Below are 56,449 nucleotides of genomic sequence, written 5' to 3' on the forward strand. Positions count from 1 at the left end.
CTGTAGCGCTGTATGATAATGTACTACTGTAGCGCTGTATAATAATGTACTACTGTAGCCCTGTATAATAATAATGTAGAACTGTATTGTACTACTGTAGCACTGTATAATAATAATGTAGAACTGTATAATAATGTACTAATGTAGCACTGTATAATACTAATAATGTAGAACTGTATTGTACTACTGTAGCACTGTATAATAATAATAATGTACTACTGTAGCACTGTATAATAATCTACATCATTATACAGTGCTACAGTAGTACATTATTATTATACAGAGCTACAGTAGTACAATACAGTTCTACATTATTATTATACAGTGCTACAGTAGTACATTATTATTATACAGAGCTACAGTAGTACAATACAGTTCTACATTATTATTATACAGAGCTACAGTAGTACATTATTATTATACAGTGCAACATTAGTACATTATTATACAGTTCTACATTATTATTATATAGTGCTACAGTAGTACAATACAGTTCTACATAATTATTATTATACAGTGCTACAGTAGTACAATACAGTTCTACATAATTATTATTATACAGTGCTACAGTAGTAAATTATTATACAGTGCTACAGTAGTACATTATTATACAGTGCTACAGTAGTACATTATTATACAGTTCTACATTATTGTGCTACAGTAGTACAATACAGTTCTAGATAATTATTATTATACAGTGCTACAGTAGTACAATACAGTTCTACATTATTATTATACAGTGCTACAGTAGTACATTATTATACAGTTCTGCATTATTATTATACAGTGCTACAGTAGTACAATACAGTTCTACATAATTATTATTATACAGTTCTACATTATTATTATACAGTGCTACAGTAGTACCTTATTATACAGTTCTACATAATTATTATTATACAGTGCTACAGTAGTACAATACAGTTCTACATTATTATTATACAGTGCTACAGTAGTACATTATTATACAGTTCTACATTATTATTAGACAGTGCTACAGTAGTACATTATTATACAGTGCTACAGTAGTACATTATTATACAGCGCTACAGTAGTACATTATTATACAGTTCTATATTATTATTATACAGTGCTACAGTAGTACATTATTATACAGTTCTACATTATTATTATACAGTGCTACAGTAGTACAATACAGTTCTACATAATTATTATTATACAGTAGTACATCTTTATACAGTTCTACATTATTATTATTATACAGTGCTACAGTAGTACATTATTATACAGTGCTACAGTAGTACAATACAGTTCTACATAATTATTATTATACAGTACTACATCATTATACAGTTCTACATTATTTTTATACAGTGCTACAGTAGTACAATACAGTTCTACATTATTATTATACATTGCTACATTAGTACATTATTATACAGTACTACAGTAGTACATATTTATACAGTTCTACAATATTATTATACAGTGCTACAGTAGTACATTATTATACAGTACTACAGTAGTACATCATTATACAGTTCTACATTATTATTATACAGCGCTACAGTAGTACATCATTATACAGTTCTACATTATTATTATACAGCGCTACAGTAGTACATTATTATACAGTGCTACAGTAGTACATTATTATACAGTTCTACATTATTATTATAAAGTGCTACAGTAGTACATTATTATTCAGTGCTACAGTAGTACATCATTATACAGTTCTACATTATTATTATACAGTGCTACAGTAGTACATTATTATACAGTTCTACATTATTATTATACAGTGCTACATTAGTACATTATTATACAGTGCTACAGTAGTACATTATTATACAGTTCTACATTATTATTATACAGCGCTACAGTAGTACATTATTATACAGTGCTACAGTAGTACATTATTATACAGTTCTACATTATTATACAGTGCTACAGTAGTACATTATTATACAGTTCTACATTGTTATTATACAGTGCTACAGTAGTACATTATTATACAGTTCTATATTATTATACAGTGCTACAGTAGTACATTATTATACAGTTCTACATTATTATTATACAGTGCTACAGTAGTACAATACAGTTCTACATTATTATTATACAGTGCTACATTAGTACATTATTATACAGTGCTACAGTAGTACATTATTATACAGTTCTACATTATTATTATACAGCGCTACAGTAGTACATTATTATACAGTGCTACAGTAGTACATTATTATACAGTTCTACATTATTATTATACAGTGCTACAGTAGTACATTATTATACAGTTCTACATTATTATTATACAGCGCTACAGTAGTACATTATTATACAGTGCTACAGTAGTACATTATTATACAGTTCTACATTATTATTATACAGTGCTACAGTAGTACATTATTATACAGTGCTACAGTAGTACATTATTATACAGTTCTACATTATTATTATACAGCGGTACAGTAGTACATTATTATACAGTGCTACAGTAGTACATTATTATACAGTTCTACATTATTATTATACAGTGCTACAGTAGTACATTATTATACAGTTCTACATTATTATTATACAGTACTACAGTAGTACATTATACAGTTCTACATTATTATTATACAGTGCTACAGTAGTACAATACAGTTCTACATTATTATTATACAGTGCTACAGTAGTACATTATTATACAGTAGTACATTATACAGTTCTACATTATTATTATACAGCGCTACAGTAGTACATTATTATACAGTTCTACATTATTATTATACTGTGCTACAGTAGTACATTATTATTATACAATTCTACATTATTATTATACAGTGCTACAGTAGTACATTATTATATAGTTCTACATTATTATTATACAGTGCTACAGTAGTACAATACAGTTCTACATTATTATTATACAGTGCTACATTAGTACATTATTATACAGTTCTACATTATTATTATACAGTGCTACAGTAGTACATTATTATACAGTTCTGCATTATTATTATACAGTGCTACAGTAGTACAATACAGTTCTACATAATTATTATTATACAGTTCTACATTATTATTATACAGTGCTACAGTAGTACCTTATTATACAGTTCTACATAATTATTACACAGTGCTACAGTAGTACAATACAGTTCTACATTATTATTATACAGTGCTACAGTAGTACATTATTATACAGTTCTACATTATTATTATACAGTGCTACAGTAGTACAATACAGTTCTACGTAATTATTATACAGTGCTACATTAGTACATTATTATACAGTTCTACATAATTATTATTATACAGTGCTACAGTAGTACAATACAGTTCTACATTATTATTATACAGTGCTACATTAGTACATTATACAGTTCTACATTATTATTATACAGTGCTACAGTAGTACAATACAGTTCTACATTATTATTATACAGTGCTACAGTAGTACATAATTATACAGTGCTACAGTAGTACAACTGTATTGTACTACTGTAGCGCTGTATAAAAATTATGTAGAACTACATTGTACTACTGTAGCGCTGTATAATAATGCACTACTGTAGCGCTGTATAATAATGCACTACTGTAGCGCTGTATAATAATGCACTACTGTAGCGCTTTATAATAATGTACTACTGTATCACTGTATAATATTGTACTACTGTAGTGCTGTATAATAATGTAGAACTGTATTGTACTACTGTAGCGCTGTATAATAATGTACTACTGTAGCACTGTATAATAATATACTACTGTAGCTCTGTATAATAATTATGTAGAACTGTATTGTACTACTGTAGCGCTGTATAATAATGGGTGCTCGGACAAAATGCAGATGGACAGAATGCCGAAGCACATTTTTTGTGATATGTCCGAGAGACTGTGTTTTGACGTCGGCCGAGGGTAGATACGCACTAGAGTGCTCTGTTCTAATAAGAGTCTCGGGCGCCGCAACCGCCTCTCGGAACCTAGCCATGTTCCCATCTCCCAGCGAAGTGCTTTTAACTATTTGTCTATCTTTTGATCTGTATATATCCTTATCTATCTATCCATCTCGTGGCCAGACTGTTATCCGACGGCCATATGTCTGTTGGAATATTATCCATCACACAAATGCCAGTCTGACAAATGTCCGTCGGATAACAATCCGGCCACGATAATAATGTACTACTGTAGCTTTAGAACTGTATTGTACTACTGTAGCGCTGTATAATAATGTACTACTGTAGTGCTGTATAATAATGTACTACTGTAGCGCTGTATAATAATTATGTTCTACTGTAGCGCTGTATAATAATGTACTACTGTAGCTCTGTATAATAATTATGTAGAACTGTATTGTACTGTAGCACTGTATAATAATGTACTACTATAGCTCTGTATAATTATGTAGCACTGTATTGTAGTACTGTAGCACTGTATAATAATGTACTATGATGTAGCACTGTATGTTAATGTACTACTGTAACACTGTATGATAATGTACTTCTGTAGCACTGTATAATTATGTACTTCTGTAGCACTGTATAATTATGTACTACAGTAGTGCGGTATAATAATGTAGTGCTGTATAATAATGTACTTCTGTAGCGCGGTATGATAATGTACTTCTGTAGCGCGGTATGATAATGTACTTCTGTAGCGCTGTATGATAATGTACTACTGTAGCGCTGTATAATGTACTTCTGTAGCACTGTATAATTATGTACTACAGTAGTGCAGTATGATAATGTACTACTGTAGCGCTGTATAATAATGATGTAGAACTGTATTGTACTACCGTAGCACCGTATAATAATGTACTACTGTAGCGCTGTATAAAAATAATGTAGAACTGTATTGTACTACTGTAGCGCTGTATAATACTGTACTACTGTAGCGCTGTATGGTAATGTACTACTGTAGTGCTGTATAATGATGTAGAACTGTATTGTACTACTGTAGCGCTGTATAATAATAATGTAGAACTGTATTGTACTACTGTAGCGCTGTATAATAATAATGTAGAACTGTATTGTACTACTGTAGCGCTGTATAATAATTATGTAGAACTGCATTGTACTACTGTAGCGCTGTATAATAATGCACTACTGTAGCGCTGTATAATAATGCACTACTGTAGCGCTGTATAATAATTCACTACTGTAGCGCTTTATAATAATGTACTACTGTATCACTGTATAATATTGTACTACTGTAGTGCTGTATAATAATGTAGAACTGTATTGTACTACTGTAGCACTGTATAATAATGTACTACTGTAGCGCTGTATAATAATGCACTACTGTAGCACTTTATATAATGTACTACTGTATCACTTTATAATAATGTACTACTGTAGTGCTGTATGATAATGTACTACTGTAGCGCTGTATAATAATGCACTACTGTAGCGCTGTATAATAATTATGTAGAACTGCATTGTACTACTGTAGCGCTGTATAATAATGCACTACTGTAGCGCTTTAAATAATGTACTACTGTATCACTGTATAATAATGTACTACTGTATCACTGTATAATAATGTACTACTGTAGTGCTGTATAATAATGTACTACTGTATCACTGTATGATAATGTACTACTGTAGTGCTGTATGATAATGTACTACTGTAGTGCTGTATGATAATGTACTACTGTATCACTGTATAATAATGTACTACTGTAGTGCTCTATGATAATGTACTACTGTAGCGCTGTATAATAATTATGTAGAACTGTATTGTACTACTGTAGCGCTGTATAATAATGGGTGCTCGGACAGAATGCCGAAGCACATTTGTCCATCAGACATATGTCCGAGAGACTGTGTTCCGACGTCGGCCGAGGGCAGATACGCTCTAGAGTGCTCTGTTCTAATCAGAGCCTCGGGCGCCGCAACCGCCTCTGGAAACCTAGCCATGGTTCCCATCTCCCAGCGAAGTGCTTTTAACTATCTATCTGTCTATCTTTTGATCTGTATCTATCCTTATCTATCTATCCATCTCGTGGCCAGACTGTTATCTGATGGCCATTTGTCTGTCGGAATATTATCCGTCACACAAACGTCAGTCGGACAAATGTCCGTCGGATAACAGTCCGGCCACGATAAAAATGTACTACTGTAGCTGTAGAACTGTATTGTACTACTGTAGAGCTGTATAATAATGTGCTACTGTAGCGCTGTATAATATTGTACTACTGTAGCACTGTATAATAATGTACTACTGTAGCGCTGTATAATAATGTACTACTGTAGCACTGTATAATAATGTACTACTGTAGCACTGTATAATAATGTACTACTGTAGCACTGTATAATAATTTTGTAGAACTGTTTTGTAGTACTGTATAATAATGTACTATGATGTAGCACTTTATGATAATGTACTACTGTAGCACTGTATGATAATTTACTTCTGTAGCACTGTATAATTATGTACTTCTGTAGCGCTGTATAATTATGTACTACAGTAGCGCGGTATGATAATGTACTACTGTAGTGCTGTATAATAATGTACTACTGTAGCGCTGTATAATAATGTACTACTGTAGCCCTGTTGAATAATAATTATGTAGAACTGTATTGTACTACTGTAGCACTGTATAATAATGTACTACTGTAGTGCTGTATAATAATGTACTACTGTATCGCTGTATAATAATGTACTAATGTAGCACTGTATAATAATGTACTAATGTAGCGCTGTATAATAATATACTACTGTAGCGCTGTATAATAATGTACTACTGTAGCGCTGTATAATAATGTACTACTGTAGCGCTGTATAATAATGTACTAATGTAGTGCTGTATAATAATGTACTACTGTAGCGCTGTATAATAATGTACTACTGTAGCGCTGTATAATAATGTACTACTGTAGCCCTGTTGAATAATAATTATGTAGAACTGTATTGTACTACTGTAGCACTGTATAATAATGTACTACTGTAGTGCTGTATAATAATGTACTACTGTATCGCTGTATAATAATGTACTAATGTAGCGCTGTATAATAATATACTACTGTAGCGCTGTATAATAATGTACTAATGTAGCACTGTATAATAATATACTACTGTAGCGCTGTATAATAATGTACTACTGTAGCGCTGTATAATAATGTACTAATGTAGTGCTGTATAATAATATACTACTGTAGCGCTGTATAATAATGTACTAATGTAGCACTCAATAATATACTACTGTAGCGCTGTATGATAATGTACTACTGTAGTGCTGTATAATAATGTACTACAGTAGCGCTGTATAACAATGTACTAATGTAGCGCTGTATAATAATATACTACTGTAGCGCTGTACAGAGAGTGCAGAATTATTAGGCAAATGAGTATTTTGACCACATCATCCTCTTTATGCATGTTGTCTTACTCCAAGCTGTATAGGCTCGAAAGCCTACTACCAATTAAGCATATTAGGTGATGTGCATCTCTGTAATGAGAAGGGGTGTGGTCTAATGACATCAACACCCTATATCAGGTGTGCATAATTATTAGGCAACTTCCTTTCCTTTGGCAAAATGGGTCAAAAGAAGGACTTGACAGGCTCAGAAAAGTCAAAAATAGTGAGATATCTTGCAGAGGGATGCAGCACTCTTAAAATTGCAAAGCTTCTGAAGCGTGATCATCGAACAATCAAGCGTTTCATTCAAAATAGTCAACAGGGTCGCAAGAAGCGTGTGGAAAAACCAAGGCGCAAAATAACTGCCCATGAACTGAGAAAAGTCAAGCGTGCAGCTGCCAAGATGCCACTTGCCACCAGTTTGGCCATATTTCAGAGCTGCAACATCACTGGAGTGCCCAAAAGCACAAGGTGTGCAATACTCAGAGACATGGCCAAGGTAAGAAAGGCTGAAAGACGACCACCACTGAACAAGACACACAAGCTGAAACGTCAAGACTGGGCCAAGAAATATCTCAAGACTGATTTTTCTAAGGTTTTATGGACTGATGAAATGAGAGTGAGTCTTGATGGGCCAGATGGATTGGCCCGTGGCTGGATTGGTAAAGGGCAGAGAGCTCCAGTCCGACTCAGACGCCAGCAAGGTGGAGGTGGAGTACTGGTTTGGGCTGGTATCATCAAAGATGAGCTTGTGGGGCCTTTTCGGGTTGAGGATGGAGTCAAGCTCAACTCCCAGTCCTACTGCCAGTTTCTGGAAGACACCTTCTTCAAGCAGTGGTACAGGAAGAAGTCTGCATCCTTCAAGAAAAACATGATTTCTCCAACATAGGTGTGTCCGGTCCACGGCGTCATCCTTACTTGTGGGATATTCTCCTCCCCAACAGGAAATGGCAAAGAGCCCAGCAAAGCTGGTCACATGATCCCTCCTAGGCTCCGCCTTCCCCAGTCATTCTCTTTGCCGTTGTACAGGCAACATCTCCACGGAGATGGCTTAGAGTTTTTTAGTGTTTAACTGTAGTTTTTATTATTCAATCAAGAGTTTGTTATTTTAAAATAGTGCTGGTATGTACTATTTACTCTGAAACAGAAAAGAGATGAAGATTTCTGTTTGTAAGAGGAAAATGATTTTAGCAACCGTTACTAAAATCGATGGCTGTTCCACACAGGACTGTTGAGAGGAATTAACTTCAGTTGGGGGAACAGTGAGCAGACTTTTGCTGCTTGAGGTATGACACATTCTAACAAGACGATGTAATGCTGGAAGCTGTCATTTTCCCTATGGGATCCGGTAAGCCATTTTTATTTAGACAGTAAATAAGGGCTTCACAAGGGCTTTTTAAGACTGTAGACATTTTCTGGGCTAAATCGATTCATTTATTCACATATTTAGCCTTGAGGAATCATTTTAATCTGGGTATTTTGTAAAATAATATCGGCAGGCACTGTTTTAGACACCTTATTCTCTAGGGGCTTTCCCTAATCATAGGCAGAGCCTCATTTTCGCGCCGGTATTGCGCACTTGTTTTTGAGAAGCATGACATGCAGTCGCATGTGTGAGGAGCTCTGATACATAGAAAAGACTTTCTGAAGGCGTCATTTGGTATCGTATTCCCCTTAGGGCTTGGTTGGGTCTCAGCAAAGCAGATACCAGGGACTGTAAAGGGGTTAAAGATATAAACGGCTCCGGTTCCGTTATTTTAAGGGTTAAAGCTTCCAAATTTGGTGTGCAATACTTTTAAGGCTTTAAGACACTGTGGTAAAATTTTGGTGAATTTTGAACAATTCCTTCATACTTTTTCGCAATTGCAGTAATAAAGTGTGTTCAGTTTAAAATTTAAAGTGACAGTAACGGTTTTATTTTAAAACGTTTTTTGTACTTTGTTATCAAGTTTATGCCTGTTTAACATGTCTGAACTACCAGATAGACTGTGTTCTGAATGTGGGGAAGCCAAGGTTCCTTCTCATTTAAATAGATGTGATTTATGTGACACAAAATTTAGAGAAAATGATGCCCAAGATGATTCCTCGAGTGAGGGGAGTAAGCATGGTACTGCATCATCTCCTCCTTCGTCTACACCAGTCTTGCCCACTCAGGAGGCCCCTAGTACATCTAGCGCGCCAATACTCCTTACTATGCAACAATTAACGGCTGTAATGGATAATTCTATCAAAAACATTTTGGCCAAAATGCCCACTTATCAGCGTAAGCGCGACTGCTCTGTTTTAAAAAATACTGAAGAGCATGAGGACGCTGATGATATTGGTTCTGAAGTGCCCCTACACCAGTCTGAGGGGGCCAGGGAGGTTTTGTCTGAGGGAGAAATTTCAGATTCAGGGAAAATTTCTCAACAAGCTGAACCTGATGTGATTACATTTAAATTTAAGTTGGAACATCTCCGCGCTCTGCTTAAGGAGGTGTTATCCACTCTGGATGATTGTGAGAATTTGATCATCCCAGAGAAACTATGTAAAATGGACAAGTTCCTAGAGGTCCCGGGGCCCCCAGAAGCTTTTCCTATACCTAAGCGGGTGGCGGACATTGTAAATAAAGAATGGGAAAGGCCCGGTATACCTTTCGTCCCTCCCCCCATATTTAAAAAATTGTTTCCTATGGTCGACCCCAGAAAGGACTTATGGCAGACAGTCCCCAAGGTCGAGGGGGGCGGTTTCTACTCTAAACAAACGCACCACTATACCCATAGAAGATAGTTGTGCTTTCAAAGATCCTATGGATAAAAAATTAGAAGGTTTGCTTAAAAAGATTTTTGTTCAGCAGGGTTACCTTCTACAACCAATTTCATGCATTGTTCCTGTCACTACAGCAGCGTGTTTCTGGTTCGATGAACTAGAAAAGGCGCTCAATAATGATTCTCCTTCTTATGAGGAGATTATGGACAGAATTCATGCTCTCAAATTGGCTAATTCTTTCACCCTAGACGCCACTTTGCAATTGGCTAGGTTAGCGGCGAAAAATTCTGGGTTTGCTATTGTGGCGCGCAGAGCGCTTTGGCTAAAATCTTGGTCAGCGGATGCGTCTTCCAAGAACAAATTGCTTAACATTCCTTTCAAGGGGAAAACGCTGTTTGGCCCTGACTTGAAAGAGATTATTTCTGATATCACTGGGGGCAAGGGCCACGCCCTTCCTCAGGATAGGTCTTTCAAGGCCAAAAATAAACCTAATTTTCGTCCCTTTCGCAGAAACGGACCAGCCCCAAGTGCTACGTCCTCTAAGCAAGAGGGTAATACTTCTCAAGCCAAGCCAGCCTGGAGGCCAATGCAAGGCTGGAACAAAGGTAAGCAGGCCAAGAAACCTGCCACTGCTACCAAGACAGCATGAGATGTTGGCCCCCGATCCGGGACCGGATCTGGTGGGGGGCAGACTCTCTCTCTTCGCTCAGGCTTGGGCAAGAGATGTTCTGGATCCTTGGGCGCTAGAAATAGTCTCCCAAGGTTATCTTCTGGAATTCAAGGGGCTTCCCCCAAGGGGGAGGTTCCACAGGTCTCAATTGTCTTCAGACCACATAAAAAAACAGGCATTCTTACATTGTGTAGAAGACCTGTTAAAAATGGGAGTGATTCATCCTGTTCCATTAGGAGAACAAGGGATGGGGTTCTACTCCAATCTGTTCGTAGTTCCCAAAAAAGAGGGAACATTCAGACCAATCTTAGATCTCAAGATCCTAAACAAGTTTCTCAAGGTTCCATCGTTCAAAATGGAAACCATTCGAACAATTCTTCCTTCCATCCAGGAAGGTCAATTCATGACCACGGTGGATTTAAAGGATGCGTATCTACATATTCCTATCCACAAGGAACATCATCGGTTCCTAAGGTTCGCATTTCTGGACAAGCATTACCAGTTTGTGGCACTTCCGTTCGGACTAGCCACTGCTCCAAGAATTTTCACAAAGGTACTAGGGTCCCTTCTAGCGGTGCTAAGACCAAGGGGCATTGCAGTAGTACCTTACTTGGACGACATACTGATTCAAGCGTCGTCCCTTCCACAAGCAAAGGCTCACACGGACATTGTCCTGGCCTTTCTCAGATCTCACGGGTGGAAAGTGAACGTAGAAAAAAGTTCTCTATCTCCGTCAACAAGGGTTCCCTTCTTGGGAACAATAATAGACTCCTTAGAAATGAGGATTTTTCTGACAGAGGCAAGAAAATCAAAACTTCTAAACTATTGTCAAATACTTCATTCTGTTCCTCTTCCTTCCATAGCGCAGTGCATGGAAGTAATAGGTTTGATGGTAGCGGCAATGGACATAGTTCCTTTTGCGCGAATTCATCTAAGACCATTACAACTGTGCATGCTCAGTCAGTGGAATGGGGACTATACAGACTTGTCTCCGGCGATACAAGTAGATCAAAGGACCAGAGATTCACTCCGTTGGTGGCTGTCCCTGGACAACCTGTCACAGGGGATGAGCTTCCGCAGACCAGAGTGGGTCATTGTCACGACCGACGCCAGTCTGGTGGGCTGGGGCGCGGTCTGGGAACCCCTGAAAGCTCAGGGTCTTTGGTCTCGGGAAGAATCTCTTCTCCCGATAAATATTCTGGAACTGAGAGCGATATTCAATGCTCTCAAGGCTTGGCCTCAGCTAGCAAAGGCCAAGTTCATACGGTTTCAATCAGACAACATGACGACTGTTGCGTACATCAACCATCAGGGGGGAACAAAGAGTTCCCTGGCGATGGAAGAAGTGACCAAGATAATTCAATGGGCGGAGACTCACTCCTGCCACTTGTCTGCAATCCACATCCCAGGAGTGGAAAATTGGGAAGCGGATTTTCTGAGTCGTCAGACATTTCATCCGGGGGAGTGGGAACTCCATCCGGAAATCTTTGCCCAAATTACTCAATTGTGGGGCATTCCAGACATGGATCTGATGGCCTCTCGTCAGAACTTCAAGGTTCCTTGCTACGGGTCCAGATCCAGGGATCCCAAGGCGACTCTAGTAGATGCACTAGTAGCACCTTGGACCTTCAAACTAGCTTATGTATTCCCGCCGTTTCCTCTCATCCCCAGGCTGGTAGCCAGGATCAATCAGGAGAGGGCATCGGTGATCTTGATAGCTCCTGCGTGGCCACGCAGGACTTGGTATGCAGACCTGGTGAATATGTCATCGGCTCCACCATGGAAGCTACCTTTGAGACGAGACCTTCTTGTTCAAGGTCCGTTCGAACATCCGAATCTGGTTTCACTCCAACTGACTGCTTGGAGATTGAACGCTTGATCTTATCAAAGCGAGGGTTCTCAGATTCTGTCATTGATACTCTTGTTCAGGCCAGAAAGCCTGTAACTAGAAAAATCTACCACAAAATATGGAAAAAATATATCTGTTGGTGTGAATCTAAAGGATTCCCTTGGGACAAGATAAAGATTCCTAAGATTCTATCCTTTCTTCAAGAAGGTTTGGAGAAAGGATTATCTGCAAGTTCGTTGAAGGGACAGATTTCTGCCTTGTCTGTGTTACTTCACAAAAGGCTGGCAGCTGTGCCAGATGTTCAAGCCTTTGTTCAGGCTCTGGTTAGAATCAAGCCTGTTTACAAACCTTTGACTCCTCCTTGGAGTCTCAATTTAGTTCTTTCAGTTCTTCAAGGGGTTCCGTTTGAACCCTTACATTCCGTAGATATTAAGTTATTATCTTGGAAAGTTTTGTTTTTGGTTGCAATTTCTTCTGCTAGAAGAGTTTCAGAATTATCTGCTCTGCAGTGTACTCCTCCTTATCTGGTGTTCCATGCAGATAAGGTGGTTTTGCGTACTAAACCTGGTTTTCTTCCGAAAGTTGTTTCTAACAAAAACATTAACCAGGAGATAGTCGTGCCTTCTTTGTGTCCGAATCCAGTTTCAAAGAAGGAACGTTTGTTGCACAATTTGGATGTAGTTCGTGCTCTAAAATTCTATTTAGATGCTACAAAGGAATTTAGACAAACATCTTCCTTGTTTGTTGTTTATTCTGGTAAAAGGAGAGGTCAAAAAGCAACTTCTACCTCTCTCTCTTTTTGGCTTAAAAGCATCATCAGATTGGCTTACGAGACTGCCGGACGGCAGCCTCCTGAAAGAATCACAGCTCATTCCACTAGGGCTGTGGCTTCCACATGGGCCTTCAAGAACGAGGCTTCTGTTGATCAGATATGTAAGGCAGCGACTTGGTCTTCACTGCACACTTTTACTAAATTTTACAAATTTGATACTTTTGCTTCTTCTGAGGCTATTTTTGGGAGAAAGGTTTTGCAAGCCGTGGTGCCTTCCATCTAGGTGACCTGATTTGCTCCCTCCCTTCATCCGTGTCCTAAAGCTTTGGTATTGGTTCCCACAAGTAAGGATGACGCCGTGGACCGGACACACCTATGTTGGAGAAAACAGAATTTATGTTTACCTGATAAATTACTTTCTCCAACGGTGTGTCCGGTCCACGGCCCGCCCTGGTTTTTTAATCAGGTCTGATAATTTATTTTCTTTAACTACAGTCACCACGGTATCATATGATTTCTCCTATGCAAATTTTCCTCCTTTACGTCGGTCGAATGACTGGGGAAGGCGGAGCCTAGGAGGGATCATGTGACCAGCTTTGCTGGGCTCTTTGCCATTTCCTGTTGGGGAGGAGAATATCCCACAAGTAAGGATGACGCCGTGGACCGGACACACCGTTGGAGAAAGTAATTTATCAGGTAAACATAAATTCTGTTTTTCATGCAGGACAATGCTCCATCACACGCGTCCAAGTACTCCACAGTGTGGCTGGCAAGAAAGGGTATAAAAGAAGAAAATCTAATGACATGGCCTCCTTGTTCACCTGATCTGAACCCCATTGAGAACCTGTGGTCCATCATCAAATGTGAGATTTACAAGGAGGGAAAACAGTACACCTCTCTGAACAGAGGCCTAGATTTGGAGTTTGGCGGTAAAAGGGCTGTTAACGCTCCGCGGGTTTTTTTCTGGCCGCACCATAAAATTAACTCTGGTATTGAGAGTCCAAAAAAATGCTGCGTTAGGCTCCAAAAAAGGAGCGTAGAGCATTTTTACCGCAAAAGCAACTCTCGATACCAGAGTTGCTTACGGACGCGGCCAGCCTCAAAAACGTGCTCGTGCACGATTCTCCCATAGGAAACAATGGGGCTGTTTGAGCTGAAAAAAAACCTAACACCTGCAAAAAAGCCGCGTTCAGCTCCTAACGCAGCCCCATTGTTTCCTATGGGGAAACACTTCCTACGTCTGCACCTAACACTCTAACATGTACCCCGAGTCTAAACACCCCTAACCTTACACTTTTAACCCCTAATCTGCCGCTCCGTAAACCGCCGCAACCTACGTTATCCCTATGTACCCCTAATCTGCTGCCCTAACATCGCCGACCCCTATGTTATATTTATTAACCCCTAATCTGCCCCCCACAACGTCGCCGACACCTACCTACACTTATTAACCCCTAATCTGCCGAGCGGACCTGAGCGCTACTATAATAAAGTTATTAAGCCCTAATCCGCCTCACTAACCCTATAATAAATAGTATTAACCCCTAATCTGCCCTCCCTAACATCGCCGACACTTAACTTCAATTATTAACCCCTAATCTTCCGATCGGAGCTCACCGCTATTCTAATAAATGTATTAACCCCTAAAGCTAAGTCTAACCCTAACACTAACACCCCCCTAACTTAAATATAATTTTAATCTAACGAAATAAATTAACTCTTATTAAATAAATTATTCCTATTTAAAGCTAAATACTTACCTGTAAAATAAACCCTAATATAGCTACAATATAAATTATAATTATATTATAGCTATTTTAGGATTTATATTTATTTTACAGGCAACTTGGTATTTATTTTAACTAGGTACAATAGCTATTAAATAGTTAAGAACTATTTAATAGTTACCTAGTTAAAATATTTACAAAATTACCTGTAAAATAAATCCTAACCTAAGATATAATTAAACCTAACACTACCCTATCAATAAAATAATTAAACTACCTACAATTACCTACAATTAACCTAACACTACACTATCAATAAATTAAATAAACACAATTGCTACAAATAAATACAATTAAATAAACTAGCTAAAGTACAAAAAATAAAAAAGAACTAAGTTACAGAAAATAAAAAAATATTTACAAACATAAGAAAAATATTACAACAATTTTAAACTAATTACACCTACTCTAAGCCCCCTAATAAAATAACAAAGCCCCCCAAAATAAAAAATTCCCTACCCTATTCTAAATTAAAAAAGTTACAAGCTCTTTTACCTTACCAGCCCTGAACAGGGCCCTTTGCGGGGCATGCCCCAAGAAGTTCAGCTCTTTTGCCTGTAAAAAAAAACATACAATACCCCCCCCCCCCCAACATTACAACCCACCACCCACATACCCCTAATCTAACCCAAACCCCCCTTAAATAAACCTAACACTAAGCCCCTGAAGATCTTCCTACCTTGTCTTCACCATCCAGGTATCACCGATCGGTCCTGGCTCCGATATCTTCATCCAACCCAAGCGGGGACTAGACATCCACTGAAGAAGTCCAGAAGAGGGTCCAAAGTCTTCCTCCTATCCGGCAAGAAGAGGACATCCGGACCGGCAAACATCTTCTCCAAGCGGCATCTTCTATCTTCTTCCATCCGGAGCGAAGCGGCAGGATCCTGAAGACCTCCAGCGCGGAACATCCATCCGGCCCGACGACTGATCGACGAATGACTGTTCCTTTAAGGGACGTCATCCAAGATGGCGTCCCTCGAATTCCGATTGGCTGATAGGATTCTATCAGCCAATCGGAATTAAGGTATGAATTTTCTGATTGGCTGATGGAATCAGCCAATCAGAATCAAGTTCAATCCGATTGGCTGATCCAATCAGCCAATCAGATTGAGCTCGCATTCTATTGGCTGTTCCGATCAGCCAATAGAATGCGAGCTCAATCTGATTGGCTGATTGGATCAGCCAATCGGATTGAACTTGATTCTGATTGGCTGATTCCATCAGCCAATCAGAAAATTCATACCTTAATTCCGATTGGCTGATAGAATCCTATCAGCCAATCGGAATTCGAGGGACGCCATCTTGGATGACGTCCCTTAAAGGAACAGTCATTCGTCGATCAGTCGTCGGGCCGGATGGATGTTCCGCGCTGGAGGTCTTCAGGATCCTGCCGCTTCGCTCCGGATGGAAGAAGATAGAAGATGCCGCTTGGAGAAGATGTTTGCCGGTCCGGATGTCCTCTTCTTGCCGGATAGGAGGAAGACTTTGGACCCTCTTCTGGACTTCTTCAGTGGATGTCTAGCCCCCGCTTGGGTTGGATGAAGATATCGGAGCCAGGACCGATCGGTGATACCTGGATGGTGAAGACAAGGTAGGAAGATCTTCAGGGGCTTAGTGTTAGGTTTATTTAAGGGGGGTTTGGGTTAGATTAGGGGTATGTGGGTGGTGGGTTGTAATGTTGGGGGGGGGGGGGGTATTGTATGTTTTTTTTTACAGGCAAAAGAGCTGAACTTCTTGGGGCATGCCCCGCAAAGGGCCCTGTTCAGGGCTGGTAAGGTAAAAGAGCTTGTAACTTTTTTAATTTAGAATAGGGTAGGGAATTTTTTATTTTGGGGGGCTTTGTTATTTTATTAGGGGGCTTAGAGTAGGTGTAATTAGTTTAAAATTGTTGTAATATTTTTCTTATGTTTGTAAATATTTTTTTATTTTCTGTAACTTAGTTCTTTTTTATTTTTTGTACTTTAGCTAGTTTATTTAATTGTATTTATTTGTAGCAATTGTGTTTATTTAATTTATTGATAGTGTAGTGTTAGGTTAATTGTAGGTAATTGTAGGTAGTTTATTTAATTATTTTATTGATAGGGTAGTGTTAGGTTTAATTATATCTTAGGTTAGGATTTATTTTACAGGTAATTTTGTAAATATTTTAACTAGGTAACTATTAAATAGTTCTTAACTATTTAATAGCTATTGTACCTAGTTAAAATAAATACCAAGTTGCCTGTAAAATAAATATAAATCCTAAAATAGCTATAATATAATTATAATTTATATTGTAGCTATATTAGGGTTTATTTTACAGGTAAGTATTTAGCTTTAAATAGGAATAATTTATTTAATAAGAGTTAATTTATTTCGTTAGATTAAAATTATATTTAAGTTAGGGGGGTGTTAGTGTTAGGGTTAGACTTAGCTTTAGGGGTTAATACATTTATTAGAATAGCGGTGAGCTCCGATCGGAAGATTAGGGGTTAATAATTGAAGTTAAGTGTCGGCGATGTTAGGGAGGGCAGATTAGGGGTTAATACTATTTATTATAGGGTTAGTGAGGCGGATTAGGGCTTAATAACTTTATTATAGTAGCGCTCAGGTCCGCTCGGCAGATTAGGGGTTAATAAGTGTAGGCAGGTGTCGGCGACGTTGAGGGGGGCAGATTAGGGGTTAATAAATGTAATATAGGGGTCGGCGGGGGTTAGGGGCAGCAGATTAGGGGTACATAAGTATAACGTAGGTGGCGGTCGGCAGATTAGGGGTTAAAAATTTTAATCGAGTGGCGGCGATGTGGGGGGAGCTCGGTTTAGGGGTACATAGGTAGTTTATGGGTGTTAGTGTACTTTAGGGTACAGTAGTTAAGAGCTTTATAAACCGGCGTTAGCCAGAAAGCTCTTAACTCCTGCTTTTTTTCTGCGGCTGGAATCTTGTCGTTAGAGCTCTAACGCTCACTGCAGAAACGACTCTAAATACCGGAGTTAGGAAGATCCCATTGAAAAGATAGGATACGCAAATGGCGTAGGGGGATCTGCGGTATGGAAAAGTCGCGGCTGAAAAGTGAGCGTTAGACCCTATTTTCAGTGACTCCAAATACCGGCGGTAGCCTAAAACCAGCGTTAGGAGCCTCTAACGCTGGTTTTCACGGCTAACGCCAAACTCCAAATCTAGGTCAGAGTCTGGGAGGCTGTGGTTGCTGCTGCATGCAATGTTGATGGTGAACAGATCAAAACACTGACAGAATCCATGGATGGCAGGCTTTTGAGTGTCCTTGCAAAGAAAGGTGGCTATATTGGTCACTGATTTGTTTTTGTTTTGTTTTTGAATGTCAGAAATGTATATTTGTGAATGTTGAGATGTTATATTGGTTTCACTGGTAAAAATAAATAATTGAAATGGGTATATATTTGTTTTTTGTTAAGTTGCCTAATAATTATGCACAGTAATAGTCACCTGCACACACAGATATCCCCCTAAAATAGCTAAAACTAAAAACAAACTAAAAACTACTTCCAAAAATATTCAGCTTTGATATTAATGAGTTTTTTGGGTTCATTGAGAACATGGTTGTTGTTCAATAATAAAATGAATCCTCAAAAATACAACTTGCCTAATAATTCTGCACTCCCTGTATAATAATGTACTACTGTAGCGCTGTATAATAATGTACTACTGTAGTGCTGTATAATAATATACTACTGTAGCGCTGTATAATAATGTACTAATGTAGTGCTGTATAATAATATACTACTGTAGTGCTGTATAATAATGTACTACTGTAGCGCTGTATAATTATACAATACACCTGTTTAATTGCAATTACATATTTTGGCATAAAAGTGCTAAGTCTGATATGCAGGTCCCAGAATTGTCATATGAGTGAACACTCCTGTAACTCGTATAAGGGGTGCGACTGACACAGTTGTATTTCTGTTTAATAAATCACAGTACAGCAGTGTAGCTGTAGAACTGTAGCGCTGTATAATATTGTACTACTGTAGCACTGTATAATAATGTACTACTGTAGCGCTGTATGATAATGTACTACTGTAGTGCTGTATAATAATGTACTACTGTAGCGCAGTATAATAATGTACTACTGTAGCGCTGTATAATAATGTACTACTGTAGCCCTGTTAAATAATAATTATGTAGAACTGTATTGTACTACTGTAGCACTGTATAATAATGTACTACTGTAGTGCTGTATAATAATGTGCTACTGTATCGCTGTATAATAATGTACTACTGTATCGCTGTATAATAATGTACTACTGTAGCGCTGTATAATAATGTACTACTGTAGCGCTGTATAATAATGTACTACTGTAGCGCTGTATAAAAATGTACTAATGTAGCGCTGTATAATAATGTACTACTGTAGCGCTGTATAATAATGTACTACTGTAGCGCTGTATAATAATGTACTAATGTAGCACTGAATAATATACGACTGTAGCGCTGTATAATAATGTACTACTGTAGTGCTGTATAATAATGTACTACTGTAGCGCTGTATAATAATGTACTACTGTAGCGCTGTATAATAATATACTACTGTAGCGCTGTATAATAATGTAAAACTGTAGTGCTGTATAATAATATACTACTGTAGTGCTGTATAATAATGTACTACTGTAGCGCTGTATAATTATACAATACACCTGTGTAATTGCAATTACATCTTTTGGCATAAAAGTGCTAAGTCTGATATGCAGGTCCCAGCCTTGTCATATGAGTGAACACTCCTGTAACTCGTATAAGGGGTGCGACTGACACAGTTGTATTTCTGTTTAATAAATCACAGTACAGCAGTGTAGCACCATGGGGTAGGGATGTGGGACAAAATACTTTAGTTTTATATTAATCAGTTCTAATCAATTTAAAAGCACCATGTAATAATTTGACTCTTCTATAGTTTGGCAAATATAAACATATCAGACAATTGTGAACACTTTCTGTATATATTTACACCTCGTTTGCTGCTATTGTTTTTCAATCTTGACTTGAAACTGGAGTAGACACAGCTAGCCCCGGTCATTATAATAACGTGCATTGTTTTGTAGTATCTTATCACCTCTGCTGAGTCCAGTATATATACTGTAGGTATAAGGGTTAGGCTTGTGAAGTCTGCAGTGTCTACTTCCAACATTCAACATTGGAAAATCACCATTTCTTAGGTGAAAAATAATTAAAGTTTATTTCATTTTTTTTTTTTTTTACTACATAATTAAATGTTTTATATTACACAATGATATATGATTTGAGAAGGAGTTAATGAAGTTCAGATATTCAGTTAATTACACCAGAAAAGTACAGCATTTAAACCCAGATATTGTACTATAGTTCACCACAGAGTATAGTTACTTTTGTTTTGTACAGTTCGGTGTTGTTTTTTCCTGTTTATATACATCTAATGTCACTCTTTGCAGGACTCACGTGACTGGGCATTTTAGTAGCTCTGATTCCTCATCAACCTCCTGAAGACAACTCAAGTGTTGGTGACCATAATCCACAACTTTATGTTCTGAAAAACTGGCGGGGGAAATGGGGCCTGTGCACTCTGCAGTATGAAAACCCGACAAAACAAAGATTCAGTAAGTTTTAAGCAAGATCACTCAGCAGTTATCATGCTCAAGCTTTCTACACACATGCTCCTTACTCATGGTCACACGCAGCTCATCTCATGCTTCCTGCTCATGCTTCCTGCTCATGGTCACACGCAGCTCATCTCATGCTTCCTGCTCATGGTCACACACAGCTCATCTCATGCTCCTTACTCATGGTCACACGCAGCTCATCTCATGCTCCTTACTCGTGGTCACACGCAGCTCATCTCATACTCCTTACTCATGGTCACACACAGCTCATCTCATGCTCCTTACTCGTGGTCACATGCAGCTCATCTCATACTCCTTACTCATGGTCACACACAGCTCATCTCATGCTCTTTACTCATGGTCACAAGCAGCTCATCTCATGCTCCTTACTCATGGTCACAAGCAGCTCATTTCATGCTCCTTACTCATGGTCACACACAGCTCATCTCATGCTCCTTACTCATGGTCACACACAGCTCATCTCATGCTCCTTACTCATGGTCACACACAGCTCATCTCATGCTCCTTACTCATGGTCACACACAGCTCATCTCATGCTCCTTACTCATGGTCACACGCAGCTCATCTCATGCTCCTTACTCATGGTCACACGCAGCTCATCTCATGCTCCTTACTCATGGTCACACGCAGCTCATCTCATGCTCCTTACTCATGGTCACACGCAGCTCATCTCATGCTCCTTACTCATGGTCACACGCAGCTCATCTCATGCTCCTTACTCATGGTCACAAGCAGCTCATCTCATGCTCCTTACTCATGGTCACAAGCAGCTCATCTCATGCTCCTTACTCATGGTCACACGCAGCTCATCTCATGCTTCCTACTCATGGTCACACGCAGCTCATCTCATGCTTCCTGCTCATGGTCACACACAGCTCATGCTCCCTGCTCATGGTCACACGCAGCTCATGCTCCCTGCTCATGGTCACACGCAGCTCATGCTCCCTGCTCATGGTCACACGCAGCTCATGCTCCCTGCTCATGGTCACACGCAGCTCATGCTCCCTGCTCATGGTCACACGCAGATCAGGCTCCCTGCTCAGGGTCACACGCAGCTCAGGCTCCCTGCTCAGGGTCACACGCATCTCAGCTCAGGCTCCCTGCTCAGGGTCACACGCATCTCAGCTCAGGCTCCCTGCTCAGGGTCACACGCATCTCAGCTCAGGCTCCCTGCTCAGGGTCACACGCATCTCAGCTCAGGCTCCCTGCTCAGGGTCACACGCATCTCAGCGCAGGCAACCTGCTCAGGGTCACACGCATCTCAGCTCAGGCTCCCTGCTCATTTTCACGGACAACCTTGCTTAGGCTATCTGCTCACAGTCATACATATCCAGGCTAAGGTTTTCTAATCATGGTCACACACGGCCAGGCTCAGAATCCCTGCTCTCATCGTCACAGCCTTAGGCTCCCTACTCATGGCCACACACAGCTCAGGCTCTTGGTTACCCATAACCAGGCTCAGGTTCCCAACTCATGGTCATACAGGGCCAGTCTCAGTTATTGAAGACCAGACTACAGCACACTGCTCTTTGTCATACACAGCTCAGCTTAGGCTTCCTACTAATGGTCACACACAGCTCAACTTAAGTTCCCTCCTCAGGCTTAGGATCCCTACTCCAACAAGGCCAGAATCAGGCTCTTTATACATGGTAACCCACAACGTAGCTCAGCTCAGACCCTCTACTCATTGTCATACACATCTCAGCTCAGGCTCCCTGCCCAATATAACAGCCAGGGTCATTTCACACATAACCAGGCTAAGGTCCTTGCTCATGGTTAAACAGCTCAGTTCAGGCTCCCTACTCAATGCTCACAAAACAGTTCAACTCAAACTCTCTACTCATGATCACACTCAGTTCAGTTCAGGCTCTCTGCTCATTGTCACAGCCAGCAAGGCTCAGATTACCTGCTCATTGTCACAGCCAGCAAGGCTCAGATTACCTGCTCATTGTCACAGCCAGCAAGGCTCAGATTACCTGCTCATTGTCACAGGTTTAGGATTCCTTCTCATGGTCACACATAGTCAGGCTCTGTACTCATGGTAACACGAAGGCAGGCTGAGGCTCCCTGCTTATATTTACATACAGCCCAGCTCAGTCACATGCTACCTGCTCAAAGTTACACACAGACATGCTTGTGTATCGTACTCCTGGTCACACACAACCAGACTCTGGCTCCCTGCTCCCGCGGTCAGACTCTGGCTCCCTGCTCCCGCGGTCAGACTCTGGCTCCCTGCTCCCGCGGTCAGACTCTGGCTCCCTGCTCCCGCGGTCAGACTCTGGCTCCCTGCTCCCGCGGTCAGACTCTGGCTCCCTGCTCCCGCGGTCAGACTCTGGCTCCCTGCTCCCGCGGTCAGACTCATGGTTTATTAAAACACTACAATATAAAAAAACACCAGTGGTAAAATTATAAGCGAATGCTAAATGGCCATATATCTAAAAGGAGAGATCCAAATGCTAGGTCTATATATGGATCAAACTTTGCAAAAAAGGTTTAGTCCAAAGTGATGAGGACAGTTATTCGTTAGTAAAACAATCTTCATAAAAACAGCGACAGATACTAAATCTTGCGTCTTGTATCTTAGTGGGTGTGGGTATGAAAGGATAAGTGGATCGCTGTGATTCAGTGGTAATGTGCTAATATTCAGAGGAGCTCCTTGAGTACAAAACCAGAATATGAAACCTCTAGATGCTGGCTTCTCCGCTTCCTCTCGGGTACAAAGTTTACACGTCTAGACCCTCTGGTTTACTCTTACGGCTTGGCGTTTCTCTTAGATCATGCCGTTGTTAGTTCCAGGTCAGGTGGTAATTTTTCAGCCAATCGGGAAGCTGGATTACCGGGAATAGCCAGTGGGAACTTTAAACTTGAGCGATACAATGTTGCCAACAAATCACACTGTTAGCGTATCCACTAAATTAGACTTCAAAAGTCTTACAGAGCGCTCTGTGATCTTGTGTCTTCATACAAAACAGACTTAGAAACAATCCATCGACGCGCTTCAGCTGGTACAGCCTTTTTCAAGATGTCTCTAAGGAGCCCATTCACCCATCTTTTATGTAGATTTACTTCATTGATTGTCCTCCCACTTTTGGAGATTCGGAAGACGAAAGTAAACAAGAAGTTACACCGGACCATGAGACTGTGGTAAATATATCAGGTCATATACAGAGAACTGACTTTTTTGAACTGGAAAAAGATATGCAGAGACTGTATAGGAACATTAAATTAAAAGTCTGGTTCAGTAATGATAATAGCAATAAAATAGATTCCAATGTTGACCGAGGTGAATGGTCATTACAGGCCCTTGGGTTAAGGAAAAAGAGCACCTTTAATCCAACTATAAATAATCCTAGTATCAATACTTTCATCCAATTAGTAAAAAAGACCAAGACCAGGTTCACAAATGGGAGGGGGGTCACCTAGTTAAACTCACTAATTTTACCAAAGAGGATAACAAAGCTATGACTGTATTAAAAAAAGAATAAGGATATTATCCTTAAAGGGGCCGACAAAGGCGGCGCTACTATTATAATGGATAGGTCATACTATGTAGGTAAAATACAGACACAGCTCAGGGACCCCGATACATATAGAAAAATCAGCACCAAACCACTAACCAAGATACAAAAAGAGATACAATTCATATTAAAAACAGCATTGGATAAAGGGGTTATAGATAAGCAATTGGCTGAATTTTTATGTGTATCTGCACCACGTAACCCTATTTTCTTTACAGTCCCTAAGGTTCATAAAGACATAAAAAAAGCCCCCAGGGAGACCTATAGTCTCAAGCGTAGATTCAGTGTATACCAACATATCTATATTTATCAATAAGATTCTGCAGCCGGAGGTGGTTAAAATGTCTAGTTATTTAAAAGATACCAATCTCTTCTTAGAGAAAGCTAAACAGTTAGAATTTCCCTCTGACGGATACCTACTGTACACTGTGGATGTTAAAAGCCTTTATACCTCCATAAAACACGAAACAGGTATTGCAGTCATTAAAAAGAATCTAATGGTGGACAGTGGGTATACTGTTATTCAGAGTGATTTTATTGAACAATTACTTAGACTTATTCTCTATTGGAATTATTTCTTGTTCCAAGATAAATGGTATATACAGACAAAAGGGACAGCCATGGGTTCCAACGTGGCCCCATCATACGCCAACCTCTTTATGAACGAATTTGAGGAAAGGATAGTATACGAACATGAAAAATTCAGAAAACGCGTTTGGTGGGGCGACATTGGAACCCTAATGGATTTTGTTAAAGAGCTAAATTCAATGGTCAGGGGTCTGGTGTTCACAGTGTCTTATGGGGAGGAGATGGTCACCTTTTTAGACACAAAGGTCTATAATAATGGGAATACCCTTAGATTTGACTTGGATACAAAAGACACAGACAAAAATACCCTCCTACAATATGACAGCTTCCACCCAAGACATTTAGTTAACTCACTACCTAAGAGCCAGCTCCTTAGAGTAAAGAGGATTGTGAGTAGAGTAGCAGACTGTGAGATTAGAATGCAGGAAATGACAAAAAAGTTCTTAGATAGAGGGTATCCCCTTAATCTAATGCGAAGCAAGATAGAGGTAATAAAAAATCTGGCTCAGAGAAATAACAAAAAGAGAAGGATAATAGGATGGTCTTCGTGTCTCAGTATAGCCCCCATAGTGAAAAAGTTTCTCAAATTATACAGAAGAATTGGCGTATTCTAAGTGAATGCAACCAACAAGTTGCCCTGTTTAAGGATCCCCCATTAATGGCATTCAGGAGAGTCAAAAGCATTAAGGGCCATCAAATCAAGACAGATGTAGGACCTGGTAAGAAACACAAACAAACAGTGATAGGGACTAGACAGGCAGTTACCCTTGCTTGAATTGCATGAGTTGCAGTTCAATCATCAAGCGCCCTAATTTCTTCCACCCACATAGTGGTAAAAAATATGACATCAAGGGGTTTTATACTTGCGAAACGTCTCATGTTGTGAACCTTATCAAATGCCCGTGATCCCTTGTGTATTTAGGAGACCACACACAAAGTTAGGGACCGCATGAGTCCACACCGTTCTATTATTAGGTGCAAAAATCTAGAGGCCCCTCTGTCCAAGCATTTCCTTGAGAAAGGACATGGTATAAGCCAATTAAGATGGCAGGTCATAGACCATATAAAAACTCCTAGGAATGTCATGGACAGAGAAAAAATTTTGAAATAAAAAGAAATGTGGTGGATCCACAAACTTGAAACACTTCCCCGAAAGGCCTTAATAAAGACTATGACCTAGCTTGTTTTTTCTGATACGGTTATTAAAGATAGTTGTTCAAACCCCAAAATACTGTATTGTACCGCATGTTAAATCTTTGATATATATGTTGGATTTCATTGACAGTCATGCTAATATGTAGACCTATGCCTATGTCCACGACTATACTGTAACCTTGCTCGTGTTTATAAGTTTTATAACCTCAATAAAAACACAAATTATAGAGAGAAAAAAAGATAGTTGTTCAGCTAGTGTTTAGTACTGGTAATCAAGGGGGAACTAGGTGACACAATGTACAACATTGTTACCCTCCGGTAACTTTAATGAGAATGTAAACAATATGCCCAGATTCTTTACCTATAAATTTAAAGATGTATTCCTTGCATGGTGAGGTCCAAAATTCACCAACTTGTGTATAAATATTCAGTAAAGTGTTAAGTAACGTGATAATGTTGTAACATATTGAATTTATAGTAACTGTGTATATGCACTCAATATTGCCTAGATATGTTACAAAATGTTTTTATTGGTGACACAGTAAACAGTACAGAGAATACCCACTAGAGGGAGCCAGTGTACAACTGATGGCAGACTGGCGCCAAAATTATAGTTTAAAACTGTGTATCCTAGTATTGCAATGTATAGCATGACTAAGGGGATTACCCCCGAAACGTTGCTTTTTTATATGTCTGAATAAAGATTTTTGAATATTAGAGGTGCTGTGGACATTACGTTGCTCAAGGACTTTATTTTAGGGGCCTAGTACTGTCCCTAGTCTGCACGAGCACCATACAGCTGTGCTGGTCTTTACTAGCTTATGAAAGAAAAAAATTGGGTTCATTGTCCCTTTAATACTGAACTGATCAAAAACTTCTAGGGTCAATATATAAGATATACAAGATATAAGTATATATCTTAATACTAACTAGTATAAATAATAAAGATTACAAAATGAAAGTGACACAAAGGTCCTATTTAGGACATGGTTAAAAGATGTAGATCCTAATATAATGTCATTATGTGTTGATTCTACTTATTTTAAAGTATTAATAGGTGACCTCTTTATACAGTGTCATTTATACTATATGGTGTGAGACCAAACATTCAGAGAAAAATCCTTTTTACTAAATGAATGTTATATTCAAAATAAAAACTCTAGAAGGGTTTAATATTTAAAGTGCTATTGTAAAAAAGAAATATTAGTGTATAACGAATATATTGACTCTTATTAGCAATATCCATTCCATAATGGCTCTGTTTTAAACCAAAAGATTAGTTCTGCCTCTGTTCTTAAGGTTTTTGTTTATATCACCACCTCTCCAATCTCCCACTATCTTTCTAAAGCCCCAGTATTTAAAACCTTTTGTGTTCTGATTGGGGCTTTCTTTAAAATGTCGGGACAAAAGGTGCCCCTCAAAGCCATGGTCGATATTAGTAAATGCTCGCGTATCCTATCTTTCAGGGGGCGAGAGGTCTCGTGGCTTCTTTCCTATAATCTTCTGTATTAAGGATAACAATTTGTCTGCCTGTTTGATTACTATGTTTTTCTTTTATTCTAGGCTTTTTAAAGCTTTACTGATGTAAATTTATTTAATCAAAGATTGAAAGGTTTCTTTCCCTGCATTAGCTGCAAAGCTTACAGTTTTAGTAATAAGAAAAAAATGTGATATTAAATACTACAAAAAAACAATATGAAATAAGAGACTGTATCAGATGCACTGACAGAAATGTAGTGTATTTGATACAGTGGCCATGTAACAAACAGTATTTGGGGGAGACCTTTCGCCTCCTGAAAGATAGGATACGCGAGCATTTACTAATATCGAGCATGGCTTTGATGGGCACTGTCAGGGTGCCAGGAATCAGACTGAGATGAGAAGTGCAAAAATAATCACACCTTTATTAATAGCAAAAAAATAATTTAAAAAGTCCACAAGTCAAATACCAAGCCAGGAGTCAAAACCAGAGCTGGTAGTCAGACAAGCCGAGTCAGGAGTCAAAGCGAATAGTCAGACGAGCCGGAATCAGGAACAAGGAAAACAGCAGAGTCAGGAACAAGCCAGGGATCAGGTACCAGGAAGGACGTCAGGCAGCCAGGTATTACACAGGAGCTCTCACAAACAGGTCTGAGACAACACAAAGGCACAGCATACTGAACAGAGGCCCTTTAAATAATAAGTGATGACATCACAATTCTGAGACTGCATCCTGTCTCACATGGATGATGCACACCAGTCTGGCCATAAAAGGAAGTGTAGGAAATGAGCAGCATCCCCCACAATGCACCATAGTCAGGAAGAGAGGTGAGTAAAATGGCTGCCAGCTGCACATGGCAAACAACAGGGAAAAAACCCTGACAGGCACCTTTTGTCCCGACATTTTAAAGAAAGCCACAATCAGAACACAAAAAAAGGTTTTAAATACTGGGGCTTTAGAAAGATAGTGGGAGATTGGAGAGGTGGTGATATAAACAAAAAACGTAAGAACAGAGGCAGAACTAATCTTTCGGTTTAAAACAGAGCCATTAGGCCTAAATGCCGAATTGGATCTGAATGCCATTATGGAATAGATATTGCTAATAGGAGTCAATATATTCGTTATACACCTAATATTTATTTCTTTTGCATGATGTACCAAGTCCACGGATTCATCCTAACTTGTGGGATATTGTCCTTCCTGACAGGAAGTAGCAAAGAGAGCACCACAGCAGAGCTGTCTATATAGCTCCCCCCTTAACTCCACCCCCCAGTCATTCTCTTTGCTGGCTCTAAGCAGGAAGAGTAAAGAGAAGAGGTGTTAAACTGTTAGTTTTATTTTATCTACAATCAAGTGTTTGTTATTTTTAAATGGTACTGGTGTTGTACTATTTACTCTCAGGCAGGACATAGATGAAGATTTCTGCCTGGAGGATGATGATCTTAGCATTTGTAACTAAGGTCCACTGCTGTTCCCACATGAGCTGAGGAGTACAGGAAAACTTCAGTGTGAGGAACGGTTTCTTGCTATACAGCAATGAGGTATGTTCAGTCATATTTTCTGCAGAGACTGTGTTAACTCAGAAAGGCTGACAGTATCCCCATTAGGGGAAGGGTAAGCAGTAATCCTAGTGTTATCAGAGGTTTTTACTAGCTTGCATAAAGGGTTAATTTTTTTTGGGCACTCAGTTTGTTATGTGAATTTGGGACAAACGTTTTTGTGTCTGGGAGTAACGTTTTCTGTTTTATGGGACATTTGCTTGAGGGTTCTTTGGGGTTGTTTATAACCCACATGGCTTTCAGGCAGGGTTTGTTAGTTTTGTGTAGGCCCCAGCAACATCAAGTGAGGTGGGCGGGGCCTACATTTACAAGCAGCAAGCAACTTCTCCTGAGGTCCTGAGAGTCTTCTGAGTGACTAATTGAAGATTTAAACCCCATATTATCGCTTCCTAAGGGCAGGTAGGGCCACAGCAGAGCTGTGGCAAGGTGCTTATAGGGGTGTTTAACCGGTTTTAGACAATTATCAATCCGGTTTTTTCATTTGGGGGTCTATTGCTTATTAACTTGTGGTGCAATCCTTCTAAAGCTTAGTGGGTGCACTGTTAAAATTTCAGAAAAATTGAAGCAATTTTAACCTGTTTTGCAGTTCTTGTATGCCTTTTTTTCTCTTAAAGGCACAGTACCCTTTTTGCAAATTGTTTTTTTTTCATTAAATAAAGTGTTTTCCAAGCTTGCTTGCTTTATTACTAGTCTGTTAAACATGTCTGACACTGAGGAAACTCATTGTTCAATTTGTTTAGAAGCCATTGTGGAACCCCCTCTAAGAATGTGTCCCAATTGTACTGATATGTCTATAAATTGCAAACAGCATATTTTGACTTATAAAAGTTGGGCATTAGATGATTCTCAGACAGAAGGAAATCAGGTTTTGCCATCTAGTTCTCCCCAAGTGTCACAACCAGTAACGCCCGCACAAGCGACGCCAAGTACTTCTAGTGCGTCTAATTCTTTCACCTTGCAAGATATGGCTTCAGTTATGAATACTACCCTCACAGAGGTTTTATCTAAGCTGCCTGGGTTGCAAGGGAAGTGCAGTAGCTCTGGGTTAAGAACAAATGCTGAGCCTTCTGACGCTTTAGTAGCCGTATCCGATATTCCCTCACAATGTTCTGAAGTAGGGATGAGGGATTTGCTGTCTGAGGGAGAGATTTCTGATTCAGGAAAGATGTTCTCTCAGACAGATTCAGATATGACGGCATTTAAATTTAAGCTAGAGCACCTCCGCTTATTGCTCAGGGAGGTTTTAACCACTCTGGATGATTGTGACCCTATTGTAGTTCCAGAGAAATTGTGTAAAATGGACAAATATTTAGAGGTTCCTGTTTACACTGATGTGTTTCCGGTCCCTAAGAGGATTTCGGACATTGTTACTAAGGAGTGGGATAAACCAGGTATTCCGTTCTCTTCCCCTCCTGTTTTTAAGAAAATGTTTCCCATTTCTGACACCATAAAGGACTCATGGCAGACGGTCCCTAAGGTGGAGGGAGCTATTTCTACCCTGGCTAAGCGTACAACTATACCTATTGAAGACAGTTGTGCTTTCATTGATCCTATGGATAAAAAATTTGAGGGTCTCCTAAAGAAAATTTTTGTTCATCAAGGTTTTCTTCTTCAACCTATAGCATGCATTTTTCCTGTAACCACTGCAGCTGCCTTTTGGTTTGAGGCTCTAGAAGAGGCTCTTCAGATGGAGACCCCACTAGATGATATTTTGGACAGAATTAAGGCTCTTAAGTTGGCTAATTCTTTTATTAGACGCAGCTTTTCATCTTGCTAAATTAGCGGCTAAGAATTCAGGTTTTGTCATTTTAGTGCGTAGAGCGTTATGGCTTAAGTCCTGGTCAGCTGATGGGTCATCTAAATCTAAGCTTTTGTCCATCCCTTTTAAAGGTAAGACCCTATTCGGGCCTGCATTGAATGAGATCATTTCAGACATTACTGGAGGGAAGGGTCATACCCTCCCTCAGGATAAGTCAAATAAGACAAGGACCAAACAAAATAATTTTCGTTCCTTTCGAAACTTCAAGAGTGGTCCCTCTACCTCTTCCCCTGCTGCATAGCAAGAGGGGAACTTTGCTCAATCCAAGCCAACCTGGAAACCTAATCAGGCTTGGAACAAGGGTAAACAGGCCAAAAAGCCTGCTGCTGCCACTAAGTCAGCATGAAGGGGTAGCCACCGATCCGGGACCGGATCTAGTAGGGGGCAGACTCTCTCTCTTTGCTCAGGCCTGGGCAAGAGACGTTCAGGATTCCTGGGCAGTAGAAATTGTAACCCAGGGATACCTTCTAGATTTCAAGGATTCCCCTCCAAGGGGAGGTTCCATCTTTCTCAATTGTCTGTAAACCCGACAAAAAGAGAGGCGTTCTTACGCTGTGTAGAAGACCTTTTTACCATGGGAGTGATCTGCCCAGTTCCAAAAGCAGAACAGGGGCAGGGGTTCTACTCCAATCTGTTTATAGTTCCCAAAAAGGAGGGAACCTTCAGACCAATTCTGGATCTCAAGATCCTAAACCAATTCCTAAGAGTTCCATCTTTCAAGATGGAGACCATTCGGACTATCTTACCATTGATCCAGGAGGGTCAATATATGACCACCGTGGACTTAAAGGATGCGTATCTGCACATTCCTATCCACAAAGATCATCACCAGTTCTTCAGGTTCGCCTTTCTGGACAGGCATTATCAGTTTGTGGCTCTTCCTTTCGGGTTGGCTACGGCGCTGCAAATCTTCACGAAGTTGCTAGGGTCCCTTCTGGCGGTTCTAAGGCCACGGGGCATAGCAGTGGCGCCTTATCTAGACGACATTCTAATTCAAGCGTCGTCCTTCCAACTAGCCAAGTCTCACACGGACTTAGTGTTGGCCTTTCTAAGGTCTCACGGGTGGAAAGTGAACGTAAAAAAGAGTTCTCTTTCCCCCCCTCACAAGAGTTTCATTTCTAGGGACTCTGATAGACTCGGTGGACATGAAAATATTTCTGACGGAGGTCAGGAAATCAAAGATTTTGTCCACCTGCCGAGCTCTTCATTCCATTCCTCGGCCGTCAGTGGCTCAGTGTATGGAGGTAATCGGACTAATGGTAGCGGCAATGGACATAGTTCCGTTTGCTCGCTTGCATCTCCGACCACTGCAACTATGCATGCTCAATCAGTGGAATGGGGATTATGTGGATTTATCTCCTCAGATAAATCTGAATCAAGAGACCAGAGACTCTCTTCTTTGGTGGTTGTCACAGGATCATCTGTCCCAGGGAATGTGTTTCCGCAGGCCAGAATGGGTTATAGTGACGACAGACGCCAGTCTTCTGGGCTGGGGTGCAGTCTGGAATTCCCTGAAAGCTCAGGGTTTGTGGACTCGGGAGGAGGCTCTCCTACCGATAAATATTCTGGAATTAAGAGCGATATTCAATGCTCTCCAGGCATGGCCTCAGCTGGCTTCGGACAGATTCATCAGGTTTCAGTCGGACAACATCACGACTGTGGCTTATATCAATCATCAGGGCGGAACAAAGAGTTCCTTAGCGATGATAGAGGTCTCAAGGATAATCCAATGGGCAGAGGCTCACTCTTGCCATCTGTCAGCGATCTATATCCCAGATGTAGAGAACTGGGAGGCAGATTTTCTAAGTCGTCAGACTTTTCATCCGGGGGAGTAGGAAATCCATCCGGAGGTGTTTGCTCAGCTGGTTCGGCTATGGGGCACACCAGAGTTGGATCTGATGGCGTCTCGTCAGAACGCCAAACTTCCTCGTTACGGCTCCAGGTCAAGGGATCCTCAGGCTGTACTGATAGATGCTCTAGCAGTACCCTGGTCGTTCAACCTGGCTTATGTGTTTCCACCTTTCCCTCTCCTTCCACGTCTGATTGCCAGAATCAAACAGGAGAGAGCATCAGTGATTTTGATAGCGCCTGCGTGGCCACGCAGGACTTGGTATGCAGACCTGGTGGACATGTCATCCCTTCCACCATGGTCTCTGCGATTGAGACAGGACCTTCTGATTAAAGGTCCATTCAAGCATCCAAATCTAATTTCTCTGCAACTGACTGCTTGGACATTGAACGCTTGATTCTATCAAAGCGGGGTTTCTCTGAGTCAGTCATAAATACCTTGATTCAGGCTCGAAAGCCTGTTACTAGGAAAATTTATCATAAGATATGGCGTAAATATCTTTTTTGGTGCAAATCCAAAGGCTTCTCCTGGAGTAAAATCAGGATTCCTAGGATTTTGTCTTTTATCCAAGAGGGATTGGAGAAAGGATTATCAGCTAGTTCCCCAAAGGGACAGATGTCTGCTCTGTCTATTTTGTTGCACAAGCGTCTGGCAGATGTTCCAGACATTCGGGCCTTTTGTCAGGCTTTAGTTAGAATTAAGCCTGTGTTTAAGCCTATTGCTCCGCCATGGAGTCTAAATTTAGTTCGAAGAGTTTCTGAACTATCTGCATTACAATGTGACCCTCCTTATCTTGTGTTCCATGCTGATAAGGTGGTTTTGCGTACCAAGCCTGGGTTCCTACCTAAGGTTGTTACTGACAGGAATATCAATCAAGAAATTGTTGTTCCTTCTCTGTGTCCTAATCCTTCTTGTAAGAAGGAACGTCTGTTGCACAACTTGGACGTGGTTCGTGCTTTGAAATTTTATTTGCAGGCAACCAAAGATTTTCATCAAACATCTTCTTTGTTTGTTGTCTATTCTGGAAAGCGTAGGGGTCAAAAGGCTACGGCGACTTCTCTTTCCTTTTGGCTGAAAAGCATCATCCGTTTGTCTTATGAGACTGCTGGACAGCAGCCTCCTGAAAGGATTACAGCTCATTCTACTAGAGCGGTAGCTTCCACATGGGCTTTTAAAAATGATGCTTCTGTTGAACAGATTTGTAAGGCTGCGACTTGGTCGTCGCTTCATACCTTTTCAAAATTTTATAAATTTGATACTTTTGCTTCTTCGGAGGCTATTTTTGGGAGAAAGGTTTTGCAAGCAGTGGTGCCTTCCGTTTAGGTTCCTGTCTTGTCCCTCCCTTCAGCCGTGTCCTAAAGCTTTGGTATTGGTATCCCACAAGTTAGGATGAATCCGTGGACTCGGTACATCATGCAAAAGAAAACAAAATTTATGCTTACCTGATAAATTTCTTTCTTTTGCGATGTACCGAGTCCACGGCCCGCCCTGTCTATTCAAGACAGATAGTATTTTTTTATGTAAACTTCAGTCACCTCTGCACCTTATAGTTTCTCCTTTTCTTCCTTGGCCTTCGGTCGAATGACTGGGGGGTGGAGTTAAGGGGGGAGCTATATAGACAGCTCTGCTGTGGTGCTCTCTTTGCTACTTCCTGTCAGGAAGGACAATATCTCACAAGTTAGGATGAATCCGTGGACTCGGTACATCGCAAAAGAAAGAAATTTATCAGGTAAGCATAAATTTTGTTTTTTTACAATAGCACTTTAAATATTAAACCCTTCTAGAGTTTTTATTTTGAATATAACATTCATTTAGTAAAAAGGATTTCTTTCATGTAATTGGCAAGAGTCCATGAGCTAGTGACGTATGGGATATACAATCCTACCAGGAGGGGGCAAAGTTTCCCAAAATTTTTTTAACTTCCTTTTGCGTAATGCGTCATTCTTGCCGCCAAATTTTAGTTATTTTACCCCTCTCCCTCTATTGCTCGCTGTTTTCATGAATTTTGAAAGCTAATATGCCTGCTTTTTTATTTTATTTTGATGATTATTTGTGATAAGATGATTATATGTGATTTTGATGCCGATTTTTACAATAGAGATAACATTAACCATTAATGATTAATAGTGACTGTTTTTATCTGGCACACTTGGTTTTTACTCAAATGTACTTTGTGTACAACAGGTTAACATAGGGAGTATCTTTAAAGGGACACTGTACCCAAATTTTTTCTTTCATGATTCAGATAGAGCATGCAATTTTAAGCATCTTTCTAATTTACTCCTATTGTCAAATTTTCTTTATTCTCTCTATATTTGAAAAGCAAGAATTTAAGTTTAGATGCCGGCCCATTTTTGGTGAACAACCTGGGTTGTCCTTGCTGATTGGACGGCACCAATAAACAAGTGCTGTCCATGGTTCTGAACCACAAATTGGCTGGCTCCTCAGCTTAGATGTCTTCTTTTTCAAATAAAGAAAGCAAGAGAACGAAGAAAAATTGATAATATGAGTAAATTAGAAAGTTGCTTAAAATTGCTTGCTCTATATGAATCGCAAAAGAAAAAATTTGGGTTCAGTGTCCCTTTAACATATGTTTATTATTCCGCCCACTGGCCTATCAGATTGTGAGGGGCGTGGTTACAGATCGAAGTATGCAAACTTTGACATCACCATGGAGCTGTTATCATAGAGTTACTATGCAAGGTATATACAATTCTTGATAGACTGAATCTGGTCACAAGACAATGAGTGTTTATACAATCCACCTTCGAATATCACTTTCGTGTGTTAATAAGATACTTACATTAGCACTTCGAGAATTGTATGCAGCACTACGAGTTAGAACCAATCATATTGCGTTATTGGAACACTCCCTTCTGCTAACCAATAGGAAGGTGGAGGTTGTACCCATGTGCGGTCTAACTGAGGAGGAGCTATTACATGGGAATGACGTTTGATTAGGCGATTGGCTAAGATACTAAGTAGTGGGTATTTAAAGACAGTCCAGTAAGGGCTCGGCTTGTCAACTTTCAGCTAAAATCAGAGACATTGAGAAAGGCGTACTACACGCCGAAACGCGTTTGTGTGTACTTTTAACAGGTTCTTGCACCTCTGTCACCTGATGCCGGTGTATGCAGTTACCGGCCAGGAAACAGGGAGGTGCTGAGCCATGTGTATGATTGTTTGTGTGGTGGGGTGTCACAACAGGCTAATCGTTCCTGTATTTTCATGAATTCATATTAAAAGTTATTTTTTAATCGCATTATTAGTCAGAGGGTGAGTGCTACAAACCCTATCTTTCTCTCGCTTTCTGTAAGTGAGTTTTCTCTTGCATGTTAATCTATAGGGTAGCACCGGTCCTTAGTATAATCATTTGAGGGCCTTCTTTTGACTATTAGTTCACAGTGCCAATATACACTTCCTCTAATTTATAGAGACTCAGGGTATGCCGCAAATTTCTCCCCAAGCGTCACAGCCTTTAACACCCGCTCAGGCGCCATCAACTGCATCCTCCTCTTTTACCCTACAGGATATGGCGGCAGTTATGTCATCTACTCTTACAGAGGTTTTGTCTAAGTTGCCAGCATTGCAAGGCAAGTGTGGTAGAAGAGAGGACCAGGTGGTCCAGTCGACTTCTGACTCTCTGATGGCGATCTCCGACATACACTCCCAGGGCTCTGAAGTGGGAGGTAGGGAGACTCTATCTGAAGGGGAATTGTCTGACTCAGGAAGTGCATTGCCCCAGACAGATTCAGACGTGATGTCATTTAGATTTAAGCTTGAACACCTCCGTCTGTTGTTGCGGGAGGTTTTGCTGACTCTGGACAACTGTGACTCTATTGTGGTGCCGCCAGAGAAACTGTGTAAGATGGACAAATACCTAGAGGTCCCTTCTTACTCTGTTTTTCCGGTTCCTAAGAGAATTTCGGGGATTATTACACGGGAATGGGAGAGACCGGGTATTCCGTTTTCACCTTCCCCTACTTTTAAGAAAATGTATCCTATAGCGGACACCGTTCGGGATTCTTGGCAGACGGTCCCCTAAGGTGGAGGGAGCTATTTCTACCCTGGCTAAACGTATGACTATCCCTATTGAGGACAGTTGTGCTTTCAAAGACCCTATGGACAAAAAGTTGGAGCGTCTTCTGAAGAAGCTATATATTCATCAAGGGTTTCTATTGCAACCGACGGCCTGCATTGTACCGGTCACAACTGCGGCTGCCTTCTGATTTGATGCCTCAAAAGAGTCTCTTAAGACTGAGACTTCCTTAACGGAAATTCTGGATAGAATAAAGGCCCTTAAGCTGGCGAATTCTTTTGTTACGCATGCCGCTTTCCAGATCGCCAAATTAGCGGCTAAGAATGCAGGATTTGCCATTTTAGCGCGCCAAGCCTTATGGTTAAAGTCTTGGTCTGCGGATGTGTCCTCTAAATCCAAACTTTTGGCTATTCCTTTCAAGGGGAAGACCTTATTCGGGCCTAACTTGAAAGAGATCATTTCTGACATTACGGGAGGTAAGGGTCACCTTCTACCTCAGGATAAATCATCTAAGCAGAGGGCCAGACAAAGTAATTTTCGTTCCTTTCGAAACTTCAAGGGAGTCCCTGCTTCCTCTTCCGTTAAAGAGGAAGGGAATTTTGCTCAAGCCAAGTCTGTCTGGAGACCCAACCAGGCTTGGAACAAGGGTAAACAATCCAAGAAGCCTGCTGCTGCTCCCAAGACAGCATGAAGGGGCGGCCCCCGATCCGGGACCGGATTTAGTCGGGGGCAGACTTTCTCTCTTTGTCCAGGCTTGGATAAGAGATGTTCAGGATCCATGGACACTAGAAATCGTGTCTCAAGGGTATCAGCTGGAGTTCAAACATTCCTTCCCAAGGGGAAGGTTCCTGCTTTCACGATTGTCTGTAGACCCGATAAAAAGAGAGGCGTTCTTACGTTGTGTAAAAGACCTCTCCACTATGGGAGTAATTTGTCCCGTTCCAATACAGGAACAGGGGCAGGGGTTTTACTCAAATCTTTTTGTGGTTCCCAAAAAAGAGGGAACGTTTCGACCCATTTTAGATCTCAATAGTCTAAACAAGTTTCTCAGAGTTCCATCCTTCAAGACGGAGACTATTCGGACAATCCTTCCGTTGATCCAGGAGGGTCAATATATGACTACCGTGGACTTAAAGGATGCATATCTTCATATTCCTATCCACAAAGATCATCACCAGTTCCTAAGATTTGCCTTTCTGGACAAACATTTTCAGTTTGTGGCTCTACCCTTGGGGCTGGCCACGGCACCCAGGATCTTCACAAAGGTTCTAGGGTCTTTGCTGGCGGTTCTCAGACCACGGGGCATTGCAATGGCACCTTATCTGGACGATATTCTGATCCAGGCGTCGTCTTATCAACTGACAAAATCTCATACCGACATGGTTCTGTCCTTTCTAAGGACTCACGGGTGGAAGGTGAATCTAGAAAAGAGTTCAATAATTCCACAGACAAGGGTTCCTTTCCTGGGAACTCTAATAGACTCTATATCCATGAAAATCTTCTTGATGGAAGTCAGAAAGTTAAAGATTCTGAATACATGCCGAGCCCTTCAGTCCAATCCTCGGCCATCAGTGGCTCAGTGCATGGAAGTAATTGGATTGATGGTGGCGGCAATGGACATCATTCCATTTGCTCGTTTTCATCTCAGACCTCTACAACTGAGCATGCTCAGACAGTGGAATGGAGATTATGCAGATTTGTCTCCTCAGATAGATCTGGATCAGGAGACAAGAGACTCTCTTCTTTGGTGGTTGTCGCCAAGGGACGTGCTTCCGCAGACCCTCATGAGTGATAGTGACAACGGACGCCAGTCTACTAGGTTGGGGTGCAGTCTGGAATTCCCTGAAGGCTCAGGGTGTGTGGACTCGGTCGGAGGCTCTACTTCCAATCAATATTCTGGAATTAAGAGCAATATTCAATGTGCTTCAGGCTTGGCCTCAGTTGGCTTTGGCCAAGTTCATCCGGTTTCAGTCAGACAACATCACGACTGTGGCTTACATCAATCATCAGGGAGGAACAAAGAGTTTCTTAGCGATGACAGAAGTTTCCAAAATAATTTGGTGGGCCGAGGCTCACTCTTGTTATCTGTCAGCAATCTACATCCCAGGAGTGGACAACTGGGAAGCGGATTTTTTGAGCAGACAGATGTTTCATCCGGGGGAATGGGAATTCCATCCGGAGGTCTTTGCCACCCTGATTCTCAGATGGGGCAGACCGGAGCTGGATTTTATGGCATCTCGTCAGAATGCCAAGCTCCCGAGATACGGATCCAGGTCAAGGGATCCTCAGGCCGAACTGATAGATGCCTTGGCAGTGCCTTGGTCGTTCAACCTAGCTTATGTGTTTCCACCGTTTGCTCTCCTTCCCCGGGTGATTGCTCGGATCAAACAGGAGAGGGCTTCAGTGATTCTCATCGCTCCTGCGTGGCCTCGCAGGACTTCGTATGCCGATCTGGTGGACATGTCCTCTCTGCCACAGTGGAAGCTTCCATTGAGGCAGGACCTTTTTCATTCAGGGACCCTTCCATCATCTGAATTTAATTTCTCTGCAGCTGACTGCTTGGAGATTGAACGCTTGATTTTATCTAAGCGAGGGTTCTCTGATTCGGTCATTGATACCTTGATTCAGGCACGTAAGCCTGTTACTAGAAAAATTTACCATAAGATATGGCGTAAATATCTTTATTGGTGCGAATCCAAGGGCTACTCATGGAGAAGGGTTAGGATTCCCAGGATTTTATATTTTCTCCAAGAAGGATTGAAGAAAGGGTTGTCAGCAAGTTCCTTAAAGGGACAGATTTCTGCTTTGTCTATTTTGCTACACAAACGTCTGGCAGATGTTCCAGATGTTCAATCTTTTTGTCAGGCTCTGACTAGAATCAGGCCTGTGTTTAGACCAAATGCTCCTCCTTGGAGTTTGAATTTAGTTCTTAATGTTCTTCAAGGGGTTCCGTTTGAACCCATGCATTCCATAGATATTAAGTTGTTATCTTGGAAAGTTTTATTTTTGGTTGCTATTTCTTCTGCTCGCAGAGTTTCTGAGCTTTCAGCTTTACAATTTGATTCTCCTTATCTTATTTTCCATTCTGATAAGGTGGTGTTACGTACCAAACCTGGTTTTCTTCCTAAGGTTGTTTCTAATAAGAATATTAATCAGGAAATTGTTGTTCCTTCCTTGTGTCCTAATCCTTCTTTTAAGAAGGAGCGTCTGTTACATAACTTGGACGTGGTCCGTGCCTTGAAGTTTTACTTACAGGCGACTAAGGAATTTCATCAATCATCTTCATTATTTGTTGTTTTTTCTGGAAAACGTAGGAGCCAGAAAGCTAGGGCTACCTCTTTCTTTTTGGCTGAAGAGTATCATCCGTTTGGCATATGAGACTGCTGGACAGCAGCCTCCTGAAAGAATTACGGCTCATTCTACTAGGGCTGTGGCTTCCTCATGGGCATTTAAAAATGATGCTTCTGTTGAACAGATTTGCAAGGCTGCAACTTGGTCGTCTCTTCACACTTTTTCCAAATTCGACACTTTTGCCTCGTCCGAGGCTGTTTTTGGGAGAAAGGTTCTTCAAGCAGTAGTGCCTTCCTGTCTTGTCCCTCCCTTTCATCCGTGTCCTATAGCTTTGGTATTGTATCCCATAAGTAAGGATGAAATCCGTGGACTCGTCATATCTTGTAAAAGAAAAGGAAATTTATGCTTACCTGATAAATTTATTTATTTTACGATATGACGAGTCCACGGCCCACCCTGTTGTTTTTTTTTAGACAGGTCTGTATTTTTTTTTTTTTTTTATATTCATTTTTTATTGTATATTTCAACATGTTTAAACAAATACATTTGATTTCAAAAAGAGTAAGTAAAGTAAGTTAGGCCAGCAATTGACAATTCAAGTATTCCTGCATATGAGCAAAAGAGAAGGTAAAACAAGAAAGAACAAACATAAAACCCTCTAATATTTTCTAAGCTTTTTCTGGCCTCTGATAGCCTAAAAAAAAGAAAATAAATTAACTCTATTAATCCTTAAGTTTTAAGGTTATACTGTTGAAATATTTTTATTTGTAATTCCATACAATTACTAACCCTAAAAAATACAAAACAAAAAAAAAAAAACTGGCAACTCAAAAAACAACAACAAACAAACAAAAAAAAAATAATAAGGGGAAGGATTCTTCCTCCTCAGTCCTCCCTCCTCCTCCCCCCCCTACCAACTCTCCTGAGTCCAATCCATTCACCAAAGCCCCAGTAAAACCAGCTCTGTGTTTTGAAAGGGGAATATAATATACTCTATTTCTGTAATCGGGAGGGATTTAATAAATGGTGCCCATTTACCAAAGAATTTTCTGATGTCACTCTCATTGTTGATGTTCGTATCACGTTGCTCTAAAATGCATTTTTATTAAACTTCAGTCATCTCTGCACCTTGGCTTTTCCTTTCTCTTCCTAACTTCGGTCGAATGACTGGAGTGGGAGGGAAGGGAGGCTATATATACAGCTCTGCTGTGGTGCTCTTTGCCTCCTCCTGCTGACCAGGAGGTGAATATCCCATAAGTAAGGATGAAATCCGTGGCCTCGTCATATTGTAAAAGAAATAAATTTATCAGGTAAGCATATATTTCCTTTTTGCTGCTCCCTGACAGCGTCACCACTATAATAAAGTTATTAACCCCTAAACCGCCGCCCTCCCACATCGCAAACACTATTTAAATATTATTAACCCCTAATCTGCCGTCCGCCCACATCGCCCCCGCTATACTAAAGTTATTAAGCCCTAAACCGCAAGCCCCCCACAACTAAATATACTAAATAAAACTATTAACTCCTAAACCGAAAGCCCTCCACATAGCAATAAACTAATTTAAACTAGTAACCCCTAAACCTACCGCCACCCTAACTTTATATTAAAATTACAATTTCCCTATTTTAAATTAAATTATTTTACCTGTAATATTAAAAAAACTAAGGCCTAGATTTGGAGTTCGGCGGTAAAAGGGCTGTTAACGCTCCGCGGGTTTTTTTCTGGCCGCACCATAAATTTAACTCTGGTATCGAGAGTTCAAACAAATGCTGCGTTAGGCTCCAAAAAAGGAGCGTAGAGCATTTTTACCGCAAATGCAACTCTCGATACCAGAGTTGCTTACGGACGCGGCCGGCATCAAAAACGTGCTCGTGCACGATTCTCCCATAGGAAACAATGGGGCTGTTTGAGCTGAAAAAAAACCTAACACCTGCAAAAAAGCAGCGTTCAGCTCCTAACGCAGCCCCATTGTTTCCTATGGGGAAACACTTCCTACGTCTGCACCTAACACTCTAACATGTACCCCGAGTCTAAACACCCCTAACCTTACACTTATTAACCCCTAATCTGCCGCCCCCGCTATCGCTGACCCCTGCATATTATTATTAACCCCTAATCTGCCGCTCCGTACACCGCCGCAACCAACGTTATCCCTATGTACCCCTAATCTGCTGCCCCTAACACCGCAGACCCCTATATTATATTTATTAACCCCTAACCTGCCCCCCACAACGTCGCCGACACCTACCTACACTTATTAACCCCTAATCTGCCGAGCGGACCTGAGCGCTACTATAATAAAGTTATTAACCCCTAATCCGCCTCACTAACCCTATCATAAATAGTATTAACCCCTAATCTGCCCTCCCTAACATCGCCGACACCTAACTTCAATTATTAACCCCTAATCTGACGACCGGAGCTCACCGCTATTCTAATAAATGTATTAACCCCTAAAGCTAAGTCTAACCCTAACACTAACACCCCCCTAACTTAAATATAATTTACATCTAACGAAATAAATTAACTCTTATTAAATAAATTATTCCTATTTAAAGCTAAATACTTACCTGTAAAATAAACCCTAATATAGCTACAATATAAATTATAATTATATTATAGCTATTTTAGGATTAATATTTATTTTACAGGCAACTTTGTAATTATTTTAACCAGGTACAATAGCTATTAAATAGTTAAGAACTATTTAATAGTTACCTAGTTAAAATAATAACAAATTTACCTGTAAAATAAATCCTAACCTAAGATATAATTAAACCTAACACTACCCTATCAATAAAATAATTAAATAAACTACCTACAATTACCTACAATTAACCTAACACTACACTATCAATAAATTAATTAAACACAATTGCTACAAATAAATACAATTAAATAAACTATCTAAAGTACAAAAAATAAAAAAGAACTAAGTTACAGAAAATAAAAAAATATTTACAAACATAAGAAAAATATTACAACAATTTTAAACTAATTACACCTACTCTAAGCCCCCTAATAAAATAACAAAGCCCCCCAAAATAAAAAATTCCCTACCCTATTCTAAATTAAAAAAGTTACAAGCTCTTTTACCTTACCAGCCCTGAACAGGGCCCTTTGCGGGGCATGCCCCAAGAAGTTCAGCTCTTTTGCCTGTAAAAAAAAACATACAATACCCCCCCCCCCAACATTACAACCCACCACCCACATACCCCTAATCTAACCCAAACCCCCCTTAAATAAACCTAACACTAAGCCCCTGAAGATCTTCCTACCTTGTCTTCACCATCCAGGTATCACCGATCCGTCCTGGCTCCAAGATCTTCATCCAACCCAAGGGGGGGTTGGCGATCCATAATCCGGTGCTGAAGAGGTCCAGAAGAGGCTCCAAAGTCTTCCTCCTATCCGGCAAGAAGAGGACATCCGGACCGGCAAACATCTTCTCCAAGCGGCATCTTCGATCTTCTTCCATCCGGTGCGGAGCGGGTCCATCTTGAAGCAGGCGACGCGGATCCATCCTCTTCTTCCGATGTCTCCCGACTAATGACGGTTCCTTTAAGGGACGTCATCCAAGATGGCGTCCCTCGAATTCCGATTGGCTGATAGGATTCTATCAGCCAATCGGAATTAAGGTAGGAATTTTCTGATTGGCTGATGGAATCAGCCAATCAGAATCAAGTTCAATCCGATTGGCTGATCCAATCAGCCAATCAGATTGAGCTCGCATTCTATTGGCTGTTCCGATCAGCCAATAGAATGCGAGCTCAATCTGATTGGCTGATTGGATCGGCCAATCGGATTGAACTAGATTCTGATTGGCTGATTCCATCAGCCAATCAGAAAATTCCTACCTTAATTCCGATTGGCTGATAGAATCCTATCAGCCAATCGGAATTCGAGGGACGCCATCTTGGATGACGTCCCTTAAAGGAACCGTCATTAGTCGGGAGACATCGGAAGAAGAGGATGGATCCGCGTCGCCTGCTTCAAGATGGACCCGCTCCGCACCGGATGGAAGAAGATCGAAGATGCCGCTTGGAGAAGATGTTTGCCGGTCCGGATGTCCTCTTCTTGCCGGATAGGAGGAAGACTTTGGAGCCTCTTCTGGACCTCTTCAGCACCGGATTATGGATCGCCAACCCCCCCTTGGGTTGGATGAAGATCTTGGAGCCAGGACGGATCGGTGATACCTGGATGGTGAAGACAAGGTAGGAAGATCTTCAGGGGCTTAGTGTTAGGTTTATTTAAGGGGGGTTTGGGTTAGATTAGGGGTATGTGGGTGGTGGGTTGTAATGTTGGGGGGGGGGGTATTGTATGTTTTTTTTTACAGGCAAAAGAGCTGAACTTCTTGGGGCATGCCCCGCAAAGGGCCCTGTTCAGGGCTGGTAAGGTAAAAGAGCTTGTAACTTTTTAAATTTAGAATAGGGTAGGGAATTTTTTATTTTGGGGGGCTTTGTTATTTTATTAGGGGGCTTAGAGTAGGTGTAATTAGTTTAAAATTGTTGTAATATTTTTCTTATGTTTGTAAATATTTTTTTATTTTCTGTAACTTAGTTCTTTTTTATTTTTTGTACTTTAGATAGTTTATTTAATTGTATTTATTTGTAGCAATTGTGTTTAATTAATTTATTGATAGTGTAGTGTTAGGTTAATTGTAGGTAATTGTAGGTAGTTTATTTAATTATTTTATTGATAGGGTAGTGTTAGGTTTAATTATATCTTAGGTTAGGATTTATTTTACAGGTAAATTTGTAATTATTTTAACTAGGTAACTATTAAATAGTTCTTAACTATTTAATAGCTATTGTACCTGGTTAAAATAAATACAAAGTTGCCTGTAAAATAAATATTAATCCTAAAATAGCTATAATATAATTATAATTTATATTGTAGCTATATTAGGGTTTATTTTACAGGTAAGTATTTAGCTTTAAATAGGATTAATTTATTTAATAAGAGTTAATTTATTTCGTAAGATGTAAATTATATTTAAGTTAGGGGGGTGTTAGTGTTAGGGTTAGACTTAGCTTTAGGGGTTAATACATTTATTAGAATAGCGGTGAGCTCCGATCGGAAGATTAGGGGTTAATAATTGAAGGTAGGTGTCGGCGATGTTAGGGAGGGCAGATTAGGGGTTAATACTATTTATGATAGGGTTAGTGAGGCGGATTAGGGGCTAATAACTTTATTATAGTAGCGCTCAGGTCCGCTCGGCAGATTAGGAGTTAATAAGTGTAGGCAGGTGTCGGCGACGTTGAGGGGGGCAGATTAGGGGTTAATAAATATAATATAGGGGTCGGCGGTGTTAGGGGTAGCAGATTAGGGGTACATAGGGATAACGTAGGTGGCGGCGATTTGCGGTCGGAAGATTAGGGGTTAATTATTTTAAGTAGCTTGCGGCGACGTTGTGGGGGGCAAGTTAGGGGTTAAGAAATATAATATAGGGGTCGGCGGGGTTAGGGGCAGCAGATTAGGGGTACATAAGTATAACGTAGGTGGCGGTCGGCAGATTAGGGGTTAAAAATTTTAATCGAGTGGCGGCGATGTGGGGGGAGCTCGGTTTAGGGGTACATAGGTAGTTTATGGGTGTTAGTGTACTTTAGGGTACAGTAGTTAAGAGCTTTATAAACCGGCGTTAGCCAGAAAGCTCTTAACTCCTGCTATTTTCAGGCGGCTGGAATCTTGTCGTTAGAGCTCTAACGCTCACTGCAGAAACGACTCTAAATACCAGCGTTAGAAAGATCCCATTGAAAAGATAGGCTACGCAAATGGCGTAGGGGGATCTGCGGTATGGAAAAGTCGCGGCTGAAAAGTGAGCGTTAGACCCTTTAATCACTGACTCCAAATACCAGCGGGCGCCCAAAACCAGCGTTAGGAGCCTCTAACGCTGGTTTTGACGGCTACCGCCGAACTCCAAATCTAGGCCTATGTTTAAACTAACAATTAAACTAATATAATTATTAAACTAATATTTAACTACCAATTAAATTAAACTAAACTATACATTAAAAAAATCCTACAATTACAAACTATCTAATTACAAAAAGTTACAAAAAATAACAATCACTAAATTACAAAAAATAAAAAACGAAAAAGAATTACACCTAATCTAATAGCCCTATCACAATAAAAAAGCCCACCCAAAATAAAAAACCCTAGCCTACAATAAACTACCAATGGCCCTTAAAAGGGCCTTTTGTGGGGCATTGCCCCAAAGATGTCAACTTTTACCTGTAAAAAAACCCAGTAAAACCCACAACCCAACCAACCCCCCCAAATAAAAAACCTAATTATAACAAAAACCTAAGCTACCCATTGCCCTAAAAAGGGCATTTTATGGCCATTGCCCTTAAAAGGGCATTTAGCTCTTTTATTGCCCAGACCCTAAACTAAAAAAAAAAAAACACCCAATAAACCCTTAAAAAAGCCTAACACTTAACCCCCTGACGATCCATTTAGTTTTTGAAGTCCCGCTTGAACGATCTTCATCCCGGCGAAGTCTTCATCCAGATGGCCTCTTCAATCTTCATCCCGGCGGCGACGTCCTGATCCAAGCGGCGAGAATTCTTCATCCAGGAGGCCTCTTCAATCTTCATCCAGGTGGCATCTTCTATCTTGATCCCAGTGGTGCAGAGCGGGTCCATCGTGAAGATATCCGTCGCAGAGCATCCTCTTCATACGGTCGACGCCGTACACTAGATCTTCAATGCAAGGGACGCGATTCAAGATGGCGTCCCTTGCATTCCTATTGGCTGAAAATTTGAATCTGCCAATAGGAATTAGGGCTTCTAAAATCCTATTGGCTATTCAAACCAGCCAATAGGATTTAAGCAGCTCTCATTCTTTTGGCTAATTCGAATGAGCCAATAGAATGAGAGCTGCCTAAATCCTATTGGCTATTCATATCAGCCAATAGGATTTGAGCAGTTCTCATTCTTTTGGCTAATTCGAATTAGAGGATGCTCCGCGCCGGATGTCTTTAGGATGGACCCGCTCAGCACCTCTGGGATCAAGATAGAAGATGCTGCCTGGATGAAGACTTCTCGCCGCTTGGATCAGGGCGTTGCCGCAGGGATAAAGATTGAAGAGGCCATCTGGATGAAGACTTCGTCGGGATGAAGATCGTTCAAGCGATCGTCAGGGGGTTAGTGTTAGGCTTTTTTAAGGGTTTATTGGGTGTGTTTTAGTTTAGGGTCTGGGCAGGAAAAGAGCTAAATGCCCTTTTAAGGGCAATGCCCATACAAATGCCCTTTTCAGGGCAATGGGTAGCTTAGGTTTTGGGTTGGGGGGTTGTAATGTTAGTGGGTCTTAGTAATTTCATTTAAAAAAAGCGCTAATATCTTTAGGGCAATGCCCTACAAAAGGCCCTTTTAAGGGCCATTGGTATTTTATTCTAGATTAGGTTTTTTTATTTTGGGGTGTTTTTTTTATGGGTATTAGAATAGGAATATTTTTTTTTTATTTTTAATTATTTATTTTGTGTAATGTATAGTTATTTTTTTTAGTAAAAGAGCTTTTTATCTCAGGGCAATGCCCTACAAAAGGCCCTTTTAAGGGCCCCTAGTAGTTTGGGGGGTGGGGGTTTGTATAGTGTTAGGGGGTGTTTGTATTTTTTTGGGAGTAAAAGAGCTGTTTAACTTAGGGCAATGCCCTACAAAAGGGCCTTTTAAGGGCCCTTGGTAGTTTATTCTAGAGTAGGGTTTTTTATTTTGGGGTGTTTTTTTTATGGGTATTAGAATAGGAATATTTTTTTTTATTTTTGATTATTTATTTTGTGTAATGTATAGTTTTTTGTTTTTTTTTAGTAAAAGAGCTTTTTATCTCAGGGCAATGCCCTACAAAAGGCCCTTTTAAGGGCCCCTAGTAGTTTGGGGGGTGGGGGTTTGTATAGTGTTAGGGGGTGTTTGTATTTTTTTGGGAGTAAAATAGCTGTTTAACTTAGGGCAATGCCCTACAAAAGGCCCTTTTAAGGGCCCTTGGTAGTTTATTCTAGAGTAGGGTTTTTTATTTTGGGGTGTTTTTTTTTTTTAAAAAAAAAGGGTATTAGAATAGGAATAATCTTTATTGTTTTGGATAATTTTGTTTGTAATGGTAGATTTTTATTTTATTTTTTTCTGTAATTTTAGTGTTTTTTTATTTTTGTAATGTTAGGTTTTATTGTGAGACAGGTTAGGTTTTATTTCACAGGTAAGTTTTGTATTTATTTTAACTAGGTAGTTAGTAAATAGTTAATAACTATTTAGTAACTATTCTACCTAGTTAAAATAAATACAAACTTACCTGTGAAATAAAAATAAAACCTAAGCTAGCTACTATATATCAGTTATATTGTAGCTAGCCTAGGTTTTATTTTACAGGTAAGTATTTAGTTTTAACTAGGTAATATTTAGTTAATATTAGTAACTTTAATTTAGATCTAATTTCATTATGTTAAAGTTAGGGGGTGTTAGGGTTAGGGGTTAATATAGTTTAATTTAGGTTGTTACGATGTGGGGGGCTGGCGGTTTAGGGGATAATAGTTTTATTTAGTGGTAGTGATGTGGGAGGCCAGAGGTTTAGGGGTTAATAGCTTTTGGTAGCGGTGATATCGAGAGTGGCAGATTAGGGTTTAATAACTGTAGGCAGGCGTCGGCTATGTCAGGGGCAGCAGATTAGGGGTGTTTAGACTCAGGGTTTATGTTAGGGTGTTAGGGTTATACGTTAGTTTTTTTTTTCCCCCATAGACATCAATGGGGCTGCATTACGGAGCTTTTGTTTCCCGATCGCAGGTGTTAGCCTTTTTTTTGCCGGCTCTTCCCATTAATGTCTATGGGGAAAGCGTGCACGAGTACGTCAAAACACTGCTGCTTTGGTATGCGGTATGGAGCTCAACGCAGCCATATCGCCCGCACAAGCCGGGTTTTTTTAAACTTGTAATGGCAACGCTATAGAAAACTAAATAACGTAACTTTTGTTGCGTTCGTTAATTTCCCTATTTCGCTCAAAACTCGTAATCTTTTTCAAATCTGGATTTTAAGATTTTTGCTCTTGAGGTCTTTTTCTGTTCAATATACTATCTGTATTATATCCTAGAGAATGGTTATTATGATTCCCTCTTGGGACTGTACTACTATTTCTATGGAAATTGGTACTTATTTTCAGGATTCTTTAGAATTTGAATATAACCTTAGTAGAGCATATTCACGTACTGTTTATATTTTTAGCTCAGCTTTATCTGTGGCTGACATTACTGTTCTCCCATCCTTTGTTGAACAGTTAGCATAAGCAGTTTCAGATTCTTAAGTATATAACTGTTAATTTACTTTAGATGTATTCATTTAATTATGTTTACTATATTTATTATTATGATTTCAAATATATTTTATTATCTCTATCTTGTTAGGATAATAATTTGTTTGATTTCTATTATCTCCACTATTTCTGGAGGTTTAGAGGGGTTTTTCTGCCCCACTTTTAGTCCGGTGATGTAGATCAGTTGGTGAATGTCCTGACTACAAACGCTTGTTCTAGATCCAAGGGTCATAGATTCATTTCCCGGCAGGGTTAATACAGCCCTTTGGCCTTTTGAGGTCAATTTATTGTGTACCATTTATATGGGTAATAATAACTGTTTTTATCAGCTGCTAATTTCGTTAACTCTGAGTGTAAGCACTGAAGAAGCGTTTTTTTGTATCTTTCTGGGAGAAAAACGCTATATAATTACTAGTTATTAGACTGCATCAAGGTGCGGTTCTAAACCAGTCCTTCTGGTGGGGGGCAGATTAAAATGTTTTTGGATGAATTCAGTCCAAAATCTATATTATTCTTAGGGTTTGAATAGATTTTTTGGAATGAGACCTTCGATGGGAAGAATCTTTCTTTCTCAGTACACTCTGATTTTTTTTCAGGAGTGATTTTACCAGTTCTTTAGCAGTAACAGGAATTGGGTTTCTATTCAATTCTATTCTTTGTCCCAAAGAAGGAAGGTTTATTCAGTCCAATTTTGGATCTGAAGACTTATATTGCTTTGTTAGAGTCTCAACTTTCAAGTTGGCGAATGCCTTTTTGTTCATCAAGGTCATTTCATGTCCTCTCCATTTTATAGGATGTTTATCCTCATATTTTATTTCATTCAGACCACTTGTGGTTTCTGAGATTCTATTTTTAGATAAGCTTTACCAATTTGTCGCTTTTCCATTTGGTTTAGCAACAGCTTTATGAATCTTTTCAAAGGTTCTGGGTGTCCTTCTTTCTGTAATAAGACAGTAGGGTATTGTGGTGTTTCCTTATTTGGATGGTATCTTGATATTAGCTTAATCTTTTCTTTTATTGGAATCTCTCATAAATCGACTAGTTTTGTTTCTTCAAGACATGGTTAGAGGATTTAATTTACCTAAGAGTTTCGTGATTTCTCAGACAAGGGTCACTTCTGTTTTGTGTTTTTAGATGGATTCAGTGTTCATGACTTTGTCTTTATCGGACAAGAGTCAATTGTTTGTTGTTAGCCTGTCTAACTTACAGTCTAGAACATTCCTTTCAGTGGCTATGTGCATGGAAATTTTAGGTCTCATAACTGCAGCATCGGGCGTGCTTTGCATACTGAATCAATGGTGCTGGGATTGTTTTCAGAAATCACAGTTGATATTCTTAAATCCCAACACTCAACTCTCTCTGATTTGGTGATTAGACTATCAACGTTTTATTCGAGGGGCCTCCTTTTCTTCGTCCTTCCTGGACTGTATTCTTAATGGATGCAAGTCTTGCAGGTTAGGGAGCTGTCTGAGGGTGTCTGTTAGCACTAGGGGTTTGGAAACTTCAAGAGACGAGGTTTCCAATCGATATTTTGGAACTCCGTGCTATGTCAGAGCTCTTTCAGGCTTGGCTTCTTTTAAGAGAGAACTTTTTCATTTTGCTTTCAGACAGACTATCACAACTGTGGCATATGTCAATCATCAAATAGGGACTCGCAGTTCCTTAGCAATTAAGAAGTATCTTGAATACGTTCTTAGGTGGATTTCATCTCCTGTCTAATTTCTACGATTTATATCTCAGGTTTAGACATTTGGGAGGTGGATTATCTCAGCCTCAGTCTTTACATTCGGGAGAGTGGTATCTCTATACAGATGTGTTCTCTCAGTTTCCCAGGTACCTTTTCAGGTCCAGGGATCCTCATGCGGAAATGGTGGATGCATTAGCAGTGTCTTGGTTTTACATCCTGGCTACATCTTTCTGCCTCTGTTTTTTTCTTCCAAAGGTGATCTCCAAGATCATATTGGAACAGTCTCAGGTGTTTCTGATAGCATCAGCAGCATGGCCTCTCAGGTTTGGTATGTGGATCTTGTTCGGATGTCCAGTTGCCATCGGGATTTTAAATGACTAATTTGAAGGTTTGGAAATTGTTTAGTGTTTAGTCATAGAGGTTTCTCTGACTCAGTTTTTATCACTATGTTGCAGGCTTATAAGTCTGTTTTAAGGAACATGTATTATCCGGTTTAGAAAACCTATATTTTATGGTGTTCTTCTCATAAATTCACTTGGCATTCTTTTAGAATGTCTAGAATTATACAGTTTCTTCAGGATGGTTTGGATAAAGGTTTGCCTGCAAGTACTTCGAAGGAACAAATCTCTGCTCTTTGTTTTATTTCATAGAAAGATTGCTAATCTTCCTGACATTCACTGTTTTGTTCAGGCTTTGGTTCGTATCAAGCCTGTTATTAAATCAATTTCTCCTCCTTGGAGTCTTAATTTGTTTTTTAAGGCTTTGCAGGCTCCTCCGTTTGACCCTTTGCATTCTTTGCATATTAGACTACTTTCTTGGAAAGTATTGTTCCTTTTGGCTATCTCTTCAGCTAGAAGAGTTTCTTAATTGTCTGCTTTCTCTTGCGAGTCTCCTTTTCTGATTTTCCATCAGGATAAAGCTGTTTTACGGACTTCGTTTAAATTTTTTCCTAAGGTTTTTAATTCTAACAACATTAGTAGGGAAATTGTTGTTCCTTCTTTGTGCCCTAATCCTAAGAATACTCTTGAAAGAATTTTACATTCTTTGGGTGTTGTAAGAGCTTTGAAATATTATGTCGAAGCTACTAAATATTTCAGAAAGACTTCTAGTCTGTCTGTTGTTTTTTTCTGGTCCTAGGAAAGGTCAGAAAGCCTCTGCCATTTCTTTGGCATCTTGGTTAGCGCTTTGGATTCACAAGGCTTATTTGGAGGCGGGACAGTCTCCGCCTCAGAGAATTACAGCTCTTTCTACTAGATCAGTCGCCACTTCTTGAGCTTTTAAAAATGAAGCTTCGGTTGATCAGATTTGCAAAGCAGCAACTTGGTCTTCTTTGCATACATTTACTACATTTTACCATTTTAATATATTTGCTTCTTCTAAAGCAGTCTTTGGTAGAAACGTTTTTCAGGCAGCTGTCTCAGTTTGATTCTTCTGCTTATGATTTAAGTTTTTTTTCTTGAAATTTATAAGAGAGACTTATTTTTTGTATGGATTTAATTTTTCAGCGGAAAAATCTGTTTTTATTTTATCCCTCCCTCTCTAGTGACTCTTGCGTGGAGTTCCACATCTTGGGTTTTTCTATCCCATACGTCACTAGCTCATGGACTCTTGCCAATTACATGAAAGAAAACATAATTTATGTAAGAACTTACCTGATAAATTCATTTCTTTCATATTGGCAAGAGTCCATGAGGCCCACCCTTTTTATGGTGGTTATGATTTTTGTATAAAAGCACAATTATATTTCCAGTTCCTCTTTTTGTATGCTTTTTTTACTTCTTATTTTATCACCTCACTACTTGGCTATTTGTTAAACTGATTTGTGGGTGTGCTGAGGGGTGTATTTATAGGCATTTGAGGTTTGGGAAACTTTGCCCCTCCTGGTAGGATTATATATCCCATACGTCACTATCTCATGGACTCTTGCTAATATGAAAGAAATTAATTTATCAGGTAAGTTCTTACATAAATTATGTTTTTTCTCTGAATGTTTTGCCTCACACCATATGGTATAAATCACATATTTTTAAATGACACTGTATAAAGAGGTCACCTATTAATACTTTAAAATAAGTAGAATCAACACTTAATGACATTATATTAGGATCTACATCTTTTAACCATGTCCTAAATAGGACCTTTGTGTCACTTTCATTTTGTAATCTTTATTATTTATACTAGTTAGTATTAAGATATATACTTATATGTTATATATTGACCCCCTAGAAGTTTTTGATCAGTTCAGTATTAAATGTAACCATTTTCATAAATCATGTTTAGTATAAAAATAATCATATCTGTATTAAAATGTTCAACTCAAGATCGGACCAGATCTGCACCTTTAAATTCTCAGAATCTCCAAAAGTGGGAGGACAATCAATGAAGTAAATCTACATAAAAGATGGGTGAATGGGCTCCTTAGAGACATCTTGAAAAAGGCTGTACCAGCTGAAGCGCGTCGATGGATTGTTTCTAAGTCTGTTTTGTATGAAGACACAAGATCACAGAGCGCTCTGTAAGAATTTTGAAGTCTAATTTAGTGGATACGCTAACAGTGTGATTTGTTGGCAACATTGTATCGCTCAAGTTTAAAGTTCCCACTGGCTATTCCCGGTAATCCAGCTTCCCGATTGGCTGAAAAATTACCACCTGACCTGGAACTAACAACGGCATGATCTAAGAGAAACGCCAAGCCGTAAGAGTAAACCAGAGGGTCTAGACATGGAGAAGCCAGCATCTAGAGGTTTCATATTCTGGTTTTGTACTCGAGGAGCTCCTCTGAATATTAGCACATTACCTCTGAATCACAGCGATCCACTTATCCTTTCATACCCACACCCACTAAGATACAAGACGCAAGATTTAGTATCTGTCGCTGTTTTTATGAAGATTGTTTTACTAACGAATAACTGTGCTCATCACTTTGGACTAAACCTTTTTTGCAAAGTTTGATCCATATATAGACCTAGCATTTGGATCTCTCCTTTTAGATATATCGCCATTTAGCATTCGCTTATAATTTTACCACTGGTGTTTTTTTATATTGTAGTGTTTTAATAAACCATTTGTTTTATTTCCTGTTCAATATTGTTTCCATTGCATTTGTATATAATTGTACACCTGATGTTATTGCAATCTCAACTCAGTAGCTTGTCATAAGCGCGCCCTTTCTTTTTGTTTTCATAGTCATACGCAGGCTCGGGCTCCCTGCTCATAGTCATACGCAGGCTCAGGCTCCCTGCTCATAGTCATACGCAGGCTCGGGCTCCCTGCTCATAGTCATACGCAGACTCAGACTTATACTCACAAACAGCCAGTCTGTGACATGCACACTGCCAGACAAGGCGGTTAAAGTCACTGACACTTTAGATTATTTTTATCTTGAAGTTTTTATGTCTTTCCTTCCTTCCTCACTATTTTCCTTCTTTTTTCTCGGAAGATGTCAATGAGGAGCGGGAGGAAAAAGGAGAGTTCTGGCCCCCGAGAGGAGAGGAGGGCTAGAGGGCGAGCATCACCTGGGGCTATCAGCACATCCAGCAGTGACAGTAAGAGCGAGAAGGGACGGCCAAGCTGCAAGGTGAGACTGTGGAGGCAGAGCTGGAGAGACTGATGAGACACAGGGTAATAGGGGACAAAATAGTAATCTCAGGAGGCAGCAAGTGTGTGTAAGAGGCAGCGAGTGTGTGTAGGAGGCAAAGCGGGAGAGACTGATTAGACACAGGGCAATAGGGGACAAAATAGTAATCTCAGGAGGCAGCAAGTGTGTGCAGTGTGTGTAGGAGGCAGCGAGTGTGTGTAGGAGGCAGACGCCATAGAGAGTGAGGAACTGGGATTGTTTTTGCTACAAATGAAAGCTGAAGCTACAGATAGATGATTGTAAAGCGCTCACAGTAGACTAATGCTTCATTGTTACTGTGTTGTCTGCTTCAGAAGGGTCGGCTGGACGATTCTGTTCCCAAGAACAGTAAAAGAGAGCGTGTGAAGGATTCCTCAGAGAGCGAGAGCGAAGCGGCAAAAACGCAGAAAAAAACAAAGATGGAGGTGAAGGAATCATTATTTTATAATTTAGTTTTATTCTTTCTTATAACCCATCCTATAACTCCTCCTATTGTACCATATAACCCTCCTTATAACTCCTCCTATTGCACCGTATAACCCTACTTATAACTCCTCCTATTGCACCATATAACCCATCCTATAACTCCTCCTATTGTACCATATAACCCTCCTTATAACTCCTCCTATTGCACCGTATAACCCTCCTTATAACTCCTCCTATTGCACCATATAACCCATCCTATAACTCCTCCTATTATACCATATAACCCTCCTTATAACTCCTCCCTATAACTCCTCCTATTGCACCGTATAACCCTCCTTATAACTCCTCCTATTGCACCGTATAACCCTCCTTATAACTCCTCCTATTGCACCGTATAACCCTCCCTATAACTCCTCCTATTGCACCGTATAACCCTCCTTATAACTCCTCCTATTGCACCGTATAACCCTCCCTATGACTCCTCCTATTGCACCATATAACCCTCCCTGGAACTCCTCCTATTGCACCGTATAACCCTCCCTGGAACTCCTCCTATTGCACCGTATAACCCTCCCTGGAACTCCTCCTATTGCACCGTATAACCCTCCCTGGAACTCCTCCTATTGCACCGTATAACCCTCCCTATAACTCCTCCTATTGCACTGTATAACCCTCCCTATAACTCCTCCTATTGCACCGTATACCCCCTATAACTCCTCTTATTGTACCGTATAACCCTCCTTATAACTCCTCTTATTGCACTGTATAACCCTCCTTATAACTCCTCTTATTGCACTGTATAACCCTCCTTATAACTCCTCTTATTGCACTGTATAACCCTCCCTATAACTCCTCCTATTGCACGGTATAACCCTCCCTATAACTCTTCCTATTGCACCATATAACCCTCCCTATAACTCCTCCTATTGCACCGTATACCCCCTATAACTCCTCTTATTGCACCATATAACCCTCCCTATAACTCCTCCTATTGCACCGTATACCCCCTATAACTCCTCTTATTGTACTGTATAACCCTCCTTATAACTCCTCTTATTGCACTGTATAACCCTCCTTATAACTCCTCCTATTGCACGGTATAACCCTCCCTATAACTCCTCCTATTGCACGGTATAACCCTCCCTATAACTCCTCCTATTGCACCGTATACCCTCTATAACTCCTCCTATTGCACGGTATAACCCTCCCTATAACTCTTCCTATTGCACCATATAACCCTCCCTATAACTCCTCCTATTGCACCGTATACCCTCTATAACTCCTCTTATTGCACTGTATAACCCTCCTTATAACTCCTCCTATTGCACAGTATAACCCTACCTATAACTCCTCCTATTGCACCGTATAACCCTCCCTATA

General features: G+C 40.0%; 1 protein-coding gene across 1 annotated transcript; it reads left to right on the forward strand.

The window, feature by feature from the left end:
* Window positions 1-20,638: 20,638 nt before the first annotated feature.
* Window positions 20,639-55,068, forward strand: LOC128643739 (atrophin-1-like; the record flags this gene model as incomplete). The annotated part of the gene is made up of 3 exons (XM_053696563.1): window positions 20,639-20,720; window positions 54,467-54,604; window positions 54,958-55,068. Coding segments are annotated over exons 1-3 (276 nt in total), but the record flags the coding sequence as incomplete, so codon positions are not given.
* Between the last annotated feature and the right edge of the window lie 1,381 nt (window positions 55,069-56,449).

Source organism: Bombina bombina, unplaced genomic scaffold (genome assembly GCF_027579735.1).
Source record: "Bombina bombina isolate aBomBom1 unplaced genomic scaffold, aBomBom1.pri scaffold_1571, whole genome shotgun sequence".
NCBI lineage: Eukaryota > Metazoa > Chordata > Amphibia > Anura > Bombinatoridae > Bombina > Bombina bombina.